The 72,089-nt window shown below is 45.2% G+C and overlaps 1 pseudogene; it reads left to right on the plus strand.

Moving 5' to 3' along the window:
* The first annotated feature begins 4,824 nt into the window (after nt 1-4,824).
* On the plus strand, nt 4,825-41,022 carry LOC130357469 (uncharacterized; annotated as a pseudogene).
* The last annotated feature ends 31,067 nt before the right edge of the window (nt 41,023-72,089 follow it).

The raw sequence follows: 72,089 nt of genomic DNA on the forward strand, positions 1-72,089 counted from the left end.
GCCCCCCTATGACGTAGGTTCCGGAGATGTGATCAAGAAGTGATGCACCTGCTGCACCTGGTAGATTAGTTTAAGTAACTTGATACTGAATATATACTTGAAAACATGTTGCAATGTTGAAATTGAACATAACTTGTGATAAATCTTTAGTAATAATCACGATACACACTCCATTATGGAACCCACGTTATAGCAAAGGGATATATATATATATACCTATGGTCAGCCGTCATGGCTGACACTGTACATCGAAAAGTTTAACAAAAATTGTAAATCAAAATCCAACACCAAAAACATCCCATCCCCAGAGACTTCACATCCATATAATAAGTATGTATGAGTTTAACCATGTATAATATGTATACTATATGGAAGCTTAACCGCAGCAGGAAAACGTAAGGTCTGAATACCAACAATGTATGACTAAATGAAGTTATATATGAAAATTGTGTGTGCATACTGTATGTCATGCACACAAAATCATGCACAAATATTAGCTTCAACAAAAACAAACACAAAAAATAAAATTACATAAGTCTTCCTATACAAGTCTACATATGGTGGTGAGCTGGTTTTTCTTATATTGACTTTTTTTGCTTATACATTACAGATATCGTACTCACGACAGAGGGGGACACAATATTGGGGTCCTAACTATAGAGATGGACCCTAAATTGGGGTCCTAACTACAAAGTATTGGTGGCCTAACCACTGAGGGGGCAATTTGGGGACCTAACTGCAAATAGGGACACAGTATTGAGGTTCTAACTACAGAAGGGGACCAAGTATTGGGAGTCCTGTATACAGTACGTATGGTGACAAAGACCCACAAAGGGGACAGCGTATTTTACCCTGTAGAGCAGCCATTTCGGAGTCCCTCCTGCAGAATATCAGTAAGCGACGTGAGTTATTTTCTTTTGTGGGGTTTATAGCCACCATGTGAAATGGATTTTATTTTTAACTTGGGTAGTTTTTTTTTTACTTTAGTGCAGTGGTCTTCAACCTGCGGACCTCCAGATGTTGCAAAACTACAATTCCCAGCATGCCCGGACAGCCGTTGGCAGTTTTGCAACATCTGGAGGTGGGCAGGTTGGAGACCACTGCTTTAGTGCTTACCTTTCCTGAACCTGAGTGGCCATGTCCAATGCTGGCTCAACGGAGGGTGAAGGTTCCTCAGAGACAACTATGTCGCAGGATAGTATTGAGCAGTCCTGGAGGTGTCGCTGTTTTCACAAAAAAATTTTTTAATGTATTTTGACGCCTTTGTATTTTCTGACATTGCCAAGTGTGTTTTCCATGTGCAAAATTTCTTGGCAGTGATTTGCGCCCAAAAAAAAGCTAAAGGCGCAAAATTGCGCCAAAGATCGATTGGCACAAATTATGAATTACTGACTAAAGTTAAAATCACACACAGGACCGTGTGATTTTAAGAAAGTTGTAAAAATGACTAGAGATGAGCGAACTTACAGTAAATTCGATTCGTCACGAACTTCTCGGCTCGGCAGTTGATGACTTTTCCTGCGTAAATTAGTTCAGCCTTCAGGTGCTCCGGTGGGCTGGAAAAGGTGGATACATTCCTAGGAAAGAGTCTCCTAGGACTGTATCCACCTTTTCCAGCCCACCAGAGCACCGGAAAGCTGAACTAATTCATGCATGAAAAGTCATCAACTGCCGAGCCGAGAAGTTCGTGACGAATCGAATTTACTGTAAGTTCGCTCATCTCTAAAAATGACAGTGGAGAAGATGCGCCAAACTTTGGTGCAAAAAGACACTGCGCCAAAGTATTGCGCCAAAGTTCCGTGAAAAAACCCCATAAATCCTTTGCTAAATACCCTCCGATATGAGTAAGTTCTACAATGGTCAAGTGTTTTGTTATAAAAGTGACCTACATACAATGATCTCAGGTAGGTCAGTACATGGGGAGTATGTTTTATATGCTGAGGAGAGGCATTTAGAAGCAGTCCCTTCATTACCAATACTTAATGTTCGCTTCAGCTGAGAACAGATTAGAGCTCAACGAAATGAAGCGCAAGTGGTCATTAAAATTTCTGTCGCTAAGAGATCTGTAGACCATGTTACAATTAGTCAGACTAGGGTACTGCAGGAAACCCTGTCCTGTGACAGATTCTTGTTAGAGCGCGCCACACGTTTGTCATCCATCTTCGGTGGTGATGTTGCATTTCACATGGCTGCTTTATATTAGAGCTGCACATGCTTGAATGTCCTTGATGCCTGACAAGCAGAAACCATGCAAATGAGAATATGTAACACATTCAGCTGTCTTCATCAATAAGGTATTAAAAAATGATTATTCTACATTTAGCCCAGTTCAATTCTTATCGTGATTCTTTGTCATAATGGGCTTCAAGGCTGTGAACACTTTGGCAAACACATTTTTTAATTCTCTCAATGCAAAGAAAATGACAAAGCGATAATAATAACTTAAAAAAATTTGCCCTGAATACAAAAGCGATCTAATTCTGAAATGGTATAAACTTAGACTAGACAGTCTAAGAATGTGTCAGATTTATCAAACAGTACCATGCTGTCTAGCCTCCATTTAGACCAAGTAATAGTTGGCTTAAAGGGGTATTCCGTTGCAAGACATCTTATCCACTATCCAAAGAGGGCCCGGCCCGCTGGGATCCCAACGATCTCTTATTATGTTCAAAATGTTGGGTTTGGGAGGCCATGGTCGTGATGTCACGTCACGCTCCCTCCAGTGGCTGGAGCGCCGCAATCAGACATCTTATTCCCTATCTTTTGGAAGGGAATATGATGTCTAGCAACGGAGTACCTATTTAAAGGGTAGCTCCCACCATCCCTTTGTTTTCCCTCTCTGTCCCTGCCTATTTCCCATCTATCCCTAACCTCCTCCCTGCCTAATTTTTTTTTTTACTATATAAAAAATGCAGTTTTGACAGCCTGGTAGTGTGCTCACTACCAGGCAGACTTCCCCAGCAGGCTTGACGGCACTGATGCCTGCTGGGGCTGACTTCTGCCCTTAGTTCATCTACACAGGGTACCTCCAGCTGTTTCACCACTACAAATCCCAGCTTGCCCTGACATCTATTGGCTGTCAGGGCATGCTGGGAGTTGTAGTGGGGAAAAACTGGAGGCACCCTGTGTTAAAAACAATAAATGGCCGTGGCGCAACCCGAACCCCGCTACTCCTCCCATGAACCTCGCTACCCCTCCCCTGAACCCCGCTACCCGAACACCCCCTCCTAACTCCCCCACCCCCCAGACATACCAGGACAGTGCAGCGACGGCAGCGACGGGCAAAGACGGGCAGGACAACAGCGACGGGATGCCGGGAGGCGGGGCCAGAGGGCAAGGCCAGGGAGCAGGGGAGCCAATGTACGCTTCTTCTGTTCTCAGCGCTCGCTCCCGCCTGTTTGATTGACAGGCGGGAGCGAGCACCGCAGTGAGTGAATTCCGACTCATTGCCAGGCTTCAATGAGTCGAAATTCACTAGTGACGTCACTGCCGAACGTCAGAGGGCGACCCCTAGTGGCCGAATTTAAAAGTGATTTTAAACTGTTTTAAAATCACTTTTTTTTTTATTAAAGTATATTATAGATATGTTGTAGTACTTAAGTACTACAACATATCAATTTTTTTATTTCATGACAGTGCCCATTTAAACTACATACAACACAAAAACATGTATGTAGCAGTACCAGATGAGGGTATAATGTCACGTTAAATACAAGAATTATATAAAGTACTGCCCTACATTAGGTGCTAGTGCACAAAAATGCCTATATGTAAAAAAATATATATAACCCCTTGTCTGGTGTGCAAATATGCCTTATATAGACTCCAATTAGTCAAAAAAAAAACCAAAAAATGAGCTACTCAGAAATAGGTGAAAAAGTATATAAAATACAATGTTTATTTCATCATATTAAAAACATGGTGCAAATAAAAAAGGAGGAATACGGCACAGACAGGCGGCATACCTGGGACAATGGATAATAGATGTGCAAATCATGCTACTATATATCACATACATATATGACTGCTGGATCCTATGGTTCCCGGAAAACCAAAACACTAGTAATGAGATAGTTGGCTGGTATAACTAAAGTGCAAGTGCTACACAAGATCAGGCCCCAATATCAATTACGTGACCACAGCACATCAACATATACGTACCACAGTATGTAAAAAGAGTACTGCAAGTCCCAGGATGCCGCCACCCCTACACGTGTTTTGGTCCGCGATGTCCCGCCTCGGCCGGTGATAGGCTGAAGCGCCATGTGGCATACCGGGCTATAGGAAGTAGGAAGTAAACAGCCGGCCGACCGATCAGCTGTTGCGGAGCTCCTGGAGAACATATGGAGGTAAGTGAAAGTTTGTTTTGTCTTTTTTTTGCAGCCCGAGCAGGACGGAATAGAAAAAGTCTGTGCCGGACATCTCCTTTAATTTAATTACAGTAAACCTGTATATCCCTGCATTGCTGGTCCAGTCTCACCATTACATATTTCTAATTATCCTGTCTGGTTCCTGAGGCTGTTGTCTTTACGCTATATACCTGGTGCTGATTCCCTGATATTTCTTTACTATTTTGCATTCCTGCCATTATTCAGAATTCTGGTTTCCTGACTTGTGTCCCCCGATTTGGACAGTTCCTATCTTGACCATGATGCCACTACACTTTAGTTAGTGTTTGGACTGTCACCCAGCTGTAGAAAATCTAAAAAGCAAGGGGGGGGGGGGGGGGTGCTCCATAGAGTAGTATAGTCTGTGCAAATGTTGCTATAAAGTGCAGATAAGGGATAAACTTACCCCAAATGGTTGTGTACCCCATACACCACCATGGCAAAGCACATAGAGATATTGGTCATTCTTCAGCCTTTCCACTCAACAGCTTCCAGACGCACAAGCAATAGCTACATGGACAAAACGTTGTTGCAGACATTGGGGGAACCCCTAGTGGTAAGAAGTATGCACCATTTTTTTTCACTCAAAAATATACCCATTTTTTTTAAAACTAATGTACATATATAATATATAAATATACATTTGTAATAATTTATAATAAGGCATGTGTGACAGATTTTAGCCCAAATTACACCGAACTCTATTATGTGTGAATATTCTGTAGTTTGGTCAAACTTTAATTTAATTTGTTAACAGGGGTTGATTTTTTCTTACGTAAAACCGTGTGTTTATTGGCGCAGAAATAAGTGCAGTTTCCGCATAAAAAAATATGCAGATAATGGTCATGTTAACGTATGCAGCCACAACAAAAAAGTAACTTTGGCCAAACTACAGCAAATACATTTATAACAGAATTACTATTGAAACCAGCAAGCCTGTCACTCCTGCATGTTGATATGGTATCATGAAGAAGTATGTTTGAAAGAGAAGTAAGTGTAGCATAACATTTCACTGTCCTATGTCAAGGGCACAAAAATTCCTAGTCTTGATTCTGATGGAAGGTATATGACTTGACGTGCATTATTGTTAATGCATTAGGAAAATCTCTTCCTATATGCTCTCTTAGAAAATATGGTTAAATGGGCACTGTCATGAAAACTAATTTTTTCTATTGCACTCCTTATGGTATATAAAATATCTTTCTAGTGTACTTTGTCTCTAAAAAAATGAAGTTTTCTATGTTTTATTTGTGTTTAAAAAAGCTGCCACTAGGTGTCTCCCTACTTGTCCAGAGCACATTACTCCCCATCTCTTGCTCAGACTTTGGACTCCTGTTGGCCTGGCCTTATCTGGGCTGTGTGTAGCAGAGTGAGGGCGGAAGTTCTCCCCTGTATGGCTTCAGATGATGTCACAACCTGCTGGGTAATGCCCCTTCCCAGTCTGTGAATCTGACTGGGACTGAACAGAAAATATAGAGCAATATCAAGGTAGAAAACTAATAAATAATAAAAATAAAGGCAGGGGTGGTTTATCATGATGGGGGCAGTGAACTGGGAGGGTTATAACATTTATGCAATGACCGCAATGACCATAGGGATGACAGCCCAGTTCTCTCTTGTGGGATGTGTGTGGTTATGGTGGTGGTGTTGGTGAGGGGCTAGGGGGGGGGGGGGGGACACACCACACACCTCCCACAAGAGAGAACTTGAGGACTGTTAGCCCTATGGTCAGGGCCGCCATTAGGGGGGGGGGTACAGCTAGTACCCCAGCGGCAGCCCGGCCCCCGCTGCACCCCCCTGTGGCAACCCCAGCACAGAAGCAGAAGACCGCTGTTTAAACAGCGGTCTCCTGCTTCTGTACGTACATTATGTAAATTGTGTTCGTAATGTACGTACAGGCTGCATAGATTATGCTGAAGACTGCCTGATGACATAATTTCATCACGCGGCCTGCCAGTGCGTCCTCCTCCGTTCCAGAGGATCCAGGGACCCCAGCACCCACACTGGATCGGCGGAAAAGTGAGTGGGATTTTTGATTTTATTTTTAAGAGGACCTATCTGGGGGCATTTTTTAGTGGGGGGCCTATCTACATGGAGGCACAACCTTCTGTGGATATCTCCTACCTGGGGGGCACAATTACTGGAGGAACAACCAACCTGGGGGCACAATTACTGCAGTCACGACATACCTGGGTAGCACTACTTGCTGGGGGCATCTCCTACATGGGGGCACTACCTGCTGGGGGCATCCACTACCTGGGGACACTATTACTGGAGGGCATGACCTGTTGGGGACACTACTTGCTGGGGACACCTCCTACCTGAGGGTATTATTGCTGGGGGCACTACCTGCTGGAGGCATCTCCTACTTGGGAGACTCTTACTGGAGGCAAGGAGAAAATAGAGCAGGACTCCACCACTTCTCGCAAAAAAAAAGGCCAGGGGTGTATTACACATGATCAGGGACTAATAGTACGGTAACAGGCGGTGCAGTGAAGCAAGAATATGCCAATGTCCAATATGTGTGAAAAAGAGAATGCACTTCTGCACACACCTAATCAGACAATCTGTATTCCACGTCAAATCATCATCGGCTGGCTGGTGGTGGGGAGAGGGAGAGAAGAGATCGCTGCAGTGGGAGCTGAGCGGTTGATGGCTACAAGGTTGTTTCGTGGGCAATCCGCTTCCTCGGGCCTCCATACTGGAGGCACTTTCCATTAGGGGCACTATCTACCTACAACCTATCTGGGTCAATTATTACCTTCCTGGGGACACTATCTGCTGCGGACATGAGCTACCTGGTGGCACTATCTTCTAGGGTCATTATCTACCTGGGGGGAACTACTTACTGAGGGCACTACCTACTGGGATCATTACTTACCTGTGGGGGCACTATCTAATGGGGGCATTACCTACTGGGGGCATTACCTACTACCTACCTAGTAGGGGTTCCACCTACCTATTGGGGGCATTACCTATGACCTATCAGGGGTCATTGCCTACGACCTACTTAGGCACATTGCCTTCTACCTACTGGGGGCATTACCTACCTGGGACGTTACCTACCTACCTACTGGGGGACCTACTGGGAGCTTTTACCAAATAGAGGGCATACCCTGTATACCTACTGGGGGCTTTACCTAATAGGGGAGGGGAAGTTACCTACCCACCACAACCCAATCCCCCTACCCTTTCCCCCCAACATACCCCAAGAGGGTCATTATTCAGGGCACAGAGTGGGGAACAGGTGGGGAATTTGCTGAAAAAGTGCAGAGGCTAATATGTTTGTTGTCTGTCAGATTCTGTGAAGACGAATCATGGTTGGAAGAAGACTTCATGACAGTCTGAGCAAGACAGAGAAGAAAAGGAAAGAGAAAGGTCCAGGCAGTGAGCAGTGTAAGTGGTCCCAAAATTTCTGATGGCAGTCCTGCCTATGGTCATTACACTAATTGTCTATCTATAGGCACTCTGGGTGCAGTGCCCGACAGTTAACCTCAGTACTCCCTATAGTAGTTGAGCTGCACCACCTCTCCACTTTGGGTTGTAAAATGTAACAACATTATGAAAGGTACTCTTTAACAAACAGTTTGCAGGGCTTTGCAGAGTGGCTGTTGCTCTCAGTGGCTGGACCCCTGTAACCAGACATCTTATCCCCTATTATTTGGATAGGGGATAAAATGTCTAGGGGCGGAGTACCCGTTTGATGTTTTGCCAAGATGTACAACATATAAAAAGTTTTTGATTCTGACAGTGCCTTTTTATGAGACAAATGGTCTTGGCCTCAAGAGGACAGTTTATCTGTAATTCATATTCTTGTGCATGCAAGCACTACATTATATTATTTATTTACCAATTTTATTCCTTACACTTATGAATGTGACAGGCCGCCTAAAGGCATCAGACTTCGTGACCTTTAGTTGTTATCTTTCTCAGACAGTACAAATGAATTATGCAACATTATAATAAAGTGTATAACCCTAGGATATTGTGATCCTCCTGATTTTCCTGAATGTCCTCTATGCTATGTTGTGGTAAATTAGGTGGAATATCACTTGTCAGACAAAATGTAAACTGAAGAACTCTTTAACCTTCAGGTATATCTTCACAAAAACACGATGTTACAACAAATGGCTATCTTCAGCAGTGGATGGACCCCCACTAATCATACACTTATCACCAATCCTGTCGAGACGTGATAAATTATCATACTCTTGAGACCCCAACCAATCATTAGAACATCTATGGGGCCATCTAGTAAAACTGGACGAAGATTGCTGAGAGTCATAGACTGAGGCACACAACTATATATTTCTTACGACTCATTCTAATGATTGATGAGGGGTCTCTGCACCAAGACCCCGAACAATCAAAACTTTTGACATGTCTCTGTTACATGTCAGAAGTTTTTTTTTTTTTAAATCACAGAGACACTTTGAATACATCCAATTAACAGGACTACAGGAGCAAAAGAGGTATTTCATATGAATTGTTGTATATTTTTATATTACGGGCCCCGGTAAACATGTGCTTTAACATACTAAATATATGTTTCATATACAAATTCTATAACAACAAACTAGCTTCTGTAATTAAATGTCATATCTATGAGATTAGAACAGAATGACAAAAGGATTTCGTTGTGAGCAAAGTTACCAATGGTTTCTATAGAGATCAATTGGCCACTTATTCTAGAGAGCCTTTTTTTTTTCTAGAGTTGATTTGTACAAAGTGTCATGAAAACAACATTACCTGTAAGCGGCACAGGGCATAAATGTATGCCCTGGCAATCTGGTACATGTATACCGTAGAGTGTTTAATGTGTATGAAGTAAGTGACAGCTGCTATCAGCAGTGATGCACTCGCAGTCAATGACAGACATTGGCAATTCCACCAATGTCAGTCATTAACCCCTTTAGAACCAAAGCACTTAAGTAATGACAATCCTTCTGCCTGATTGGCACCCTTGCAGCATATATGCAGGGGTCTGGTTGGTTTACTCACACGCCGGAGGTCTCCTTGCCAACTCCTTGCAGGTAGATCACCCATTACACTGAGAAATGTGCTATGCAAAAATAAAAAAAATACAATAAAAAAGACATATTTAATAATACTATGTGCAGAATTGCCTGAACTATTAAATGTACGAACTATTAAAGCTGTGTAAACACAAAACAATACAAAAGGTAAAAATTGCAGATTTTTGGTCACATCACATCCCCGAAAAATTGGAATGAAAGTGATCAAATAGTCACATATATGGAGTGGTACCGATGACACATATTAGAAGTGGTACTGATAAAAACTACAGACAATGGTGCAAAAAATGCCCCTTAGACAGAAAAATAAAACATGTTATAAGGATCAAAATAGGGCAATTTTAAGCATACTTATCATTGTAATCTTATTGAACCAAAGAATCTAAAATAAAGTGCGCTGAAAAAAATTAAATCCCCCAAAAGTAGCTAAATTCCATTTTTATTTAATTTCCCCCAAAAAATAATATTGTTTTGTTTTTTTGCCGTACATTTTATGGTAAATTGAAAGACACAATTACAACAAAGTACAATAGGTTGCACAAAAAACAAGCCTTCACATGGCTTGTGCATGTAAAAACAAAAAAAGTCAAGGAGGAAAAACGATTAAAAAAAATAAAATTATGTTGTCTGTGCCAAAACCCGCTGTGCCCTTTTAATGGTCTATTCACATGTACAGTATTCTGCGCAGATTTGATGCGCAGGATTTTCTGTTGCAGATCTCAATGTAAACTGAATGACTGAACACAGCTTGAAATCCTGCGCATCAAATCTGCGCAGAATACTGTACGTGTGAATAGACCCTAAGAAGTTAATGGTAAATTCAACTAGATATTTGACTTAATTAAGAACAACAAAGAAAGTCATCTAGAGCTACTACCTTGTGTTTATCTCTGAAGTAGCACAGAGGGTTAATTATTATTATTATTTGAAAACATTAAAGGGGTACTCCGTTGCTCAGCGTTTGGAACAAACTGTCCCAAACGCTGGAGCCGGCGCTGGGAGCTCGTGACATCATAGCCCCGCTCCCTCAGTTTGTTCCAAATGCTGAGCAGTAGAGTACCTCTTTAATAGTTGACTTTTAAAGGGTACATATCAGGTCCATCAAAAAAATAATTAATATGTTACTCAGTACCTTATCCAGACTAGGTACATTTAATTTTTATGCCTCTATCACCTATACTTATTATAAAAATACCTATTTTCACAGTGTTAGAAATCCTCTGAGGGAAAGCGGTCCTTCCCATGTGGTGGTGGGAGGTGATTGGTGTTTCTGCTCATGCAGGCTTGTTAGTTAGTCATCTCTTGTCCATGACTCATGGACAAGCCTAATGCTGCTGCAAGACTGGTTACTGTCCCAGTAAGTATGGGTACCCCTAATATTGTTAAATGTTATTGTTCAAATTTTAAATAACCATATTACAAAAGGTTTTTTATGTTCATCAGTAACAACATTTTGGATCTGACAGTGCCCGTTTAAACTTTGCATTTTATGACTTGTAATTTTGAACATTGAAAATTGAAAATTCAGGTAGTATTTGTATTCATTATGAGAATCCTCGGCATTACATTATAAACATGTTGGAAGTACTGTCCTCATGCCAAAAAAAGAAAAAAATTGTTGCTAGTGATCAGTGACTGATCCTCACAGCAGAGTAAGGATTGTATGCTAGTGTCTCCTGTCAACATATACAGTGTGATAGCATAGTCTTATCAGTCTGAGGTGTATTATATTTATGAAGCGCTGGGTGAGGTCTAGTATGTGACAGGGAATGTACTTAATTGTCTGTCACTATTGAGATGTTCCAAGGTACTACATGCTGCAAGTGAGCTACAATGAAGAGCCAAGCAAGATGACAATGTCTACAGTAAAGCTGTCATCAAAGAATAAGAATATCCAAAGCCTCTGGTTCTGCCAACAGTTGAGTTATATTTTTATGTAGGGGAACCTTCCCAAGTCTAACTTCCTATACATGTCTGGGGAAAAATAAAATCATTTAGGTGGGATTGTTATTTGTGTCTTGCTTATACATACTGCCCTCACCCAGCCTTCTCCTTCAAAAAACAATAGTATTCTACCTATGCTTGTCATACCAATTTATCCAAAGTTAACTTTTACCCCTTAAAGCGTACCGGTCAGATCCAAGAACATTTAAAAAAAAATATATATATCACTCAGTACCTAATCCTGACCATGTACATCTAATTTGTATGTGTCTAGCCTAGCACCTTTATTTATTTTTTTATTACACTTTTAATTTAGCTCAAAGGGAGGGGGCGTGGTCTCAGCCCCTCCGTCAGTATGCTGTCTGCTCACATCACCGCTAGCATTAGCAAAACTACAACTCCCAGCTTGTCCTCACTGACAGTAGCTGGACACAAGCTGACAGTGGGAGGATTTTTTCCTCCAGCTGTGAGCCCTGCACTTACAGCTGTCAATCAAGGAAGTGTGTCCATGATGTAGGTGATGATGCATGGACGCAGAAGGACTAGTATGTGTCTAAGCAGGCAGGGGGGGCAGTTGTTTGACTGGCTTTTTCAGTATGAAATACTGAACATTTTTTTATGAAAGCACTTGCAAAACCTATTGGTTTTGCACGTTTTACAACATATCAAAAGTTTTTGTATCTGACAGTGTCCATTTAAGGATCCAGCCCATTTTCACCTTAAGGACCCGGGCATTTTTTGCACATCTGACCACTGTCACTTTAAGCATTAATGCTTTTACTTTTCATTCTGATTCTGAGATTGTTGTTTTGTGATATATTCTACTTTATGTCAGTGGTAAATTTTTGTCGATACTTGCATCATTTCTTGATGAAAAATTCAGAATTCAGAATTTTTCAGGGACCAGTTCAGTTTTTAAGTGGATTTGAAGGGCATTAATATTAGAAATACCCCATAAATGACCCCATTATAAAAACTGCACCCCTCAAAGTATTCAAGAGACATTCTGAAAGTGCATTAACCCTTTAGGTGTTTCACAGGAATAGCAGCAAAGTGAAGGAGAAAATTCAAAATCTTCATTTTTTACACTCGCATGCTCTTGTAGACCCAGTTTTTGAAATTTTACAAGGGGTAAAAGGAGAAAAAGCCCCCAAAATTTGTAACCCAATTTCTCTCGAGTAAGGATATACCTCATATGTGTATGTAAAGTGTTGGATGGGTGCAGTAGAGGGTTCAAAAGGGAAGGAGCGGATTTTGGAGAGTGAGTTTTTATGAAATGGTTTTTAGGGGGCATGTCACATATAGGAAGACCCTATAGTGCCAGAACTGCAAAAAACAACATGGCATACTATTTTGGAAACTAAACCACTCAAGGGTACAGTGAGCCTTAACACCCCAAAGGTGTTTGACAACTTTTCGTTAAAGATGTGTAAATGATTTTTTTTTTCACTAAAATGCTGGTTTTCCCCCAAATTTTGCATTTTTACATGGGGTAATAGGAGGAATGCCCCCCAAAATTTGTAACCCCCTCTCTTTTTTTTAGTATGGAAATACCCCATGTGTGGACGTCAAGTGCACTGCGGGCGCACTACAATGCTCAGAAGAGAAGGAGTCACATATTAAAATATAATAGTAACCTTGGCAGTGTCACTTGTGTTAGATAACAAATTCTGTGTACCGGTAAACCCCTTCCTGCTCCATGACACATTTACCCTGTGGATAGGTGGGCTTTAACCCATTAAGGACCAAGCCCATTTTGACCTTAAGTTTTATTTTTATTTGACCTTAAGTATTTATTTTTAAATGTTATTTTTGGTTTTTCCTTTTTTCCTCCTCGCCTTCTAAAATCCATAACTCTTTTATCTTTCCATCCACAGACCCATATGAGGGCTTGTTTTGCGTGACCAATTGTACTTTGTAGTGACACCTCTCATTTTACCATAAAATGTGCGTTGAACCACAAAAAATATTTTTAGTGAGGAAATTTAAATGAAAACCACAATTTAGCAAATATATATATATTTTTTTTTTTTGGGGGGGGGGGGGGCGGGTTACGTTTTCACACTGTATACTTTATGGTAAAAATTACATGTCTAAATACCCATCTTCACATACTTTTCTATTATTGTCGTGCTTTTAAAAAATATTAAACTTTTTTTTTTTTTTTTTTTTTACAAAATGAGTATGTTTAACCCCTTAAGGACGCAGGACGTAAATGTACGTCCTGGTGCGGTGGTACTTAACGCACCAGGACATACATTTACGTCCTGTACATAATCGCGGGCATCGGAGCGGTGCCCATGTGATGCGCGGCTGATCCCGGCTGCTGATCGCAGCCAGGGACCCGCCGGCAATGAGATCGCGGGCGTCCGCCATTAACCCGTGAGATGCCGGGATCAATCCAGATCCTGGCATCTGCGCAGTACGCGATTTCAATGAATGATCTGATCGCCCGCAGCGCTGCTGTGGGGATCCGATCATTCAGAACGCCGCACAGAGGTCCCCTCACCTTCCTCCTTCCGGCTCCCGGCGTCTTCTGCTCTGGTCTGAGATCGAGCAGACCAGAGCAGAAGATAACCGATAACACTGATCTGTTCTATGTCCTATACATAGAACAGATCAGTATTAGCAATCATGGTATTGCTATGAATAGTCCCCTATGGGGACTATTCAAGTGTAAAAAAAAAAGCAAAAAAATATAAAATTGAAAGTAAAAAAAAAGTTAAAAATCCCCTCCCCCAATAAAAAAGTAAAACGTCCGTTTTTTCCTATTTTACCCCCAAAAAGCGTAAAAAAGAAATTTTTTAATAGACATATTTGGTATCGCCACGTGCGTAAATGTCCGAACTATTAAAATAAAATGTTAATGATCCCGTACGGTGAACGGCGTGAACGTAAAAAAAAAAAAGTCCAAAATTGCTACTTTTTAAATATATTTTAGTGAAAAAAAATTATAAAAATGTATTAAAAGTTTTTTATATGCAAATGTGGTATCATAAAAAGTACAGATCATGGCACAAAAAATGAGCCCTCATACCGCCGCTTATACGGAAAAATTAAAAAGTTATAGGTCATCAAAATAAAGGGATTATAAACGTACTTGGTTAAAAAGTTTGTGATTTTTTTTAAGCACAACAATAATATAAAAGTATGTAATAATGGGTATCATTTTAATCATATTGACCCTCAGAATAAAGAACACACATCATTTTTACCATAAATTGTACGGCGTGAAAACAAAACCTTCCAAAATTAGCAAAATTGCATTTTTCTTTTTAATTTCCCCACAAAAATAGTGTTTTTTGGTTGTGCCATACATTTTATGATATAATGAGTTATGTTATTACAAAGGACAACTGGTCATGCAAAAAACAAGCCCTCATATTAGTCTGGCGATGAAAATATAAAAGAGTTATGATTTTTAGAAGGCGAGGAGGAAAAAACGAAAACGTAAAAATTAAAGGGCTGAGTCCTTAAGGGGTTAAAATCTCCCTATTTTGACCACTTATAACATTTTCATTTTTCCATATACGGGGCTGTAAGGGGGCTCATTTTTGTCACTTTTTGATTGCTTTTTTTAAAAAAAATTGTGAATGTGATGTGACTTAAAAGCAGCAATTTTGTATTATTATATATTTTTTTACATTTACGCCGTTTACCGTACGGAATCATTAACATTATATTTTGATAGTTTGGACATTTACGCATGTGGGGATACCAAATATGTTTAACAATTAGAGTGAATGAGTATTTGAGTGAAATAGAGAAAAGGGGTCATTTTGATAAAAAATTTTATTGGGGAGGATTTTTCAAATTTTTTTTTTACTTTTATTTTTAACTCCTTACGTCCCGATAGAGAACTTTTCATGGCAATCATTAGATCCAATACTGTTCAGTGCTATGCATAGGCATAGCACTCATCAGTATTATCGTCGATCTTCTGCTCTGGTCTGCTCGAAGGCAGATCAGAGCAGAAGACCCCGGGAAGGTGGCGGAGGCAGGTGATGGGACCTCTGGCTGCCATCTTAGCTGATATGATCCCCGAGGCCATGCCGCGACCGATCAAATCAGCGATTTCAAGTGCCGCACTGCGACAGATGCCGTGATCTGTATTGATTACGGTATCTGAGGGGTTAATGGCGGACATTAGCATGACCTGCCATGCATGATGCAAGCACTGCTCCAATGCTTGCGGTCATGTACAGGACATAAATGTACATCCTGGTACGCGAAGTACCGCCGCACCAGGACGTACATTTACGTCCGTGGCCGTTATGGTGTTAAAGGGACTGTTAAACTGAAAATACAGTCTTATCTGCAGGCAGCATGTTATAGAGCAGTAGGAGTTGAGCAGATTAATATATAGTTTTGTGGGAAAAGTTTAAAAATAACTTCTTATTTCTACTTATATATGGCTTGGTAGTGGAAGCCATCTGATAGATTGCTAAACTGGGGCTTAGTGTTACACCTGTAAAATGGCTTACACTGCACCAGGGGTACTGGGATTAGCTAGGTACTGGCAGGCCCAGAGGCTGGTATTATTAGGCTGACAGAAGCCATAATATATGGCCCTTTCCACCCTGGTAATGCCAGGCTGCTGCAGTTTTTTTTTTTTTTTATTACCATGCTTCTTATGGAAAATAAGGGGGGCTCCATGTTTGTTTGTTTTTTTAGCTTATTTATTAATTATTTCTTTAAAAAAAAATGTGATGTGTCCCCCTAATAATACTAATCCAGGCCTGACGGTACCTGGTTATTCCTGGTAAACCTGGTGCTCGTGTGTATCGGGGTGATAATGGGTGGTTAGCGCTTGCTGTTTTATGCACTAACATTAGGCCCAGCTTAGAAATGAATGCTGTCTATGAGACCGATTCTACTATTAGACCGATTCTACTATTACTATTACCGGTAAGCCAAAAATAAGTATGAAAAAAAAAGAAACACATAGCAGGTTAAAAAAATAAAAAAAATTAACTTTATTGAAATGAAAAAAGCCCAGACCCCTTATTAATCAATTTAACCAAATAAAAATTCTTCTTTCTTTGTCCTGATTTATAGTAGTTTTGCTTTTCCTGCCAAAAAATAAAGTAAAAAAAGGAATGAACTAATAACCACTAATAACCACACAAAGTAGTCAGAAAAACAGTTTGCAGTCATTTATACACATGCCTAAGAAAGAGTTTAGTTTTAGACTAGAAACATGTTGTTTTTGCACTTTCAGAAACAAATTATTTTTTAATAACTGTTCGGCAGATGTGCCATCAAAAGATCCCTATTTCTGCATGTTTCTTTTTGCGCATTCGTACATTTAACCCCTTAACGACCATGGACGTAAATGTACGTCCTGGTTTGGCGGGACTTCGCGCACCAGGACGTACATTTACGTCCTGTGTATGACCGCGAGCATCAGAAGGGTGCTCACGTCATACACGGCAGGTTCCGGCTGCTAGCAGCAGCCGGGGACCCGCCGATAATGGCTGACATTCGCGATCGTGCGGATGTCCGCCATTAACCCCTCAGATGCTGTGATCAATACAGATCACGGTATCTGCTGCAGTGCGGTACTTTGAATGGATGATCGGATCGCCTTCAGCGCTGCCGCTAAGTCCTCTTATAAAGATGTGGGAAAGTAGGGACTCTCTTTCTCTTCCCTATCGACACACTACCCCCCATCAATTATAAGGTAAAAAGAGGGATCCAGATGATAGAGAGATTGTCGAACTGAGAACACAGCTCCCTACAATTCCCACCACCTGTCTAGCTTTTTAATCCCAGGACTTTAATGGGAAATAGTGGGTTATACAAAGGTGTCCTAAGACAGTAGGACATCATCTGCAATCCTGGACTGCCCCAGTGGATCTTGGATGGTTGGGAGGTATGTGTATTGCTTATATATTAGGAATATCTGCCACATACTTTGTCCTAATGACCATGTGCAAATGTGAATAAATGATAGCTATTTTCCAGGACAGTTCTTGAAACAGACCTGAGTGTGGCCCTGCAAGGGAAACATGGCCAGCAAGTGCCAATATGCCAATCTTTTTGTTGGTGAGAAAAACACTTTAAGGACAGGGTCACACGAGGAGCAGCCACAGCATTTTTCACGCAGCGGATGTGCTGTTGGCAGTCACTGAGGGACTGCAGAACGAGCCCCCGAGTGCAGCCAGGTAGCTCTGTGTGTCTGCTCGTACTGGAATCCCTGCTGTATAAATCTGCATCTTTAAGCAGACACACAGAGCTACCGAGCCACAGCTTGCTCTGCAGTCCCTCTGTGACTGCCGTTGGTGCATCTGCAGTGTGAGAGAAGCCACGGAAGTGCCCCATGTGACCCTGCCCTAACAAGTAGAAACCATTCCAACAGAAGATTAGGGAAGTGTTGAAGAGATCACTGCAGTTTTTAAGACAAAGGCAGAAACGAAATACAAGTCATTCCATTATATTTCTCATTCCTTTTGAATCCACTCTTAGTTATGGCTCAAAAACTGTAGTGGTGGTTGAAAAAAAAAACACCAACAACTTTTATGTGTAACAGCAGTCCAAGACTATCTAGTTTTAGTTTAGACCAACTATATGTTGGCTTACAATGCCAGGAATTTGTACCAGCACTCTCTCACCTTTTTGATACTCGATGTGTGGTGTCCCAGCACCAAAGGCTGTCCTGTGGCTTCGGACTTCCTCGAGCAGACTTGCGGCACAGGTGTTGGGCCCACTAAAGGACTGGTTATCCCTATTATTATGTTGAAGCACTTATCAAATGGTTAATATATTTTCCTAAGTATTATGTTATATGTTATTTCTATGTCTGTTATTTACATATGTTTTGTACCTTTAAGACTAAGGAGCAGTACAGGCCAATGTGAACCTGTTTGCCCAATGGGAACCCCTAAATTCTTGGCTATATATAGTGTAGTGGGGGAGGAGTTGCCCGAGTCTAGTTTAGCCTAGAGCTGTGAGCAGAGCACAAGTTTGGTAAAGGTGTGATGTGTGTGGAGAAGCTCTATATGGGAAGAACAAATCTATATTTTCAAGTCTTATCCAGTCAATCTGCAAGGGTCACCCGCATGGTGGAAGTTCATGCCCTGGCGGAGAAAGCTACAGGACCTTGACAGAACCCTAGCGATCTGGAACACTCTTCAGTCCTATCTTAAGTCAGTATCAATTTATTGGGTGACAAGTAACAGAAGTCCCAACAAGGCAACAGGGCTCCTAAGGGGTTACACTGCATCCTCTTCACTCTGCATCATACTGTCTGTGTGTAATACCATCTACACCCTGCTCAGTAAAGACAGTTATCCGTAACATGACGTTGGTGTGTTCCTTTGATCCCTGTGTCTGGCCCAGGAGAAGCTGTATCCAACCTCGGGCTAACGGTACCCTGGTGTCACAAAATGATAAGGTACTCCTAACACCACAGATGTTACGTTTTAAGCTATGCCCCGTTGCAAAAAAACACACCCAAACTTTGTTCAAGTGCAAAGAAAAAGTGCTTTAAACGTGTCATAAACTTATAGGATATGTGTCTCACGACATGTAAGACTTGCACCAGAATTCTATTGCATTTGCAATTGTAAATCTGGGCCAATGTTTTCCATTAAAAAACTGCTTGAACGTGTTGTCCCTGGTATTAAAAAGGTTCCTTATTCTCTAACAGGACTAGTCAAGAGTTTGTCCCATCTTATCTTAAAACCCACATGTAACACCCCAAAAGAAGCTGCTCATTCTCACTAATGCCCTCAGATGCCCTTTGGTCTTTTTTCAGTATTGCCCCTAGGCACCCTTGCCCCAGAGAGATGGAAAATATTTTATTTTTCTGTCCTGTTGATTTTCCCATTACTTTCTTGTGTACTCTACATACTGATAGTCATGTATAATTAAACTTGTTTTTCAGTCATGTTCTCAGTGGGATATTTGTCCTAGATACATTTTATGGTACTGTTAAGCAATTTACCTGTCTAAAAATGTTATTTACCCTAAATTCCGAAAATTGCTTTGTGCGGCTTATAACAACATGACATAACAGTGCAGAATGACTGACATCTCCTATCCACTTCATCTAGACCAGTGGTCTCAAACTGTGACCCTCCAGATGTTGCAAAACTTCAACTGTGCGGGCATACTGGGAGTTGAAGCTTTGCAACATCTGGAGGGTCGCAGTTTATGACTAATGATCTAAACAGTACTCTGGCCCTGTTTTTCTTCACGACATACTGGCATATAACTTTATGGCTTAAAGGGGTATTCCAGGAAAAAACTTTTTTTTATATATCAACTGGCTCCAGAAAGTTAAACAGATTTGTAAATTACTTCTATTAAAAAATCCTTCCAGTACTTATGAGCTTCTGAAGTTAAGGTTGTTCTTTTCTGTCTAAGTAATCTCTGATGACACCTGTCTCGGGAAACGCCCAGTTTAGAAGAGGTTTGCTATGGGAATTTGCTTCTAAACTGGGCGTTTCCCGAGACGCGTGTCATCAGAGAGCACTTAGACAGAAAAGAACAACCTTAACTTCAGAAGCTCATAAGTACTGGAAGGATTAAGATTTTTTAATAGAAGTAATTTACAAATCTGTTTAACTTTCTGGAGCCAGTTGATATATAAAAAAAGTTTTTTCCTGGATAACCCCTTTAACTTCCATTCAGTTCAATAGGTAGAGACACCATATGCACAGCTTGCTCACTTCCTTTGTGAATGGGGACAGTCAGTTCCACAACCAGTCATGTTTTTTTTTTTTATAACATATGCTAGTTACAAGCCTTAAAGGGGTACTCTGGTGGAAAATTTTTTTTTTCAAATCAACTGGTGCCAGAAAGTTAAACAGATTTGTAAATTACTTCTATTAAAAAATCTTAATCCTTCCAATACCTATCAGCTGCTGTATACTACAGAGAAATTTGTGAAGTTCTTTCCAGTTCTTATCAGCTGCTGTTTGCTCCAGTGCTTTCTGCTGACACCTCTGTCCGTGTCAGGAACTGTCCAGAGCAGGAGAGGTTTTCTGTGGGGATATGCCTCTAATCTGACACGGACAGAGGTGTCAGCAGAGAGCACTGTTGTCAGACTGGAAACAACTGCACAATTTTCTCTGTAGTTGATTTAAAAACATTTGTTTTTCACTTGTTTCCACCAGAGTTCACCTTTAAGCCCTTGGGGTGAGGCTTGCTACATCACATTTGTCCCAAAAAAAAAACTTTAGTAAAGTATTTTAATGCCTTTGTGGGATCTGACATATCCAGGACACACAGGCAGGGCCCCTCTCTACTGGAGAAAATAATAGTCATACGGTGGCTTCACTCTTCATTTTGTATATCCTCCATTCATTTAATAGAAAAGAACCTTCACCTCCACAGCCCGCTCCCTGTTGGCCCATCAAGTGACTATTGTGTAAAAGCGATTCAGTGCAATATGTTGATATTCGACTGTTTTCTTTCATCTCACTTAACCTTCTGAATCCCTTTTCATCCTTTTCATTTCACACCTTTAAAGACACTACTAGTCAGGTTATCTAGTGTCTTTTCAATGATCTCATTTCTGAGCATGGAAAATATGTGTTACTTTAAACTGTGGTTAGTGAGAAGAACCAATATAAAGCTAGTAGAGCAAGGAAGGTTAATAAGTAGCTGTTGCCAAACTATTCAGGCAAGAAGGACATCCATTATGTAAAACACTGGCTCCTAATAAGAAGCGGTGGACTGGTACATTTTATACACCCAGAGAGACACAAACAGAATTCATTTACATTTCCCTCATTGCTAAATATAGATCTTTCCTGTGCATGCAGCAATATGAGCCTGTGTCTCTCTTAAAGGGGTACTCCGCTGGAAAACATTATTATTATTTTTTTTTTAATAAACTGGTGCCAGAAAGTTAAACAGATCTGTAAATTACGTCTATTAAAAATCTTAATCATTCCAGTACTTATCAGTTTATGTATGCTCCACAGGAAGTTCTTTTCTTTTTGAATTTCTTTTCTCTCTGACCACAGTGCTCTCTGCTGACACCTCTGTCCATGTCAGGAAGTGTCCAGAGTACAAGCAAATCCCCATAGTAAACCTCTCCTGCTCTGGACAGTTCCTGAAATGGACAGAGGTGTCAACAGAGCGCACTGTCTTCAGACAGAAAGGAAGTTAAAAAAGAAAAGAACTTCCTGTGGAACATACAGAAGCTTATAAGAACTAGAAGGATTAAGAATTTTTAATAGCTGTAATTTACAAATCTGTTTAACTTTCTGACATCAGTTGATTTAAAAAAAAAAATGTTTTCCAGTAGAGTACTCCTTTAACCCCTTAAGGACTGGGTCCTTTTTCACCTTAACTCCTTAAGGATTCAGGGCGTATGGGTACGCCCCTATTCCCGAGTCCTTAAAGAGGTACTCCGCCTCTAGACATCTTATCCCCTATGCAAAGGTAAGATGTCAGATCGCGGGGGTCTCGCCGCTAGGTAGCACCCACTTTTAGCGGCTTCCGGAACTGCTGGAGGTCTTCAGGCTGAGTCCATCTTGACCACGAGGACGGAGCATAGTGACGTCAAGGCTCGGCCCCATGTGACGTCACGCTCCGCCCCATGTGATGTAACGCTCCAGCCCCTCAATGCAAGTCTATTGGAGGGGCGTGTAGCTGCCACGCGCCCTCCCATAGGCTTGCATTGAGGGGGCGGAGCGTGACATCACACAGGGGCGGAGCCGTGATATTACTATGCTCCGTCCCCGTGATCGCCAGTAATCAGACCCGGAGCGAACACGCTCCAGGGACTGATCCTAACGGGATGCGGCGTGGAAGATCACAGGGGTCCCCAGCGGCGGGACCCCCACAATCAGGCATCTTATCCCCTATCATTTTGATAGGGGATAAGATGTCTTAGAGCCGGAGTACCCCTTTAAGGACTCAGGGCGTACCTGTATCTCCTGTGTTCGGCTAACGGGGTTTAAACCGTTCTCACAAGCGGAGAATGGGTTAAACCCCGTGGGTCCCAGTTGCTACGGGCAGCCAGGACCCACGGCTATTAACCCTTTAAACGCCGCAATCAAAGTCTAAACTGAAAGTGAAACAATCCCGGCAGCTCAGCGAAGCTGATCGGGACTATCACGACAGAATCGCGATGTCCCGATCAGCTTACTGAATGACAGGAGGGTCCTCACCTGCCTCCTTGTCGTCCGATTGATGATCTGCTGCTCCTTGCCTCCATGCAGAGCGCCAGTAACACTGATCAATGCTGTGCAATGGCATAGCATTGAACAGTGTATGCAATCAGAAGATTGCATAGTATAGCCCCTATGGGGGCTAAAAAAAAAAAGTTAAAAGTGGTAAAAAAAATAAGAGAATACATTTGAATAAGCCCCCCCCCCCCCAATAAAAGTTTTAATCACCCCGCTTTTCCTATTTTTTAAATAAAATAATGTAATAAAGAAATAAAATAATCATATGCGGTACCGCCGTGTGCGTGAATGTCTGAACTATTAAAATATAAGGTTAGTTTAACCCCACGAACGATGGCATACATGTAAAAAAATACCAAAGTCCAAAATAGTGAATTTTTGGTCACTTTATATTCCATAAAAATATTAATAAAAAGCGATCAAAAAGTCCCATCAAAACAAAAATGGTACCGATAAAGACAACAGACCACAGCACAAAAAATAAGCCCTCATATTGCCCCATACGCACAAAAATAAAAAGTTAAAGGGGTCAGAAGATGACAATTTTAAACATTCTAATTTTGGTGCATGTAGTTATAATTTTTTTAAAGTAGTAAAATAAATAAAAGCTACATAAATTGGGTATCCCTGTAATCGTATGGACCTACAGAATTAACATAATGTGTAATTTTTACCGAAATGTGCACTGTGTAGAACTGGAAGCCCTAAAAAGTAGCAAAATTTTTTTTTTTTTCTTCATTTCACCCCACAAATAATATTTATTTTGTTTTGCTGCAGATTATCTTATAATATAAGTAATATCTTTACAAAGTACAATTGGTAACGCAAAAAACAAGCCCTTATATGGGTTATTTAGGGGCAAAATTGAACACGTTATGATTTTTAGAAGATGAGGAGGAAAAAACAAAAATGCAAAAACGAAGATTGTTTTGAGTCCTTAAACTGAAAATGGGCTGAGGCTTTAAGGGATTAAGGACTGAGCCCTTTTTTGCAATTCTAACCACTGTCACTTTATGCATTAATAACTCTGGGATACTTTTAGGCTAGGTTCACATCACGATTTAACCATCTGATTATCGGACCGTAAAATCGTACGAAATCGGATTGCAAAATCGTACGTAAAAATTTATTTGCTCTCCAATTTAAAACTGTTTCCAAAACTGTATCCAAAAATCATACAGATGAAAATTCTATCCGATTTTCAATAAAAATGTGATCCTGTTTTTAAAATTAATATGAATGCCAATGGCAATAAAGTTTTATAGATTTGAAGTATATGTGTTTTGAAGTCTACTGCGCATGCGTACAAAAAATTTGTGTGCGATTAATCTGATAAAATTGCAGAGTCACATGATTCCATACGATTTACATAAACATTAATAATTAAAAAATCGGACACAATTTCGATCTGATTTTGAATCTGGATGAAAAATCGTGGTCAACCACGATTTTACCTCCGATCTTAAATCATGCAAGATTGGATGCGGATCAAAACTTGGCATGCAGATTTGTACGATTGCAATGTTAAAAATCGTGAGAAGAAGTAGGTGGTAAAATTGTGATGTGAATGCACCCTTACCATTTATTCTGATTCCAAGATAGTTTTTTCATGACATACTCTACTTTAACATAGTGGTACATTTTCATTGTTGCTTGTATCCTTTCTTGGTGAAAGATCCCAAAATGTCATGAAAATTTTGAAAATGTAGCATTTTTCTAACTTTGAAACTCTCTGCTTGTAAGGAAAATGGATATTCCAAATAAATTATATAATGAGTCACATAAACAATATGTCTATTTTATGTGTGAGTCATAAAGTTGACATGTTATTACTTTTGGAAGACATCAGAGGGCTTCAAAGATCAGCAGCAATTTTCAAATTTTTCACGAAAATTTCTAAATCAGAATTTTTCAGGGACCAGTTCAGTTTGAAGTGGATTTGAAGGGCTTTCATGTTAGAAATAACCCATAAATTAGAAATAACCCATAATTAAATAAATAAACCCCATTATAAAAACTGCACCCCTCAAAGTATTCAAAATGATATTCAGAAAGTTTGTTAACCCTTTAGGTGTTTCACAGGAATAGCAGCAAAGTGAGGCTGGGTTCACACCGCGTTTTGTACTTACGGTTCGCGTATACGGCTGGGGGGAGGGGGGGAGGGGGGAATCGCTGCGCCCCCACTCAGCCGTATTCGGGAACCGTATTTAATGCATGTCTATGAGCCGACCGGAGTGAACCGCAGCCTCCGGTCGGCTGCGTTTTCGGCCGTATTCGGTTTCCTGACCGTAGGCAAAAACGCAGTCGACCACATTTTTGCCGGCGGTCGGGAAACCGCATACGGCCGAAAACGCAGCCGACCGGAGGCTGCGGTTCACTCTAGTCGGCTCATAGACATGCATTAAATATGGTTCCCGAATATGGCTGAGTGCGGGCGCCGCAATTCCCCCGCCCCTCCCTCCCCCAGCCGTATACGGGAACCGTAACTACAAAACGTGGTGTGAACCCAGCCTGAGGGAGAAAATTCAAAATCTTCATTTTTTACACTCGCATGTTCTTGTAGAGCCATTTTTTTTACATTTTTACAAGAAGTAAAAGGAGAGAAATCCCCCCAAAAGTTGTAACCCCATTTCTCTCGAGTAAGGAAATACCTCATATGTGGATGTAAAATGCTCTGTGGGTGCACTAGAGGGCTCAGAAGGGAAGGAGCGACAAAGGGATTTTGGAGATTGAATTTTGCTGAAATGGTTTTTGGGGGGCATGTCGCATTTAGGAAGCCCCCGTGGTGCCAGAACAGTGGACCTCTCCCACATGTGACCCCATTTTGGAAACTACACCCTTCACAGAATTTAATAAGGGGTGCAGTGAGCATTTACACCCCACTGGCGTTTGACAGATCTTTGGACCACTGTTCCAAAAATCTGTCAGACACCTGTGGGGCATAAATGCTCACTGTACCACTTATTACATTCCCTGAGGGGTGTAGTTTCTAAAATGGGGTCACATGTGGGGGGGGTCCATTGTTCTGCCACTATGGGGGCTTTGTAAACACACATGGCCTTCAATTCGGGACAAATTTTCTCTCCAAAAGCCCAATGGCGCTCCTTCTCTTCTGAGCATTGTAGTTTGCCCGCAGAGCACTTTACATCCACACATGGGCTATGTTCTTAATCAGAAGAAATGGGGTTACAAATTTTGGGGGGCTTTTTTCCTATTTTCCCTTGTGAAAATGAAAAATTTAGGGTAACCACAGCATTTTAGTAAAAAAAATTTCCCATCCAACTTAAATAAATATTCATCAAACACCTGTGGGGTATTAAGGCTCACTATACCCCTTGTTATGTTCCGTGAGAGGTGTAGATTTAAAAAATGGGGTTGCACGTGGGTATTTATTTTTTTGCGTATATGTCAGAACCACTGTAAAATCAGCCACCCCCTGTGCAATTCACCAATTTAGGCCTCAAATGTACATAGTGCGCTCGCACTCTTGAGCCTTGTTGTGCACTCCCAGAGCATTTTACACCCACATATGGGTATTTCCGTACTCAGGAGAAATTGCGTTACAAATTTTGGGAGTCTTGTTTTCTTTTTACCTCTTGTGAAAATAAAAAATATGGGGCAACACCAACATGTTAGTATAAAATGTTTAGTTTTTTTACACTTACAGGCTGGTGTAGACCCCAACTTTTCCTTTTCATAAGGGGTAAAAGGAGAAAAAGACCCCCCAAATTGTAACTCAATTGCTCCCGAGTACGGAAATACCCCATATGTGGCCCTAAACTGTTTCCTTGAAATACGACAGGGCTCCGAAGAGAGAGAGAGTGCCATGCGCATTTGAGGACTAAATTAGGGATTGCATAGAGGTGGAAATAGGGGTATTCTACGCCAGTGATTCCCAAACAGGGTGCCTCCAGCTGTTTCTAAACTCCCAGCATGCCTGGACAGTCAGTGGCTGTCCGGAAATGCTGGGAGTTGTTGTTTTGCAACAGCTCGAGGCTCCATTTTGGAAACACTGCCGTACGATAAGTTTTTCATTTTTATAGGGGGGGGGGTGGGACAGTGTAAAGGGGGTGTATATGTAGTGTTTTACCCTTTATTATGTGTTAGTGTTGTGTAGTGTAGTGTTTTTAGGGTACATTCACACAGGCAAAGGTTTACAGTGAGTTTCCCGCTAGGAGTTTGAGCTGCGGCAGAAAATTTGCCGCAGACCAAACTTGAAGCAGGGAACTCACTGTAAACCCGCCTGTGTGAATGTACCCTGTACATTCACATGGGGAGGGGGGGGGGGCAAAGCTCCAGCTGTTGCAAAACTACAACTCCCAGCATGCACTGACAGACCGTGCATGCTGGGAGTTGTACTTTTGCAACCGCTGGAGGCACACTGGTTGGAAAACTGGCAGTTAGTTTCTGTTACCTAGCTCAGTATTTTCAAACCAGTGTGCCTCCAGCTGTTGCAAAACTAAAACTCCTAGCATGTACTGATCGCCAAACGGCATGCTGGGAGATGTAGTTATGCAACAGCTGGAGGTACACAACTACAACTCCCAGCATGGCGAGACAGCTGTTTGCTGTTCGTGCCTGCTGGGAGTTGAAGTTGTGCAAGATGTTGCAAAACTACAAATCCCAACATGCCCAGACAGTAAACTGCTGTGTGGGCATGCTGAGAGTTGTAGTTTTGCAAGATCTAGAGTACCACAGTTTAGAGACCACTGCACAGTGATCTCCAAACTGTAGCCCTCCAGCTGTTGCAAAACTACAAATCCCAGCATGCCCAAACAGCAAACAGCTGTCTGGTCATGCTGGGAGTTGTAGTTTTGCAACATCTGGAGGTCTAGGGTTTACAGACCTCTGTATAGTGGCCTCCAAACTGTAGCCCTCCAGATGTTGCTAAGTAACTCACCAGCTTCCGTAGTCTGCACCAGGGGGCAACCGCACGTCATTGCCGATCACCGCCGCCGATAGTAAGTGACCCTCCGGCGCTGGTAACAGGACAGTTCCCCTGTTCTTTCCGGACTACTGTGGGTGGGCAGAAAGGGGGAACCGAACTTTAAACCTCCTGCCCCTGATCTGACCGACCAATAGCAGGGATAGGAGGGGTGGCACCCTGTCACCTCACTCCTATCCCTTCAGGGGGATCATGGGTGTCTTGGACACCCCCAATCCCCCTTATTTTCCGGGTCACTGGAGACCCGTGTGACCCGGAATCGCCACTAATTGGCGACATGGGGGGGGGGGGGGGGGGGGAGGTCTCAGGACCCCACTCGGCGATGTGCCAGGGTGCCTGCTGAATCATTTCAGCAGGCATCTAGGTCCGATCCCTAACCGGCTGGCAGCGGGGATGAGATTCCTATGGGCGTACCTAAAGGACTCTAAATCGGGGGCGTACGAGTATGCCCTCCGTCCTTAAGGGGTTAATGGATGGGCAGAAAAAATTACTCCCTTTGCGACATTAAAGTCTTTGCCTTTGTGTGTAATGTTAAAGGGAGTTTCTCGACATAACAGCTTATAGCGCTACATGGGTGAGCAGAAAATAGTTGCAACAATACCAGTGTACATGCTCTTAAAGGGGTACTCCAGTGGAAAACATTTTTTTAAATCAACTGGTGCCAGAAAGTTAAACAGATTTGTAAATTACCTCTATTTAAAACTCTTAATCCTTCCAGTACTTATTAGATGCTGTATGCTCGAGAGGAAGTTATTTTTTTTTCTTTTTTGTCTGACAACAGTGCTCTCTGCTGACACCTCTGTCCATGTCAGGAACTGTCCAGTGCCCAAGAAAATCCCAATAGCAAATCTCTCCTGCTCTGGACAGTTCTTGACATGGACAGAGGTGTCAGCAGAGATCACTTCCTGTGGAACACAGCAGCTGTTGGGTGTGTCTCACTTCCAGAGTTGTCCAGAGAGAGAGGAGAGAAGGAGTTTTTTCCAGCAACCTTTTCCCCAGGAGGGTGGCAGACTCCTGGGAAGAGCCTCCTGCTATGGACCCACGGCCTTCCACCTCCCGTACTAGGCCGGCGGGGGGTGGGAGTGAGAGAGTTACGGCCGATTCCAAGGACGGGGTCAGAAGATCCAGCAGGCTCCGCAGTAATGTGGAGCCCACTCCCCCGTCCATCGCTGGAAACCGCAAGGCATACGGTAGGAAGATAACTGTTGTGTCTTCAGGGACTGTTTCTAATGTTACGGAACCCCAGCAATGGAGGGTGAAGGGACCCAGGGAGTCGCTTGCCACGTTTGGATCCCGCATGCAGGCAAAGCTGGTGGAATACGAACAGCTGGGAAAGAAGCTGAAAGTGTTAAGGGAGGATCTGAAGTTTGCCCGCTACCAGACAGATAACTCTGCCAAGGCCATGAGGGCTAAGTTTGCTGCTAGAGTGTGCGAGCTGAAGGCAGAGGAGCAGGAGGTGGTGAGAGCCCGAATGCAGATCATAGAGGGAGCGGGTATGTTTAAAGAAAAATTAAAAAACGAGGACCGCTATAAAATCAGCGGTCCTCCAGTCATACCTCTGAATCCCCGGTGAAGGAGGAAGAGGATAGCCAGGGGGAGGAAGAACACCTGTGTGATACAGAGGAGAAGATGGAGGAAGGTGGTGAGGGAGATGGCGGCAGTGAGGGTGATGAGAGTGAGGGGGATGTGTGTGATACCCCGTGTACCCCTAAGACCTCTGTCACCCCAAGTGCAGAATATATTAACCCTGCCCAAGTCGCCTTACCAACCACCTCAGAGGAAAGCGACAGTAGTGATGGTGGTGACAGCGGCCCAGTCGGTGGGGGGCTCCTGCGGGCCATAGTGATGCAGGAGTCACCCACCCGTCTGGAAAATTTCAGTTTTGGCCAGGACCTGGGCCCTGAGGAGAATAAAAGGAAGAAAAAGAACAGGAGGAAGAAAAAGGCTGAGGAGCAAGTCATGTTTGTTTTCTCCCCTATCCAGCAGTCTGGGCCACCTGAGAAGTTGGTTCAGACTGCTGGGCCCCCCACCCTGCCAGATCCAGTTACTGCTGTGGAACGGGACCAGCACGGGGGGTACAGTGCTGCATCCAACATGGCCGTGGGTGCTACAGTCACGCATCCTGCTGGTAGGGAAGAGCAGGATGGGTTAATGGTGGGTGTCCCTGGCATTGTTATCAGCTCTGCAGGGCACTCCCCTGAGAGGGGGGGGAGTGTCCAGGCACCGGGACCCGCTGCTGATCCCGTGCAGTCAGGCGCAGTGTGTGGCATGGACGCTGTAGGGATTTCCCCTGTGAGGGAGGAGGGTCCCTGCAAGTCAGTGGCAGGTGGAGGGGCAGAGGTGCGCTTGGAGGGGCAGCCTCGGCCTCGGGATGTGATGTCTGCGGTGACATCCCACATGGAGGAGGAATCAGCATCGCCGACAGAGATCCAGCTAAAGCATGTCCTGGCCAGCCCAGAGGTAGTGGGTGAAGCAGCGGCTGATCCCAAAAACACTGCTAATAAAACCAAAAGCAATGTCACTACAGGGTGTGTGAATGATGGGAGTATTAGTGCTGTGGATGAAAGGAGTGTATGTGGGAGTGATGGTGGAGTGAATGTGAGGAGTGGTAATGGAGTGAATAGGAGGAGTGGTAGTGGTGCAGATGGGAGGAGTGGTAGTGGAGTGAATGGGCGGGGTGGCAGTGATGCAGATGGGAGGAGTGGTAGTGGAGTGAGTGGTGGTGGTGGATTGAATGGGAGGAGTGGTGGTGGTGGTGCGGATGGGAGGAGTGGTAGTGGATTGAATGGGCGGGGTGGTAGTGGAATGAGTGGGAGTGGTGCAGATGGGAGGAGTGATAGCGGAGTGAATGAGAGGAGTAGTAGTGGTGTGTATAATAGTGACGTTTGTGGCAGTGCAGGTGGTTTAGGTGGGGCCGTAGGGACAGGGTCTGGTCCGGCTGCCCCCTCGGTCGCCAGGAGTTATGCCAGCGTGGCGGCCGGGGGTTCAGTGGGATCTTTACCTCCTGTATCTGGTGACGGTCAGTTGCAACGGCGCCTCCTGGAGGCACTAAAGAGAGGAGAAAGGACGCTCCAGGTAGAGGGAAAGGAGATGGACCTATCTTTCTGGGTGGAGAGACATGGTCTGGGAGCATTCCGACAGAGAAATGGGGAGACTGTATGGTCCCTCCAGACACCCGGGCAGGAGGTAGGTCGCAGGAATGTGGCCCGTCTGGTCTGGAAAGGCGAAGATGCGTGCCCCCAAAGGGGCAAAGTGGTGGAGCTTCTCTTCCAGATGGGTTTCAGGGCTAGGGACATCTTTGCCCTGATCCACCCTTTCGGCTCCTCTGAGTTTGACGTCAGCTTTGTTAGGCCGGAGGGACTAGATCTCTTCTGGTCTAATTATGAGCTGGTGAAAAACGAGCCCGGATGGCGAGATTTCGCTGTAAAAGCGGTATCTCGCCAGAGTATGGTAAAGAAAGTGACCGTTTTGACCCGTAACGAGTCACTTTCTTGTTATGACATTATTACCTGGCTGGTACGCGGAGGTGACGGACATCCCCCGGAAAAACTTTGATGAGCACAATATATGGTCTGGGGCCTGGACGTTTTCCGTCCGTCTCAGGCGTTCCGGGAACACTGTCACCCACATTCCTTCGGCCGCCTTCCTGGGACGCGACAGAATTCAGATCTTCTACCAGGGGCAGCCGAAGCTGTGTCACAGGTGTGGTGACCCAAACCACTTTAGTGCCAACTGCACTCAGCAGATATGCGCCCTCTGCTGTGGGGTGGGTCACCTGGCAGCCACCTGTGGGCAGATTCGGTGTAACTTGTGTGGTGACTTAGGTCACCCGTTCAGCCGTTGTCCGCGCTCGTTCTCTAATGCTGTGACCGTCCCGTCTGGGGAAAGCCTAACAGTTGCCCCGGCGGGGGAGGAGACCAGTGGAGGAGAGGGGGCACCAAAGCCAGTGAAGGAAAAACATAAGACCCCCTCTATGCGGAGGCGAGAGGAGAAGCGCAGGTTGGAGAGGGCCCTTGAGAATGCCCAGGTGCCAGGGGTAGCTCGGGGTCCCACTCCAGACACTGGCTCAGAAGGAGGTCAGAATAACTCTGAGGCTTTGGGTGAGGCCAAACTGGACGAGGAGATAGGGAGACTGCGTAGGGAAGAAGGTCAAGATGCTCCTTCCTCCAGTCATACCTCTGAATCCGAAACTGTGGATGAGGAGGAGGAGGAGGGGCAGACAGTAAATGGTGGCCAGAAAAAGAAGAGGAGGAAGAAGTGTAAGAGTAAGGTGGCACCGTCCTCCTCTTCAATTGTAGCCTCAGACCATAGAAGGAACAACTCAGTCTCTGACCCTCTGATCGTCCTTTCGAATCGATATGAGGCCCTCGGGGATACCATCTCCCCTCCTCTTCTCGAGGGTCAGGAGGCAGTGCGGCCTCCAGGAGGTACCGAGCCTCCTTCCTCTGGGGTAGTTTCCTCAGGGGGAGAGGTAACACCAGGTGCCGGAGGTAAAGATCCTGGCATGGATATGTCCCAGAGTTTAAAAAGAAGTAAAGGGTCTTCCTCTGATTCCGATGGGGGTGGAGGGAAGGAGAGGAAGAAGGTTTAAGGGGTGAGGCCATCTAACTCAATCACCCATGATGGCGGCACTCACCCGACTGACGCTGGCATCTATTAACTGTGCCAGTATAAAGTCGGATACGGCTAGATTTGCAGCCTTTGATTTTCTCGGCCGTGTTGAAGCCGACATTTTCTTTTTACAAGAGACCAGGTTGTCAGATCTTGCCTCTCTGGCAAAAGCCAGGAGAGAGTGGAGGCACGGTCCCTCCCACTGGTCTCTTGCGGCTGAGCCGTATAGTGGGGTGGCGGTCTTTTTTTCCGCTCCTGTTGAATGCAGACGGGTTATTGAGCTAGAAATGGGGAGGTGCCTGATCATTGATGTCTTCATGAAGGGACAAGAGCTCCGGCTCATTAACATCTACGCCCCGCAAACTAAGCGGGGCCGTAAAGATCTCTTTATGAGGATTAAGCCCTTTCTTTTTACGAGTCGGCAGGTGATCTTTGGAGGGGACTTCAATAATGTCACGAGGTCCCAGGATAGGAGAGGCTCCAATGGTCCACTGACTTGCGATAGTGTGGCACTAATTAGCATAACTAGAGAAGCTCGCCTAGAGGACGCCCACATCCGGAGCCCCTCGGGCCACGCGGGTTTCACCTATCATGGAAGCGGAGGTAAGACAGTCCTTTGAGGATTTTCTTCAGAGTCAGGTACCTTTACTGGATCTTTGTAGTAATAAGCTGGAGTGGTGGGAGATATTCAAGAAGCGGGTTGCGGGGTTCTTCCGCCAGCTCTCGAGCCTCAGGTCCCTGAACAGGTATCGCTTGTATCAGGGTCTGAGGAGGAAACTCGAGCTTCTTGTCTCGACTGGAGGTAGCCGAGAGGATATCTCCAGAGTGAAATCCTTGCTGATGAGGTGTCAGTACGATAGGCATGCATCTTTGGTTTTTGAGAGGGATTTCGGGAAGTACCGCTCGCCCGACCCTTACAGAAACTGTAAGATGTCAGTGAGTAGTAAAGTCATTTCAGGACTGATCGATAGTACAGGATCTCTGAATCGGTCCAGATCGGGGATCTTGGAGGTCGTCAGATCCTTCTACTCGCACTTCTTGGGAAGGAAGGATCTAGATCGAGACGGGATGTCGGTTTTCCTGGCTGAAACCTTTCCTGAGCCAGGGGTAGACCCCTCTCTTGATGTTTTGGCAGAAGAAATCAGGGAAGAGGAAGTGAGACTGGCGATCGAGGGGCTTGCCCCTAAGAAGTCGCCAGGTCCGGATGGCTTAACATCCGAGTGGTACAGGACCTTTAAGGAGTCTTTAGCTCCCCTCTTGACTGAGGTATTCAATGAGTGTCTCTCCTCGGGCACTCTGCCGAAGTCAATGAGGAGGTCAGCCCTGATTCTCCTGTCAAAGGGTAAAGATCCTAGCCGGATTGAGAATTGGAGGCCCATAGCTCTTCTCAATACGGACAGGAAGCTTCTGGCCAAGATACTGTTTAATCGGCTGGTGAAGTTTGCACCCCGGCTCCTTTCGGGGGCCCAGCACTGCTCTGTTCCAGGCCGAGGCACCTTAAGTGCTGTCCTCAGTGTCAGGGAGGCAGTGGAGCGGAGTAGTGCGGGTCTCTGGAAGGGGTACATGCTGTCCTTGGATCAGGCCAAAGCATTTGATCGGGTGAACCATGACTACCTCTGGTCCGTCCTACTGAGATATGGCTTACCAAGTACTTTTGTTAATTGGCTTAAGATCTTGTATGCAGGGGCAGAGAGTTTCCCGCTTGTGAACGGTTGGTCTGGCCGCTCTTTTGAGGTGGGGTCCGGAGTCCGTCAGGGTTGTCCTTTGAGCCCGCTTTTATACGTGTTTGCGATCGATCCCTTCGTCCGGAGGGTAGATTGTGGGCCGTTGGCGGGAGTCGGGATGAGTCTGGCGGAGCTGGATGTCGCCCAGAGAGTGGTGGCATACGCTGATGATGTCACCATTTTCGTGTCCTCGAGAGAGGAGGTCGATGTGGTGATGTCGGAAGTGGACCGCTACTCTGAGGCATCCGGGTCTAAGATCAACCGGGATAAGTGTGAGAGTCTCTGGCTGGGAGGGGGAGATCCCACGTTTGATCTCCCGGACACCCTTCCAGGGCCCCAAGAGTCAGCAAAAGTTTTGGGCATCACTTTCGGCCAGGATGATTATCCCACCAAAAACTGGGATGGTAAGCTCCAGGATGCCGCTCAGAAGGTGGACCAATGGAAGGGTTGGTCTATGACCCTCAGGGAAAGGGTACACCTGATCAAATCGTACCTGCTCCCCTTGTTTATCTATCTGGGCAGTGTATGTATCTTGCCAGAGGCTTACTACACTAGGATCTACAGCCTGTTTTTCCAACTGTTATGGGGGAACAGGATGAACCTAGTCAAGAGGGAGGTTACGTACCGCACGAGGAGACTAGGGGGTTTATCTATGGTAAATCCTGTGGTGTTCTTAACAAACACCTTCTTGAAAGCTAACATCTCAAACCTCTGGTCAGAGAGGGCTCCTCCGTGGGTAATCTCCTGCAGGGAATGGTTTCGGCCTTTCTTCCAGGAATGGGAGACAGGAGGGCAAGTGAAGGACCTCCGTACGCCACACGGATATCTTCCGGCTTATGCTACCCTAACTCTGAAGGCGATACGTCGGTGGGGTCTGGGAGTGTGGGAGATCAGGACCCAGTCAAGGCAGTTCCTTGACAAACGGGTTCTGTTGACCCACTTCCAGAAGCCTCTGGGGCTCAGGGACTGCCCAGGTCGGGATCTGAGGGTGGGGTTGTACCTTTTAAACATGAAAAGGATCCCCCAGAAGTTTTGGGACTTGGCCTGGCGCTGCTTTCAGGGGAAGCTATATGTGAGGGACAATTTGAAGTGTAGGAGCTCTGATGACCGGGGATGTCCCAGAGAAGAGTGCGAGGACATGCTGGAAAGCATGGACCACTTCCTGCTTCATTGTCCCTTTAATATAGGGGTCTACAACCGGGTGGGTGCTTCCATTGGCTGGAGTCAACTTGCCGGCCTTACCTATCCGGAGTGGGCTTATGGGGCATTCAGGAACCTGGGTGGCCGAGACCGGGGCACTTTATTTGTAGTCAGCTTAGTAGTTAGGTACTACACGTGGAACGCACGGTGTCTAGCATCTACACAGCGGAAAGTCCTCTCCGAGGTGGAGGTCTGTAGGAACATCACCGGTGACCTCGGGAAGATCAGGTCTTTGGAGTATGGCAGTCTTGGTACCAGCAGGGCTTCTCTCCTGTGGAGAGGTTTTTCATTTGATGTGCCCTAGGTACTAGACCTCTTGGGTAGAGTACCCCTTTTTCTGGTTAGGGATAGCAATGTAGGGACAGAGAGAGGGTGAGTGCAGGGTCAGCTTGTTGAAGGGATAACAGTAGGGTGAGTCGTAGGGAAAAGTTAGTGGAGAGAGTTTATAAAGTAACATCAGGATTGCCATCCTTCTTCCTGGTGGTGGGCTATGCATGTACACCCTAGTCTTTTTGTTTTGTTTTCAGAATATGGATTGCGTAAAGGGCTTACAGGCGACCGAACTTGGGCCTAAGGTGGGTTGTATTGTTTTGTATATGTTATGTTATGAAGTTGTATTTGTATAGTTGGTTTTGGGTATAGATTAGGTTGGGTGGGGGAATTGGTGGGTTGGTGGATGTTTGGAGGGGCTGGCATGGGTCAGTTGTGGACTGGACTCGATATCCATGGACTATGGACTCTGACCCATGTCAATGTGGGTGGTTATGTGGGTAATGGGTTAGTCTAGTGTAGGATGTCATGTGTTTTGTAGGTGTATATTTTGGTTTGTTGGTGTATATAGTTTATGTATGTATTTGCATTTAGGTTATGTATTTGTGTTTTTATATTCGTATTGTATATATTATTATATAGTATGGATTGGTTATCTTATTTGAGGGGATGGGGATAGGCAGTCGGATCAGATTTAGTTAGCATTTTTATATTACTTTAATTTAATATTGGTTGTATTATGGTAGTGTAGATTAAAAAAAGGGTGTGTATGTGTATGTTTATGTATGTATGTATATGTATGTATATATATATATATATATATATATATGTATATATGTGTATATATGTGAGGGAAAAAATGTAATTTTAGTAAAAAAATAAAAATAATAAAAAAAAAATATATATAAAAAAACATATATAAAAAAAAAAAAGGGGGGGGGGGGGTGGTGGTGGTGGGGGTTTTGGGGTGGGTTAGTTGTGAATGTAATGTGTGGTTGAGTTTTACCAAGTCTGGTTGTTTTTAGTTAAAGCTAAGTAAAGCTATTTTTATGTTTATGTAAAGAATGTGTGGGTATGTGTGTGTGATAGTATTTTTGATAATTTATATGTAGGTATAATGTTATGTGTTTAGTTAGTTTAGTTAAGTTGGGCTGGCCAGTTAGGCAGGTTTTGTTGTGTTGTGTTTTGTTAATGCTAGTTAAGCCTGTTTTTCTGTTTTGTTAAGTTTTTATATATTTATAATAAAAAGAGCGTCAGCAGAGAGCACTGTGGTCAGACAGAAAAGAAATTCAAAAAGAAAAGAACTTCCTGTGGAGCATACAGCAGCTGATAAGTACTGGAAGGATTAAGATTACAGATAGGATTAAGATTACAGATAGTAATTTACAAATCTGTTTAACTTTCTGGCACCAGTTTAAAAAAATTTCACTGGAGTACCCTTTTAACCCCTTAACGACCAAGGACGTATATTTAAGTCCTTGGCCGGCTCCCGCGATATAACGCAGGGTCACGCGGTGGCTAATAGCGCGCGGCAGCGATCGCGGTGCCGTGCGCTATTACCCCTTTAGACGCGGCATTCTAAGTTTAACGCCGCGTCTAAACTGAAAGTGAAAGCTGCCCGGCTGCTCAGCGGGGCTGATCGGGACTGCCGCAGTGAAAATGCGGTGTCCCGATCAGCTGGGACACGAGCGGAGGTCCTCTTACCTGCCTCCAGTCTGTCCCCTCAGCGATTGATTGCTCCATGTCTGAGAATCAGGCTTGAGCAATCGACCGGTGATAACGCTGATCATTGCAAAGCTATGGCTTTGCAGTGAACAGTGCTGGCAATCAGTGTGTGCAGTGTTATAGGTCCCTATGGGAGCTATAAAAACTGCAAAAAAAAGTTAATAAATGTCATTTAACCCTTTCCTTAATAAAAGTTCAAATCGCCCCCCCTTTTCCCATAAAAAAAAACCACCATGTAAATAAAAATAAATATAAACATATGTGGTAACCGCCGCGTGCGTAAATGTCCGAACTATAAAAATATATCATTAATTAAACTGCACGGTCAATGGCGTAAGTGCAAAAAAATTCCAAATTCCAAAATAACGTATTTTTGGTCGCTTTTTATATCATGAAAAAATGAATAAAAAGCGATAAAAAAGTCCGATCAATACATAAATGGTACCGATAAAAACTTCAGATCACGGCACAAAAAATTAACCCTCAAACCACCCCATATGCGGAAAAATAAAAAAGTTATAGGGGTCAGAAGATGACAATTTTAAACATATACATTTTTCTGCATGTAGTTATGATTTTTTACAGAAGTACGACAAAATCAAACCTATATAAGTAGGGTATAATTTTAACCGTATGGACCTACAGAATAAAGATAATGTGTCATTTTTACTGAAAAATGTACTGCGTAGAAACGGAAATCCCTAAAAGTTACAAAATGGCGTTTTTTCTTAAATTTCGTCGCACAATGATTTTTTTTCCAGTTTTGCCGTATATTTTTCGGTAAAATGACTGATGTCACTGCAAAGTAGTTTTTGTGGCGCAAAAAATAAGCCATCAAATGGATTTTTAGGTGCAAAATTGAAAGGGTTATGATTTTTCAAACGTGAGGAGGAAAAAACAAAAGTGCAAATACGGAAAAACCCGTGGTCCTCAAGGGGTTAAAGGGGTTATCCAGTGAGAGTTTTAAAAAAGAAAAAAAAAATCCCACTTAACAGCATATAAAAAACCTAAACCTTTACTTACCTCCAGCATTTTAGCAGTGCCTCCGGTGTTCCGCTCTGGCCCCCGTCTGCGATCCTCTTCCTCTCAGAAATTGTGACGCCTGGGGGGCCCGATGTCGGGGCCCAGGGACATCGCTGTAGTCAGTAAAAAGTTTTAATCCAGCTTGTTCTATGATCCCCAGAGCCTTCTGGGTGTTCCCAAACACTTAAATGTCCAAACCCCCTTTCAGTGAGGGCCCATCCTAGAAACCACTAGAGCTCTCACTAGAGATTGGTAAATTTGTTCCGAATTTCATGAAAAATTTGATTCTGAATGAATCTGAATTTCTTTGCACTTGGTGGTAACGAATCGCTTCATTCACTACATTTTGTGCGGGCCGGGGGATAAAATGGCAGCTACAAGTGTGATGACATGGGGCAAGGAAGCTTGGGAGGGCGGGTAGGCAGGATCACCCTAAATCACATGGCGGCATGCAGCCTATCAGCAGCCAGCCAGCCCTGTGATGTCACAGCCCTATATATTCGGCATTGTCAGGCCCAAGGCCTGATTATTAAAATCCTATATGTGTATTATAAATTATAACTGTGTGTGATGCATTATCCAAGACATGGGTAAGAGGTCATTCAGACGGTGTATCCTTTTGTGTATTGCATTTTATTGGGGGTCTGGCTGTTTGTTTACATCTCCTTTGAAGTCAAAGGCTCTTTTGAAGCAGCAGGAGGTAAGGGGCACTCTGGTCCCATCATATAATCAACCAGATAAGAGGACCAGGAACAGAGATGCCCCCCTGGTGGGATCAGAGGGGAGGGGGGGATGGAGTCTCCCTCCAAAAAGGCAGATATATAATATTTAACAATGCTAGACTCAGGGTGTTCAAGGCTGGGCCCAAAGCTGACAAGAGCTGGACTCTCACTGACAAGGAGGGATATACCATCATGCTGTAAGAACTTCATTTTTGTTTCTGAACTTGTCTTGCTAAACTCTTTTATATATTGTTATACCTGTATGTCATTTGTTCCTGTATTTTTATATATTTAGCACTGTGATACCTTTTATCAGATTAAATGTTTAATTAATCAGCTCTGGTCTTTGATCTCTAAATATATGAGCTCACCTTTCTGAAGGCAGCTCTGGTGGAAACACGTTTATCTAAGGGTTAATTTGGTGACTTGCTGGGACTAGTAGTGTATACCCAGAGGTCTGGTGGCCTTAACCCTTGCACCATCACACTCTCTCTAATGTCTTGGCTGGACCGATAGGGTGTGATCGTGACAACTGGTGGCAGCGTCAGGATATATTTAGAGATTTTTAGTGCTTGCTGGATTTTACCTGTAAGGAAATTTTAGCACTAAAAAGAAATTGCATACATATTCTTGTGTGTAAATTCCAAAGACAGAGCTCAGTGCTGGTTTAAAAGACATACAAAAAGAGTGCAAGACAGTTCTGTCCTCCCCATCTCCTGTTTTACCTCCTCTGTCTCATCTCGGAAATATGGAGGCATATCGCAAGCAGTCCAAGCCTGCACTGGAGCTAATGTGCCAAGAAAAGGACATCCCTACTGCAGGAAAGAACAAGGAACAACTTATTGCTGATCTTGTGGAGTATGATGCCCGTGCAGAAGAGCTGAGTGACATGAGACAAAGTCCTACAGCTGGAACTGCCATCCAAGGACTGATATCTCCTGGGGAATACAACATTACTTTCCATCAGGACAGTACTCCACATGAGGCCTTGGACTCTTATATGCGGACTGCCTTACAACACCTTGGGAATGGGGATGCCAATATGAAACTCCAACTGCTTCTCCAGTACCAAACTGCAGAGAGAGAGGCACAGATACGAGCTGCAGAGAGAGAGGCCCAGGCACGAGCCGCAGAGAGAGAGGTGACAGAGAGAGAGGCCAAGTGGAGGCATGAACTGGAGGTTCTGAGGCTGAGAGGAGATGCTTTATCTGCACGCAGTGATGTGCAGGATCAAGGAGACCACAAACCCCGCTTGGAACATTTCCCCATGTTGAAGAAAGATGGTGATCTGGATGTGTTCCTGAGGGGATTTGAAAAGGTTTGCCAGCAGTTCCATCTACCTAAGGAACAGTGGGGACGATATCTAACCCCACGGCTGCGAGGGAAAGCTCTGGATGTGTTTGCTTCGCTTCCCTCTGAAAGTGACCAGGACTACGAGGCAATAAAATCTGCCCTGCTAAAAAGTTTTAATCTGACTCCAGAGGCTTATCGGAAAAGATTTAGGACTCTGCAACAAAGCGCCACAGAAAGCTGCACTCAACATGCAGGTCAGCTAAGGACTGCATTCAGGCAATGGACTGGGGGCCTACAAGTCACTACCTATGAGGCCCTGGAGGACTTGATGGTCCTGGATCAGTTTCTCCAAACACGGAGCTTTGAAGCCAGAGAGTGGATTTTGGACCGCAAGCCCAAGACAGCAATGGAAGCAGCAGAACTAGGAGATGACTTTGCCAACAACCGGGCGCCAGCAGCAAAGCGTGGATCTGCGCAAGCTGGAGCAAGTACTTGGAGGGGAGCCACACAACCATAAAGCACCACCAGGTCAGCCGGGAAATTCTTGCCATCATTCCCAAAAGCAACAGGAGCCATATTGGGTCAGGGGGACACCCGCCGATGTTACAGATGCAACAATATTGGGCACCTGAGTGCCACTTGCCCCAACAAAAAGAATTCTCCACCAGTAGCTGGAGGACACACAGCCATTCTTCTGGTGTCCGGAGCGGTGGAGAAAAGAGTGGATAACCTGCAGAGTGTAACTGTGGGTGACCGGGTGACAGTGGGTTTGCGAGATTCTGGAGCCTCCTTTACCTTGGTGCGGCCTGAAGTGGTGGATACAGAGGACATCATCTCTGGAAGAACCATGGCTTTAAAAGGAATTGGAGGTGTGCGGCCTGCGGTGCCCATGGCCCGTGTGTACCTGGATTGGGGTACAGGCAAAGGTTTGCGGGAGGTGGGGGTCTCTGAGGACATCCCTGTTAATGTTCTGCTGGGGAATGATTTGGGTCGGATGCTCTGTCATTATGCTCCAGAGGACACTACCTGCACACCGGATGGGCTAGGAGAGAGCCCTGTTCATTTTGAGGTACTGTGCGAGACTTTGGGAGACACTGCAAAATGTGGTAATTGGGAGGGAGTGCAGGGGATTGATAATTGTTTACCTGTGACTGAACCAGTAATGTTTTCCAAAAGTGGAATGGGGTGTATTGTAAAATGTGGTGACAATGCATTGCCCATGCCAAAACCTAGTGGAGATGGGCTAGGGGGAGGGTTTGTGTGCCCCTGGTGACATGTAAGTGTGGTGTCCCAGTACCGCATTCTACACGGTACTTGTTTATTTATGGGTCCCCATAGCCAGAGTCCCTAGAACGTAGGGATTCCTATATATCCAGTCTACCCCTAGTCGCCTCTATTCTAGTATATAATTAGTAATTTATGCACAGATTAATGTAAATAGCATAATATATGTAAATAAATGGTTAATTACTTGTTTCCATTAGCGTTGCAGGACCTGCGGGTCATGTGACAAGGTGAACTCTATGGTATTTAGCTTGAAGACCTTTGGAGGCCCTGTGACGTAAGCAATCCCATCCCACCATGTAATGGTGAATGGCAGACATTCAGAACAATCAGATTCACCACACCCCCTGCCCATATAAGAGAGCGGCGGCCATCTTCTCTCTCTCTTGCTCCTGTGCTCCTGATGAGAGAAGACCTGTACAGCAGTAATCACAGTGAGTTAGGCCTGAGCCTTGCGGCAACGGCTGAACAATTATAATTATAGAGTGCATCACCTCCCAAACACCTCCCCTAAATCCGGACGGATCTGCAAATCTCTTCCTAAATAAAGAGACTTATTGTCTAGCTCAAGGTCCGCCACTACTGCCAGTCGCTAAGTAATCAAAGGACTGTTTATATGAGACTGTTACTGTGCCGTGAATATTGCAAGCACTTCAGTAAACGTTATTCAAGTTCAAGTTCAAATCTCCTTGTGGACCTTCAATTATTTTATGCACCTATCGTTACTGGGAAGGGCGGCGATAGGCCGGAACACCGATTCAGCATACCAGCCCTCAGCCTGGCGTCACGAACTCTTCTAGGGTTAACATTAACCCCTTATATACCTATACCATACCACCACTACCATACACCCCCCAAGGGCTACCACATAAGGATGAGGGACCAGCAGTGAGTGATATGTCCCAATCCTGTGACCCTAAGGAGGAGGAGGAGGGAAGGAGTGATAGCCCTGTGTATGATGCCTGTATTGTTATGTCTGGAACTGAGGGGGAGGAAGGTAAACCCCAGGGAGGCATACCAATGGTGCCAGTGGTAACGCGTCAGCAGCATGCCAGGGCTGCAGGTTTAAAAGGAAGGGAGGATGGTGATGCAAGGGGCAAGCTGTGTGATTTGCAAGCCCCAGCAGAGGAAGGTGGAGATGCTAGTTCACCTGGGGGAAATGTGCTCCCTGATACCACGAGATGGGGGGAGGGAAATTAGCATTTCCGGGAAGCTCTGCGCAGTGACCCTTCCCTTGTAGGGCTGAGACAACGTGCTGAACATACAGGTGTTGACACAGATGGGCATCGGGTATATTGGGAAAATGATATCTTGTACTGGGAGTCCCTTTCCAAAGGCATGATAGGGGCCCAGGAGAGAGAAAGGCAGTTAGTGGTTCCTAGGCAGTACAGGAAAGAGCTGCAGAGGTTGGCCCATGAGACCCCCCTGGTAGGACATTTGGGAGTGGCCTATGCGGTCATAGAGAAGGAATGTCTAGCTGTGGTCTGGGCTTTGCAAAAATTACAGCCATACCTGTATGGTAGGGATTTTACTGTCATAACTGATCACAACCCTCTACATTGGTTGGACAGAGTGTCCGGTAACAATGGCACCTTGAAACAAATGCTAAAAACATTTGTAGAATCAGAGGGCAGAGACTGGGAAAATTATTTACCCCAACTGTTATTCGCTTACAGGGAGGTACCCCAAGAATCTACAGGTTTCTCGCCCTTTGAATTATTATATGGTCACAAAGTACGGGGACCCCGAGATTTAGTTAGGGAAGAATGGGAAGGGGGGCTACATGCCCCTGAGACTTCTGTGGTGGAGTATGTTCTGAGATTCAGGAACAGGATGCAGGCACTGACTGGGCTGGTACATGACAACCTCACAGCAGCACAGTCCAGGCAGAAGTACTGGTATGATCACAATGCAAGGGACCGGGTCTATGAAGTGGGACAGAAGGTAATGGTTCTGAACCCCATCAGGCAGAATAAGTTGCAGGCTACCTGGGAGGGTCCCTTCCCCATTTTGCAGTGCCTAGAACCCACCACATATGTAGTTGCCCTTGATGAGAAAGGTCAGAGGCAGAGACAGTACCACATTAATATGGCATACTATGACCCTGAGAAGGTGTATGTAGTGCACCAGAGGAAGGGCTGGGTAGTGATCCCCTACTGGACCTTGTGGAGGAAGCTAAGAGCCAGTGATCCCTTCAGGATGTAGAGATCAATCCACAGCTCTTAGCTGCAAAGAAAAGGCAGCTAAATGAGGAAATAGGCCCCTTCAGTGCCATCTTTTCAAGAAAAGAAATAGATGGTTAAGGGAGACAGATCTATCAGCCTGGAGAGGCAAGATCTCTCTGTCCCCATCTTAAGGGGGAGGTGTCAGGCCCAAGGCCTGATTATTAAAATCCTATATGTGTATTATAAATGATAACTGTGTGTGATGAATTATCCAAGACATGGGTAAGAGGTCATTCAGACAGTGTATCCTTTTGTGTATTGCATTTTATTGGGGGTCTGGCTGTTTGTTTACATCTCCTTTGAAGTCAAAGGCTCTTTTGAAGCAGCAGGAGGTAAGGGGCACTCTGGTCCCATCATATAATCAACCAGATAAGAGGGCCAGGAACAGAGATGCCCCCCTGGTGGGATCAGAGGGGAGGGGGGAATGGTGTCTCCCTCCAAAAAGGCAGATATATAATATTTAACAATGCTAGACTCAGGGTGTTCAAGGCTGGCCCCAAAGCTGACAAGAGCTGGACTCTCACTGACAAGGAGGGCTATACCATCATGCTGTAAGAAATTTTTGTTTTTTGAACTTGTCTTGCTAAACTCTTTTATATATTGTTATACCTGTATGTCATTTGTTCCTGTATTTTTATATATTTAGCACTGTGATACCTTTTATCAGATTAAATGTTTAATTAATCAGCTTTGGTCTTTAATCTCTAAATATATGAGCTGGTGTGGTGCTGGGCGGCGTCCGTTGCTGCCGTGGCGCTGTATCTGCGGCCGGGTGCGGCCCATAGACTGGTTTGAGTGGCATTGGGGCCGCTCTGCCAGTGGGTCATTTCGCCCCCCCGTGGGCACTGGTGTCGCGGCGGTGGTGGTCGCCGCCCAGTGCTGCGCCATTTTATGCTAGGGACGTTAGGGACCCACTCCGAATAGGTGACCTTGACGTGGCGAGTGGGCTTGTACTTTTTGATCAAAAATGTATACTAACAACCTGTTAGTTTTTGATATTATGCTGAGAAGCAATCAGATCATTATACAAGATTGTAGATGTGCACCATGTCTGTTTTCTACCCGAATTCACACAAATATATGAGCTCACCTTTCTGAAGGCAGCTCTGGTGGAAACACGTTTATCTAAGGGTTAATTTGGTGACTTGCTGGGACTAGTAGTGTATACCCAGAGGTCTGGTGGCCTTAACCCTTGCACCATCACACTCTCTCTAATGTGTTGGCTGGACCGATAGGGTGTGATCGTGACAGGCATCCATTGCCGACTATGAGCATTTCCGAGAGCAGACACTGTGTGCGCACTAATCACTGTTACTGAAAATACAGATCTTTACAGCGGCGAATCCATTCACCTCAAGCCCGCATTCATTCTTGCTACAGAGAGAGCAGACACTGTGTGGTCACTAATCAGTGTTACTGACAATACAGATCAGCACAGGGGAAATTCATTGACCTCAAGCCCGCATCACTGCAGGCAGGCAGGGAGAGCTTAGAAGTAATTTCATACTCTGCAAATTGAGTTCATCACAGGAAGCACACCCCATTCAAAGACTGCAAGCAACCATAGTGCATCCAGACTATGTCATTGAGCCATTCTGCAGCAGTGATTCTAATAGCGAAGCCTGTAATCTGCATGTCATACTGAATACAGTATTATTTCACTACCCCAGCACACTCCCTATGCGTGTAATGACAAGGCAAAGTGTTCTGCACCCCTATTGAGGCTAGAAAATTTGGCGAATCGGGCAAATAGAATTTTTTAAAAATCCGCCCATCTCTAGCTGTAACTTATGAGTAGAGGTATGGGTTATGGAGCATGTATGTATGTATTAGAGCCCATGAGACTTTACATTTATGAAACTCCCAGAGAACACTAAGGATCATGGACTAAGATGGATTATAGTGTCTTTTCCTTCTAAGCCATGCTAAGAACATCTACAAAGTGTGAGAAGGTGAAGGGGATAATAGTGGATGGTCGAGATGTGTTACCGAGGTTCCTGGCCTTGGTGAAGTGAGAGACGGTAATTTTTTCAGTGTCCGTGCTGCATGGTGCAGACTAACACTGTAGCTGTAGTATGGCTGCAAAGCTAACCAGGGACGGCTCTTCCTGGGAATGGTAAAGTGTTGGGTGGGGGCCATTCCCCACAATCCAGGCTGCCTTTTGTTGACTTAAAGGGGGTCCAAAGGATAGGGGATAAGATGCTTGATCACGGGGGTCCCGCTGCTGGGAACCCCCGTGATCTTGCACGCCGCACCCCGTGCGTGTTCGCTCCGGGTCTGATTACCGGCGACCACAGGGCCAGAGCATTGTGACGTCAAGGCTCCGCCCAGTGTGCTTCACCAGCTGCGAGGGATTTGCATGTTGGAGCTCACTCTGCCAGAGTGGTGAGGTGGAATCTTCCCTGCGTTTGCTCCAGGTTTGGAAGCTGGTGAGTAGCCTGCCTGGACTCAATCATAGAGGACATCATGGACAACACATGAGAAGGTCACCTGAAAATGCTGAAGGGTGGCTCTAACTACTTCAGCAGGGTTAAGTCATTTACTTTTAGTTTAAAGGAAAGTGAATTTGTAAGCAAAGTCAGACTGTAAATAAAAACGCTGTGTTTTGGTGTGAAAGCTTTCTAAATTCCCAACTTTTAAGCACTTTTTGCATCTAATCTCAAATTCCAGACCTGTAAACCTTCCTATATCATCTTCGTCACAGACTGCAAATAAGATTAGACTGGTAAATAGACAGAAAGTAATGAATCTAATACTTCAAAATGTAGAACTCAAGAAAGTAAAGAAGTTAGAAAAAAGTTTAGAATCACAAATATGTCATAGTCACAGTTTTCTTTTTGGTGCAAAAACATTTGGGATCTGTAAAGTAAATGATATCTTGGAAAAATTAATCATTAATGTATTTGTAGAGATGCCTATGCACCTTCAATAGCTGTTTGGCCGATAGCTGTCTATGTCATTCACCCCATACACATGAATGTTCAGCTTAGCTGAATGTTTATGTTTGTTAAATGTAGAGAGGAGAAAACCTGTTCTACCTCTCTCTCCCATGACATCTTCTTTTTGGGGAGAGTTATGAGGCTCCCAGACACATTAATGAGTCAGCTGGTCTCTCTAAAATCAGTGGGGATGGCTTTTCGCTATAGTGTGTGGGAAGATACCTAAGGGCAGAATACAGAATATGTGATGCAGTCCTAACCTCAGTATCTGGGGAAATGGATTTAGGGGTAATTATTTCAAAAGACCTAACCCCCTAATGACCACGAGCATATATTTACGCTTGTGGCCGGCTCCCATTATATGAAGCGCTAAGGAGCTTGTCAGCAACCAGGACATACCGGACATCACCAATCGGGCTGATGTCCGGTATTAACTCCTTAGATGATGCAATCAAAGTTGAAGGCGTCTAAAACGGGAGAAAATAGTTGCCGGTTAGCTCAGTGGGCTGTTCGGGACCGTGCGATGAAATTGCGGCGAACCGAACAGCTGAGAGGACAGCAGGAGGCTTCTTACCTTGCTTCCTGCCGTCGCTTTGCTGCTCCATGCTTGAGATCCAGGCTGGAGCAGCAGAGCACCGATAACACTGATTAATGCTATGCTATGGCATAGCATTAATCAGTGTATGCAATCCTAGGATTGCATGTAATAGTCCACTATGGGGACTAAAAAAAGTGTAGAAAAAAGTTTTAAAAAAAGTTAATAAATGTGATTTAACCTCTTCAGTAATAAAAGTTTGAATCATCCCCCTCTTCCCATAAAAAATTTAAATAAAAATAGACATAATTAAATGTCCAAACTATAAAATATAATGTTAATTAAACCGCACGGTCAATGGCATATACGTGAAAAAAATTCCAAAGTCCAAAATTGCGTATTTTTGGTCACTTTGTATACCTTAAAAAAATTTATGAAAAGCGATCAAAAAGTTCCATCAAAACAAGAATGGTACCGATTAAAACTTCAGATCACGTCGCAAAAAATGAGCCCCCATACATCCCTATAAACGGAAAAATAAAAAAGTTATAGGGGTCAGAAGATGACAATTTTAAGCATACTAATTTTGGTGCATGTAGTTCTAATATTTTTTAAGTAGTAAAATAAAATAAAACCTATAAAAATTGGGCATCCTTGTAACTGTATGAACCTACAGAATAAAGATAAGGTGCCATTTTTACCGGAAGGTGCACTGCGTAGAATCAGAAGCCCCCAAATTTCCAAAATGGAGTTTTTTTTCCAATTTCGCCCCACAAATATTTTTTTTCTGGTTTTGTGGTGAAATGATTGACGTCATTACAAAGTACTATTGATGGCGCAAAGAATAAGCCCCATATGAGTCTGTAGGTAGAAAATTTAAACATCAGTAACAAAAGTGCAAAAACGGTAAAAACTCTGCGTCCTTAAAGGGTTAAAGGTTGGCAGACAGTGTAATAGAGCAGCAAAAAATGCTAGCAGAATGCTTGGCTGTAGAGGGAGAGGGAGAAGTATAAGCAGTAGAAAGAGAGAAGTGCTGCTGTACAGAACACTGGTGAGACCTCACTTGGAGTAATGTGCACAGTACTGGAGACCGTATCTCCAGAAGCATATACCCTATTTTTCGCCGTATAAGTTGGTGCATCTTATACGGCAAATACACATTAAAACCTGTCCTATCGCGGTGGTCCCTGAGGCCATCAACGGCTGGGACCCGCGGCTAATACAGGACATCAGAAATCGTGGTGATGCCCTGTATTAACCCTTCAGACGCGGCGATCAAAGCTGACCAGTCGGGCTGTTCGTGACCGCTGCGGGGAAATTGCGGCGTCCCGAACAGCTTATGTGGTGTCCCAGTACAGGTACATTGTGTCAAGGTATTTTAGGCCCTGTCAGTTTGAGACCTCCAGTGTCCTGGGGGCTCCCCTGCAGGGACTCAACCATTTCTAATGTGTATTTGCACTGTTATAACTTAGCAATTAGCCGTTATTAGGTGTCTGTAGCTTTAAGTATGTTACCTAGCAACCTCATGCTTAGTCAGGGTATGTGAGAGTGGAGGACCGAGGGCTAGACTAAACTTTTGTGTAAGGTGTTATATTATGTTATTACTTGTATGTAGCTTTATTGTAAATCCTAAAGGGGATACAGACAACTCTATGATCCACAGCTGCCTGGCCAATGGGCTTTAGTTTAGCCTTCCCTTATAAGGGGTGGCATTTCCTGTGAGTAGAGGGGTAGAGGAGTTGAGTCGAGTTCAGAGTACAGAGTGGAGGTCCGAGCAAGTTCAGAGGAGGTGAGGCTCTGGAGTAGCTGAGAGAATCCGCAGAGGAGTGAGAGCAAAGATGAGAGGAAGATAAGAAAAGCATGAAGTAACCCCAACTAATAGCAAGCCTTTACTTCAGCCTTGATCAAAGAATTCCTAAAGGATAATTCATTATCTTCCGGCGAAAAGCCACAAATCTACCAACACTTCAGTAAGGGACTTTAATCTCAAGCCTAATATAGCGCAGACCTAAAACTCCTAGTCCGGCCGTAAGAGCCAAGCATATATGCAATATCAAGTCCAGGCACTGCAAGCTGTGTGGTCCTCTAGAGACTGTCTGTTAAACCTTTGGGAGACTTTGGTTGATCGCTGTGGAGATTGTACCACCTATCTTCAAGTTAGTAAAGCCTCCGTTAAACTGCAACCTAGTGTGGAGTCAAATCTTTCCTTGCTAGCCTGGGGGGAGACGGAGTTCCCCGGACCTGTAGTACCCCGGGAGATACCAAGACTACAGTGGCGTCACGTGACATTAAGGGTTAATACCATCCGACCCTGGGTTCATAACCCCCCCCCCCCCCCAAGAACCAAGTAGCTAACCCCAGCGTAGTTGCGGTCGCGGGTTTCACTCATGGTTACCACACTTACAGGACATCGGGAGGGACCTTACCTGCCTCCTTGGTGTCTGCTCCGTGCCAGGATCCCCTGCATGGTCGGCGCTCTCCTTCATCGTCATCACGTCGTTGTGCACGCCATCCCGTCATCCAATAGGAGCGGCGTGCGTAGCGACGTGATGGCGGCGACGGAGAGCGAGGATACGGGCAGCAGAGACGTTCAGGAGCAACAGGGACACCCTGGGAACGCAGCGACAGCGATGGAGGGCGACATCCAGGGCAGCGGTGACAAGCGGTGACGGGACCGGAGCGGCGAGGACACGTGAGTATTACCTACTATACCAGTGGTCTACAACCTGCGGACCTCCAGATGTTGCAAAACTACAACTCCCGTCATGCCCGGACAGCCAACGGCTGTCCGGGCATGCTGGGAGTTGTAGTTTTGCAACATCTGGAGGTCCGCAGGTTGAAGATCACTGCCCTATACTTTCCATTGTATTTGGTTCAGAATCTTTTTTTTTTCTAGATTTTCCTCCTTTAAAATTGGGTGCGTCTTATATGCCGGAGCGTCTTATATGGCGAAAAATACGGTAGATACATTGGAGAGAGTTCAGAGAAGATACTAAACTAGTACATGGATTGCAGGATAAAACTTACCAGGAAAGATTAAAGGACCTTAACATGCTTGGAAGAAAGAAGAGATTGAGGGGATATGATAGAAACCTATAAATATAGAGGATAAAAACTACCACAAGAGGACATAGTTATATATAAAAGGGGCAAATGTTTATGCTGTAATATGAGAAAGTATTACTTTACTGAGAGTAGTGGATGCATGGAATAGCCTTCCAGTAGAAGTGGTAGCTGCAAATACAGTGAAGGAGTTTAAACATGCATGGGATAAGCATAAGGCTATCCTTCATATAAGATAGGGCCAGGGACTATTCATAGTATTCAGAATATTGGGCAGACTAGATGGGGCAGATGGTTCTTATTTGCCAACAGATTCTATGTTTCTATGTTTTAGCAAGTTAGCAAGTTCTCCTAAATGAATATGCACATCTAGAAAAATAGAATACAACATGTAATATTTTGGAGTTATATTCACTGAACTAGTAATAATAATAATAATAATAATAATAATAATAATAATACTATTTTTTATATGTATTACACTTTAGAATCAAGGGGAAAACAATGAACACACAGGCAATGAGATCCAGCTCATTAGAGCTCACAATCTAAAGTTTCATGCACATGGCAAAGCCATTTGTAAAGATCCTGGGCAGTGGTTTGCATAGTCCCTACTATTGTCACCATATGGCATTTCTGTTTTTCCTTTAAAGTAATATTTTTAGGAGGGATTACATGCCCATCTTTCCCATTAATCCTGTATGTATGAGCCTATATGACACACAATATGGACAGGGGTATTGTGATAGGATTACAGAGGGAGCAGTCATACCTGGACCCTAGTGTCTCAGAAGGAACAAAGACCTTTTCACTTTCTTAGAAGACACTATCGATTGTAAATAACACATGGTAGGTAGGGAAACCAGACAAAATTATTCTGAAGGCTAAACATAACCTTTATCTCTCTATTTTAAAGGGGTATTCCAGGAAAAAAAACTATTTTATATATATCAACTGGCTCCAGAAAGTTAAACAGAATTGTAAATTACTTCTATTAAAAAATCTTAATCCTTTCAATAATTATCAGCTGCTGAAGTTGAGTTGTCGTTTTCTGTCTGTCAACAGTGCTCTCTGCTGACATCTCTGCTTGTCTTGGGAACTGCACCGAGTAGAAGAGGTTTCCTATGGGGATTTGCTTCTATAACGGGCGGTTCCCGAGACAGGTGTCATCAGAGAGCACTTAGACAGAAAAGAACAACTCAACTTCAGAAGCCCATAAGTACTGAAAGGATTAAGATTTTTTAATAGAAGTAATTTACAAACCTGTTTAACTTTCTGGAGCCAGTTGATATATATAAAAAAAAGTTTTCTTTCTGGATAACCCCTTTAATATCATCATAACACCATGATCTTTGTGTATGGCCAAAAGTATGTGGACACTTCACCATCACATCTAAATAGGCTTGTTTGGTCAGCTTTTATGGATATATTAACCTTCCCTCTTCTAGGCAGGCCGTCCACAGGGCCGAAGAATTTGGAGTGTGCCTTTGGGCATTGGGCATTGAGGCAAACAAGCATTTGTGAGGTCAGATAATGATGTTGAATGAGAAGGTTGTGCACCTCTCCTGGTCACTGGCATTGTCTTTGCCATGACTGCAGTTTTCCTCTAAATCTACAGCTATTTCAGAACACTATGAATCCTGCCTATCTCCATCTATTACAGAAGACACATCTGCTATACCTTATACTCACAGCTGAGATAAATGGCATTATTTAATATCAATGATATCTGAATATCTAATATTTTAAATTTTACTGGAAAAGCTTACACTACTTCTGTATGCTCTCAAATGTCAAACATTTGGTCTGTGTAAAAAATAACCTATACAAACACAAGATGTTATACAGAACCCTGTGCAGGCGCTATGAAAGGGCATGTGACCAATCCGCTGAGTAAAGATCAACGTCTTTATATAAATAGCAGCATGACCCATAGTGCACAGGACTCATAGATACACCTTTGGGAATAAATGAAAACTTCTAACACCTAAGAAACCTATAGCTATAGCGCGCGCCCCAGTGTAATGCGATCCTATGGCGCTGGTGCGTGGGGGTGGTCTAGGTACAACTGCTATGAAGACAGCAGGAGCCGACTGCTATGCACAGTTACTAGTGGGGGGAGGGGGGGGGGACTCAGCAAAGAACAGCAGACTCAGGGAGGAAGTAAATGCATGGTGAGTGAGGGCGGGTTTAGTGACGCATACACGTCCCTTTCTTAGCAGATTGTAGGGATTTGTGAGCCAAATACAGATGCACATAAAAAAGACATATAAAGAATCTACATGACCTAGTGAGTAACAGACATAAGCATTTTTGTTGTGATATGACAGGTACAATTTAAGAACCACCTGTAATATGGATCCTAAAATGTGACTATATTGCTGAATACAGGTCTTTCTTGGTGTAAATATCTGATCTATTGGTGGATTCATGCATTAATCATTGAATGGATGGGTGCACTATGAATATAAAAAAGAATGATAGCTATGGGACATTGGGACATAATGCGATTCTATGGCTCTGTGTTGTGGCATTACTCACTGTGGTAAACCACATACTTAAGAAATCTGAGCAGAGTTGCACTAAGGCTGAACACAGTTGAATGTTCTTTTTCCCATAAGAAATGTATTATGAGCTTTGATTTGGCTCCAGATCTCCCTCATCTGGCATTTGCTTGCAAAGAAATAAATAAAATAAAAACCTTATGCTCTGTGCTTCTGCCTCTTGCCATATAAAATAGGCAGCTTGTCCTGAACTTATGTTGCTGTCACTTCGCATTAATTTCAGCTGAAATGCCGGCTGCTCAGTTTCTTGGCTTCTGATTTCATTGTGTATGGAGGCTTGAAAGATTAATGTCACACTGGAAGTGTTGTCATGTCACCAAAGTGGGGCATATGAAGTGTAATGATGTTTTTACTCTTCAATCATGCTGCAGATCTATCTACATTATCTATTAACCTTAAAACACAACTCTGATGTATGTTCTTACATAACTATTGAGACTTGTGCCGGTGAGATGGGACCCCACGTTGGATCATTGGAATAGAACACTCTAGTGGACTCAACGTGATTCTAAAATATGGAAATCTCCAAATATTCACGTAGATTCACAGCTCAAGGCTTATTTCCACAGACTCAATGATTCCTGATTGGGTTTGCAGTTCACAGACCCACAATAATGCTATATTCTGATGTCTCATTGACATATCAGAACACAGTTAACCTTTTAACGACCAAGACTGTTTGGGCATTAAGGACATTTTTCGCGGGAGGGGTGGGCCGATGATGGGTCATGAGTGTAATGTGGAAGGAGGTGAGTGTTGAGAGATTTGACTGTGGAAACCCACCTCAATCTCAAGAACAGGGTCTAAATACAGTGCTCGGCTATCCTTGACAGCTGCCATAGACAGTGCATACATAAGACCAGTGTTCTGTTCCAACAGGAGACTCTGGACCTTATTTTCAAGGTCATGGGTGGTGTCAGCAGCTGGATCAACCGCAATTATACAATAATTACCTATTCTGCGTATAAGGGATGAGTTTGAATGGTGGGACAACCCCTTTAATTCTCTAAAGACACAGCCCATTTGGGCCTTAAAGGTGTACTCTGCTGCTCAGCGTTTGGAACAAACTGTTCCAAACGCTGGAGCTGGCGCCGAGAGCATGTGACGTCATACCCCGCCCCCTCATGACGTTACGCCCGCCCCCTCAATGCAAGTCTATGGGAGGCACCGTCACACCCCTCCCATAGACTTGCATTGAGGGGGCGGGGTGTGACATCATGAGGGGGCAGGGCTGGGACATCACGAGCTCCCGGCACCGGCTCCAGTGTTCAGAACAGTTTGTTCCAAACGCTGAGCAGCGGAGTACACCTTTAAAGACCCAGCCAGGTTTCATTTTGCCTATTCATTTTTCATCCTCTCCCTTACCCATATGAGGTCATAAGACATGCAGAAAAAGAAAGGAATCACACTCACCCTGAATGAATGAAAGAATCTTGCAGCTTTATTTCATGCTTCAAATAAAGGCTCCAACATCGCAGTCAGACGCCGGGAGGGATCGGGTAAGGTGTTGGGGAGCGGTTGGGCAACAAACCTGTTTCGTGTCACATGACGCTTCTTCCGGCCCATATAAGGCCTGTTTTGTGTGACCAATTTGCATCGACATATTTCATTTTACCATAAAATCTACAGCAAAGCAAAAAAAAAATTATTTAGATGAAAAAAATAAAATGCAATTATACACAGTGCACTTTACATTAGAACTGTTCTCTTTATTCTGTGTCATTTATTGCACCGTGATTTGTAGCTTATATAGGTATCATTTTTAGTATAAAGTACTTCTGTATACTAGTTTATACCATGATGTAGTACTATGGCACAGACTGTTGATAGGACAAGATTAATGGGCCCTAATAGTAGACTTACTGACCAGACTGCCCTAACATACTTTCTAGGTCCCCAGGGCTGACTATAGAGGGTTCAATCAAGTGCACATGAAAGATAGTGGGGAGATGTATCCAAACTTTTGTACAGGAAGAGTTACAATTACCCATAGCATTTGTTTTTCCATTCTTTACACTTTTGTATGATCTCTCTTTGTAGGATGTCTGTTTTCAGTTAGTGAATTGAATATGAAATATTAATTGTTTAACTTTAGAGGCTGGGATTCTGTCTTAATTATGTGATGCTCCAAATACTATGTTTCCCTGAGGTTTTCTAGCAGCATCATAGATGTTACCCAGCATATCTAAGAAATCTTTCCATTATGCAATGCTTAAGGGTGTCTCTTAGGTCTGGCTCAAAATGGGGGGTCCTGATGACACCCACCCACATAGGGCATATATAAAGGACTTCCTGTTAAGAACATAACATTCTACTATTGTATCAGAGTTGTATGGCATACCTGTCTAGTCCATGCTCGACACAGGTTTCCCATTACTACTGCTCTGCTGCTGAGTTCTTTATATTTAAAGGGCTAGCCCACACCACACTTCCCAATTTCCCTGCAGTGCACTTATATAAAAAGAACCTGTCTCTTAGAAATAATGTTCTATAGAGTGCTTTGAATCTGCTTTTTCCGTCTTTGACCTGGCTTATTACTTGGCCATCCTTCTGTCCTTTGCCTATCCTGACCTGTGTCTGTGACCCAACTTTGAACAACCTCTGCCAGCCCTGAGCTACTGCCTTTCTGGCTATATGCCTTGACTACATCCTTTTCCTGTACTATGCTACATTCACATCAGAAGCTGGTAACGTTGACCACGCTAAGGGTAACAACCTAGGAGCTCCATGCGGCAGGAGTCAATGCCCCCTTATGGGGGTTAAGATTGAGGAGCCTGTGGACAATTTAGACTTCGCTCCTTGATGTGGATCCACAGTACACCACAGCAGCACAGAGCTCCAACAATCCACTCCAGAGCTCTAGCAATCTGTGTAACCAATTCTGTTCCAGTTTAAGGTTTTTATTGTGTTTTGATCATGTGATCAATATTGTACTATTTTAACTTGCATAGCACTATGTTGTATTAGGACTGTTATGAAAGGGGTATCCCAACTCTCATTTTACCTTCTCTGCCATGCAGCAGCTTCAACTCCTATCCAGGTTCCATTCTGCTATGTGTGGGCTGTCCACATATATATGTGGTGAGGGCAGATGGAATTACCCTAGGGGAAAATGGCATTAACCCCTTGTGTTCGTGACGCCAAGGCGTGGTTTATCCTCTACACCACCCAAAGGAATACCGCTGGATCCTGGGCTAGGCACGGGGGCAAATAATGACTCTGATGCCAAGTTACAGAACAACGGCAGCTTTACTGAGTCAGACAGGTGTAACAGTCTATGCAGCTTGGCTAGGCCCACGGAGGTGACCAGTGACTTCAGAGACCTTAGGGCTTGCTGGGATTTATAGTGGACTTGGACAATTTGGATGCAGGCTACACTGACTTGAGACAGGATGACTTGGACGGACTTGACTATGACAGATATGACTGACTTCACCCCTTCTGTAGCTTACCAGGCTTTCACTTGACCTATGGGGCAATGGATTTGAGTATCCGTGGCTGCTTAACTGACTTTAGACCTCCTCTGGACTCCAGACAAACACCTAGGACTTGACCTCACTGTTCCTTAGCAAAGACTAAGAGAGGGAACTAGCTCCTCCCAGGGCTTATGTGGGGGAGACTTTGAAGGGTGCCATAGGTCACACTTAGGTAACATGGTCAATGACACCTCACTGGGTTACAATCACATGTCAACTATTCTTAAAGCTATAACACATTACAGGTAGATACCACACATACAAATTAATATGCAAGGGGAACAGATGCAGGGGTGACCAGGGGACACTGTAGGGACACTGTAGTTTGTAGCTTCTCGGCCCGATGCAAAATCTGCAATATGGCAATTATAATAATGATCTTTTATGGGACAGATGTGCTTTGGGCCCCCTTAGGCACCAGGGCCCTGGGGCATCTGCTATCTCTATATCTACACCCCTGTACACACTCACTCACTCTGTATCCCTCACGTATACACATGCTCACTTACTCTGTATCCCTAACGCATTCACACACTCACATGCATGCACACACCATCACATACATACACAGACACTCACATATGTAAACACGAAAACATACACACTAACACACTTCAGTCACCATCCTACTTCTTTTTTCCCACTTACTTAGGTTTAGGACCTTTGATCACAAGAGCTTTTACCACTATAGACATAAGAATATTAGTGGAGGCGTATCTGTATATGCGGGGGAGACTGCATATAAAAGTTATGCCCCCACATACATAGATATATAGAAGGATGTCCAAAAGAGTGCCCTCCCAGTAACATACACACTCCCGCAGTCACTCCAATGTGCAGTGTCCCCAGTCTGACCTTTGCTACATGAGCGGAGCTGTGGCCAATAACGTAGACAACCTGGAGGAGAAAAATGCTTATATTTGGGAAAGGCTCTAAATTATATAATTAACCCCTTGGGGATGAACCCATTATGACCTTAAGGACAAAAGCATTTTTTTGCTCATCTGTCCACTGCCACTTTAAGCATTAATAACTCTGGGATGCTTTTACTTATGAATTTGATTCAGAGTTTTTTTCCTGACATATTCTACTTTATGTTAGTGGTAAATTTTCGTCGATACTTGCATAATTTCTTGGGGAAAAATTCTAAAATTTCATTAAAATTTAGAAAATTTTGCATTTTTCTAGCTTTGAAGCTCTCTGCTTGTAAGGAGAGTGGACATAGCAAATAAATTATATATTGATTCACCTACACAATATGTCTACTTCATGTTTGCATCATAAAGTTGACATGTTTTAACTTTTTGAAGACAGTAGAGATGAGCGAACTTTTAAAAAAGCAGATTCGCCGAATCCCAGGCCCAGCAGCATCAGTAAACCATATATTGGCTGAATGACACAGCCTGGAGGTGGCTGAAGCATGAGGAGACCATATAGCGTCTGAATGGCACAGCCTAGAGGTGGCCGAAGCATGAGGAGACCATATAGTGTCTGAATGGCACAGCCTAGAGGTGGCTGAAGCATGAGGAGACCATTGAAAGTTAAGATTTTTGCAGTGGTCTCCAAATAGTGGCCCTAGAGATGTTTCAAAACTACAAATCCCAGCATGCCCAGACTGTCCAGGCATGCTGGGTGTTGTAGTTGGCAACATCTGAAGTGCCAGATCTTGCAGAACTATAATGCCCAGCATTCCTGGACAGTCTGGACATGCTGAGAATTGTAGTTTTGAAACATCTGGAGGGCTACAGTTTGGAGACCACTATATAGTGGTCTCCAAACTGTGGCTCTTCAGATTTTGCAAAACTACAACTCCCAGCATGCCAGACTGTTCAGGCATGCTGAAAGTTGTAGTTCTGCAACATCACGAGAGCCAGATGTTGCAGAACTATAACTCCCAGCATGGACAGTCCAGGCATGCTGGGAGTTGTAGTTTTGAAACTTCTGGAGGGTCACAGTTTGTAGCCAAAATGCTATCTGGGCATGCTGGGCATTGTAGTTTTGAAACTTCCAGGGGTCCACAGTTGAAGATCACTCACCTCGATCTCCAGACTGTGGCCCGCATGCGCCGTCCCCGCCGGTCACATGAGCCGCTGCCGCCGCTCCCACCGGTCGCATGCGCCACTGCCGCCAGTCATGCTCGCCGCCACTGCCACTACTGCCACCACTGCAGCCAGGTACCCCGCAGCCATCACCATGGCAACAGGGATTATAACTTTTGACCTCCCTGACCCTCCTGCCATTGGTTGGTCAGTCCTGATCGACCAATGGCAGGCGATAGGAGGAGGTGGCACCCCTGCCACCTCGCTCCTATCCCTCGGGATGATCAGGGCTGTCTCTGACAGCGCCGATCACCGTTATTTTCCGTTTGATCAGGTCACCAGTGACCCGATCAGACACAAAAGGCTGGGTCTCAGGACCCCCCTGGGCGATGTCCTGGGATGGCTGCTGATAGATATCAGCAGTCATCCCATTCCAATCCCCGCCCCGTGCGCGCATGGACCAGAATTCCCACGGGCATACAGGTATGCCCTTGGTCCTTAAGTACCAGGGAGCAAGGGCGTACCTGTACGCCCTTAGTCCCCAACAGGTTAAATACATTTGTAAAAACATTTAGTTGTACAAAAACAATAAGGGTAAATAGGACATCCTAAAATGTGTCAAGCCTATTATCCTGTACCTGTGATGTGCCGTATTATTTTAAGAAGATGAAATAAAGAAGCTTTTTACTAGATGCCTTTAAGCGCTGAAAGTATTTCTTTATGGCTGACAGCATAGAGAATCCATGGCAAGAGCAGGTAGTCCTGTTCCATATTATTGCTTATATTGAATTTCATTTATTAACATCTAGCTTTATTATAGAATGATGCTGTAATAAAAACTAAACTATTGTAGAACATTTCATTGGCTATTCAATGATTCGGTCTTTTCATATTTCTGATTTACTGCATTGTGACTGTTTAAGGGAAGCAACCTTATTCTGCGCTGCCCACAGCAAAGAGATATGACTGTGATGGATATATCGTGTCACTTAGAGCGTGGCAAGCAAGCACTCCAGGATAAGCAGTGCCAACAGTGATGACACCGGGTGCAGAACATCTCATTTGTTTTGTTAAATCAAATGTCAACTGAAGCTGTTCTGTCAGGTTACCGCATCTGAAAAGATTTTGTAATGTACTGTTTCTGTGTGTACTGGAGGTAATAGTGGGGTATTGATCACCTACTAATTGTTCTTGGCTCAGATGTTAGGCCTTTTTCACCCTGGCCGTCTGCTCAGAAAATGTTTGCTGAACGCATGTGGGTCCAGCTTAGCTATTAGGAATAGTAAACTGGGAAATATAGCACATGGCTCAGCAATATTCCATACCTGCTTTTCCATGAAGTCATGGCATTGACTAAGAGGTGTTATTGATTTTTATTACTACAGAGGAAAACAGCTGAGAATGAATTTTAGCAATTTTAACAGGCAAAAAACTATACTTACGTATACGTGCATTAAATTTATTAAATGGTCACATGGCATGTGATAAATATGGTGCTAGTATACCATATATATATATATATATTTTTTTTTATTATTACACTTCAATACACCACTTTTGTCACGATGCCGGCTGGCAGGAGGTGGATCCTCTGTGCCAGAGAGGGATTGGCGTGGACCGTGCTAGTGGACCGGTTCTAAGTCACTACTGATATTCACCAGAGCCCGCCGCAAAGCGGGATGGTCTTGCTGCGGCGGTAGTGACCAGGTCGTATCCACTAGCAACGGCTCAACCTCTCTGACTGCTGAAGATAGGCGCGGTACAAGGGAGTAGACAGAAGCAAGGTCGGACGTAGCAGAAGGTCGGGGCAGGCAGCAAGGATCGTAGTCAGGGGCAACGGCAGGAGGTCTGGAACACAGGCTAGGAACACACAAGGGAACGCTTTCACTAGGCACAAGGGCAACACACTAATTAGAACCACTGCGCCAATCAGCGGCGCAGTGGCCCTTTTAATCGCAGAGACCCAGCGCGCGCGCGCCCTAGGGAGCAGGGCCGCGCGCCAGGGACAGGACCGACGGAGAGCGAGTCAGGTATGGGAGCCGGGGTGCGCATCGCGAGCGGGCGCCACCCGCATCGCGAATCGCATCCCGGCTGGAGGCGGTATCGCAGCGCACCCGGACAGTGGATCTGACCGGGGCGCTGCAGTAACGAGAGTGTAGCGAGCGCTCCGGGGAGGAGCGGGGACCCGGAGCGCTCGGCGTAACAGTACCCCCCCCTTGGGTCTCCCCCTCTTCTTTGAGCCTGAGAACCTGAGGACCAGACTTTTATCTAGGATATTGTCCTCAGGTTCCCAGGATCTCTCTTCAGGACCACAGCCCTCCCAGTCAACCAGAAAAAAGGTTTTCCCTCTGACCTTTTTGGAGGCCAGTATCTCCTTTACAGGAAAGATGTCCGAAGAACCGGAGACAGGAGTGGGAGAAATAAGTTTAGGAGAGAAACGGTTGAGGATGAGTGGTTTAAGAAGAGAGACATGAAAGGCATTAGGAATACGAAGAGAAGGAGGAAGAAGAAGTTTGTAAGAGACAGGGTTAATCTGGCACAAAACTTTGAAAGGACCAAGATAGCGTGGTCCCAATTTGTAGCTGGGAACACGGAAGCGGACATATTTAGCGGAGAGCCATACCTTGTCTCCGGGAGAAAAAATGGGGGGAGCTCTTCTTTTCTTATCAGCAAACTTCTTCATGCGTGATGAAGCCTGTAAGAGAGAATTTTGGGTCTCTTTCCATATGGTGGAAAGATCACGAGTTATTTCATCCACAGCGGGCAAACCAGAGGGCAAGGGAGTAGGGAGGGGGGGAAGAGGGTGACGGCCGTACACCACGAAAAATGGGGATTTGGAAGAAGATTCAGAGACTCTGAAGTTATACGAGAATTCGGCCCATGGTAGAAGATCTGCCCAGTCATCCTGGCGGGAGGAAACAAAATGCCGTAAATAATCACCCAGGACCTGGTTAATTCTTTCTACTTGCCCATTGGATTGAGGATGATAAGCAGAAGAAAAGTTTAATTTAATCTTGAGTTGTTTACAGAGAGCCCTCCAGAATTTTGACACGAATTGGACGCCTCTATCCGAGACGATCTGCGTGGGCAACCCGTGAAGACGAAAAATGTGTACAAAAAATTGTTTTGCCAACTGAGGCGCTGAAGGAAGACCAGGAAGAGGAATAAAATGTGCCATCTTGGAAAATCGATCAACGACCACCCAAACAACAGTGTTGCCACGGGATGGGGGTAAGTCTGTAATAAAGTCCATACCAATCAGAGACCAAGGCTGTTCGGGGACAGGCAGAGGGTGAAGGAGACCAGCAGGCTTCTGGCGAGGAGTCTTGTCCCGGGCACAGACAGTGCAGGCCCGCACAAAATCAACAACATCCGTCTCCAGAGTCGGCCACCAATAGAAACGAGAGATGAGTTGCATGGATTTTTTGATGCCCGCATGGCCTGCGAGATGGGAGGAGTGACCCCATTTGAGGATTCCGAGGCGTTGGCGTGGAGAGACGAAGGTCTTCCCTGGAGGAGTTTGCCTGATGGAGGCTGGAGAAGTGGAGATCAGGCAGTCAGGAGGAATGATGTGTTGCGGAGAGAGCTCTACTTCCGAGGCATCCGAGGAACGAGAGAGAGCATCGGCCCTGATGTTCTTATCGGCAGGGCGAAAGTGAATTTCAAAATTAAACCGGGCAAAGAACAGAGACCACCTGGCCTGGCGAGGATTCAGCCGTTGGGCAGACTGGAGATAGGAGAGATTCTTGTGATCGGTGTAAATAATAACTGGAAATTTAGATCCCTCCAGCAGATGCCTCCATTCCTCAAGTGCTAATTTAATGGCCAGTAGCTCTCGATCCCCGATGGAGTAGTTCCTCTCCGCCGGAGAGAAGGTCCTAGAAAAAAAAACACAGGTAACAGCATGCCCGGAAGAATTTTTTTGTAGAAGAACCGCTCCAGCTCCTACTGAGGAGGCATCAACCTCCAATAGGAAGGGTTTAGATGGGTCAGGTCTGGAGAGCACGGGAGCAGAAGAAAAGGCCGACTTGAGCCGTTTAAAGGCGTCTTCCGCTTGAGGAGACCAGGACTTAGGATTGGCATTCTTCTTGGTTAAAGCCACGATAGGAGCCACAATGGTGGAAAAATGTGGAATAAATTGTCTGTAATAATTGGCGAACCCCAAAAAACGTTGGATAGCACGGAGTCCGGAGGGGCGTGGCCAATCTAAGACGGCAGAGAGTTTGTCTGGATCCATTTGTAGTCCCTGGCCAGAGACCAAGTATCCTAGGAAAGGAAGAGATTGACATTCAAACAGACATTTCTCCATTTTGGCATAAAGTTGATTGTCACGAAGTCTCTGAAGAACCATGCGGACATGCTGGCGGTGTTCTTCTAGGTTGGCAGAAAAAATCAGAATATCGTCCAGATACACAACAACACAGGAATATAAGAGATCACGAAAAATTTCATTAACAAAGTCTTGGAAGACGGCAGGGGCGTTGCACAGGCCAAAGGGCATGACCAGATACTCAAAGTGTCCATCTCTAGTGTTAAATGCCGTTTTCCATTCATCCCCCTCCCTGATGCGGATGAGATTATAAGCACCTCTTAAGTCCAGTTTGGTAAAGATCTGGGCACCTTGGAGGCGATCAAAGAGTTCAGAGATAAGAGGTAGAGGGTAGCGGTTCTTTACCGTGATTTTATTAAGACCGCGGTAGTCAATGCAAGGACGTAGGGAGCCATCTTTTTTGGACACAAAGAAAAATCCAGCTCCGGCAGGAGATGAGGATTTGCGGATAAACCCCTTTTTAAATTTTCCTGGATGTACTCAGACATAGCAAGAGTCTCTGGGGCGGACAGAGGATAAATTCTGCCCCGGGGTGGAGTAGTGCCCGGGAGGAGGTCAATAGGACAGTCATAAGGCCTGTGAGGAGGTAGAGTCTCAGCTTGTTTTTTGCAAAACACATCAGCAAAGTCCATATAGGCCTTAGGGAGACCGGTTACAGGGGGAACCACAGGGTCACGGCAGGGAGTACTGGGAACCGGTTTAAGGCAGTCCTTGAAACAAGAGGTACCCCAGCTCTTGATCTCCCCCGTGGACCAATCCAGGGTTGGGGAATGGCGTTGGAGCCACGATAGTCCAAGGAGAATTTCGGAAGTGCAATTGGGGAGGACCAAGAACTCAATTTTTTCTTGATGAGGTCCGATGCACATTAGAAGGGGCTCCGTGCGGTAACGTATGGTACAGTCCAATCTTTCATGGTTAACACAATCGATGTAGAGGGGCCTGGCGAGACTGGTTACCAGGATGTTGAACCTGTTGATGAGAGAGGCCAAAATAAAGTTTCCTGCAGATCCGGAATCCAAGAAGGCCATAGTAGAGAAGGAGAAGGTAGATGCAGATATCCGCACAGGCACAGTAAGACGTGGAGAAGCAAAGTAGACATCAAGGACTGTCTCACTTTTGTGCGGAGTCTGCGTGCGTCTTTCCAGGCGGGGAGGACGGATAGGACAATCCTTCAGGAAGTGTTCGGTACCGGCACAGTACAGGCAGAGATTCTCCATGCGGCGTCGTGTCCTCTCTTGAGGTGTCAGGCGAGACCGGTCAACTTGCATAGCCTCCACGGCGGGAGGCACAGGAACGGATTGCAGAGGACCAGAGGAGAGAGGAGCCGGGGAGAAAAAACGCCTCGTGCGAACAAAGTCCATATCCTGGCGGAGCTCCTGACGCCTTTCGGAAAAACGCATGTCAATGCGAGTGGCAAGATGAATGAGTTCATGTAGATTAGCAGGAATTTCTCGTGCGGCCAGAACATCTTTAATGTTGCTGGATAGGCCTTTTTTAAAGGTCGCGCAGAGGGCCTCATTATTCCAGGATAGTTCAGAAGCAAGAGTACGGAATTGTATGGCGTACTCGCCAACGGAAGAATTACCCTGGACCAGGTTCAGCAGGGCAGTCTCAGCAGAGGAGGCTCGGGCAGGTTCCTCAAAGACACTACGAATTTCCGAGAAGAAGGAGTGTACAGAGGCAGTGACGGGGTCATTGCGGTCCCAGAGCGGTGTGGCCCATGACAGAGCTTTTCCAGACAGAAGGCTGACTACGAAAGCCACCTTAGACCTTTCAGTAGGAAACTGGTCCGACATCATCTCCAAGTGCAGAGAACATTGTGAAAGAAAGCCACGGCAAAACTTAGAGTCCCCATCAAATTTATCCGGCAAGGATAGTCGTAGGCCTGAAGCGGCCACTCGCTGCGGAGGAGGTGCAGGAGCTGGCGGAGGAGATGATTGCTGAAGCTGTGGTAGTAGCTGCTGTAGCATCACGGTCAGTTGAGACAGCTGGTGGCCTTGTTGCGCTATCTGTTGTGACTGCTGGGCGACCACCGTGGTGAGGTCAGCGACAACTGGCAGAGGTACTTCAGCGGGATCCATGGCCGGATCTACTGTCACGATGCCGGCTGGCAGGAGGTGGATCCTCTGTGCCAGAGAGGGATTGGCGTGGACCGTGCTAGTGGACCGGTTCTAAGTCACTACTGGTATTCACCAGAGCCCGCCGCAAAGCGGGATGGTCTTGCTGCGGCGGTAGTGACCAGGTCGTATCCACTAGCAACGGCTCAACCTCTCTGACTGCTGAAGATAGGCGCGGTACAAGGGAGTAGACAGAAGCAAGGTCGGACGTAGCAGAAGGTCGGGGCAGGCAGCAAGGATCGTAGTCAGGGGCAACGGCAGGAGGTCTGGAACAGAGGCTAGGAACACACAAGGGAACGCTTTCACTAGGCACAAGGGCAACACACTAATTAGAACCACTGCGCCAATCAGCGGCGCAGTGGCCCTTTAAATCGCAGAGACCCGGCGCGCGCGCGCCCTAGGGAGCGGGGCCGCGCGCGCCGGGACAGGACCGACGGAGAGCGAGTCAGGTACAGGAGCCGGGGTGCGCATCGCGAGCGGGCGCCACCCGCATCGCGAATCGCATCCCGGCTGGAGGCGGTATCGCAGAGCACCCGGTCAGTGGATCTGACCGGGGCGCTGCAGTAACGAGAGTGTAGCGAGCGCTCCGGGGAGGAGCGGGGACCCGGAGCGCTCGGCGTAACAACTTTGTTTGGGTTCTCTTCTGTGGATTTTTAACCTATCATGCCAAAAGTTGCAACTTTTTACAATTGCTGTCCACAGCCAGTTTTGTAAGCCAGGTCTGGGCCGGTGTTGATTTGCAGCAAATTGATGCAGATCTAGTTGGTACTAACTGTTTGCGACATAGTACTCAAGGAGAATTTAGCATATAATCTACAACAACATAAGAGGAGTATTCTGACTGTTACGCCGAGCGCTCCGGGTCCCCGCTCCTCCCCGGAGCGCTCGCCACATCCTCGCTACTGCAGCGCCCCGGTCAGATCCACTGACCGGGTGCGCTGCGATACCGCCTCCAGCCGGGATGCGATTCGCGATGCGGGTGGCGCCCGCTCGCGATGCGCACCCCGGCTCCCGTACCTGACTCGCTCTCCGTCGGTCCTGTCCCGCTCCCTAGGGCGCGCGCGCGCGCGGGTCTCTGCGATTTAAAGGGCCACTGCGCCGCTGATTGGCGCAGTTGTTCTAATTAGTGTGTTCACCTGTGCACTCCCTATGTATACCTCACTTCCCCTGCACTCCCTCGCCGGATCTTGTTGCCATCGTGCCAGTGAAAGCGTTCCCTTGTGTGTTCCTAGCCTGTGTTCCAGACCTCCTGCCGTTGCCCCTGACTACGATCCTTGCTGCCTGCCCCGACCTTCTGCTACGTCCGACCTTGCTCTTGTCTACTCCCTTGTACCGCGCCTATCTTCAGCAGTCAGAGAGGTTGAGCCGTTGCTAGTGGATACGACCTGGTTACTACCGCCGCTGCAAGACCATCCCGCTTTGCGGCGGGCTCTGGTGAATACCAGTAGTAACTTAGAACCGGTCCACTAGCACGGTCCACGCCAATCCCTCTCTGGCACAGAGGATCCACCTCCTGCCAGCCGAATCGTGACAGTAGATCCGGCCATGGATCCCGCTGAAGTTCCACTGCCAGTTGTCGCCGACCTCACCACGGTGGTCGCCCAGCAGTCGCAACAGATAGCGCAACAAGGCCACCAGCTGTCTCAACTGACCGTGATGCTACAGCAGCTACTACCACAGATTCAGCAATCATCTCCTCCGCCAGCTCCTGCACCTCCTCCGCAGCAAGTGGCCGCTTCCGGCCTACGACTTTCCTTGCCCGATAAATTTGATGGGGACTCTAAGTTTTGCCGTGGCTTTCTTTCACAATGTTCCCTGCACTTGGAGATGATGTCGGACCAGTTTCCTACTGAAAGGTCTAAGGTGGCTTTCGTAGTCAGCCTTCTGTCTGGGAAAGCTCTGTCATGGGCCACACCGCTCTGGGACCGCAATGACCCCGTCACTGCCTCTGTACACTCCTTCTTCTCGGAAATTCGAAGTGTCTTTGAGGAACCTGCCCGAGCCTCTTCTGCTGAGACTGCCCTGCTGAACCTGGTCCAGGGTAATTCTTCCGTTGGCGAGTACGCCATCCAATTCCGTACTCTTGCTTCCGAATTATCCTGGAATAATGAGGCCCTCTGCGCGACCTTTAAAAAAGGCCTATCCAGCAACATTAAAGATGTTCTGGCCGCACGAGAAATTCCTGCTAACCTACATGAACTCATTCATCTTGCCACTCGCATTGACATGCGTTTTTCCGAAAGGCGTCAGGAGCTCCGCCAGGATATGGACTTTGTTCGCACGAGGCGTTTTTTCTCCCCGGCTCCTCTCTCCTCTGGTCCTCTGCAATCCGTTCCTGTGCCTCCCGCCGTGGAGGCTATGCAAGTTGACCGGTCTCGCTTGACACCTCAAGAGAGGACACGACGCCGCATGGAGAATCTTTGCCTGTACTGTGCCGGTACCGAACACTTCCTGAAGGATTGTCCTATCCGTCCTCCCCGCCTGGAAAGACGTACGCTGACTCCGCACAAAGGTGACACAGTTCTTGATGTCAACTCTGCTTCTCCACGCCTTACTGTGCCTGTGCGGATATCTGCCTCTACCTTCTCCTTCTCTACTAAGGCCTTTTTGGATTCCGGATCTGCAGGAAATTTTATTTTGGCCTCTCTCATCAACAGGTTCAACATCCCTGTGACCAGTCTCGCCAGACCCCTCTACATCAATTGTGTTAACAATGAAAGATTGGACTGTGCCGTGCGTTACCGCACGGAACCCCTCCTAATGTGCATCGGACCTCATCACGAAAAAATTGAGTTTTTGGTCCTCTCCAATTGCACTTCCGAAATTCTCCTTGGACTACCGTGGCTTCAACGCCATTCCCCAACCCTTGATTGGTCCACAGGAGAGATCAAGAGCTGGGGTACTTCTTGTTTCAAGGACTGTCTTAAACCGGTTCCCAGTACTCCCTGCCGTGACCCTGTGGTTCCTCCTGTAACCGGTCTCCCTAAGGCTTATATGGACTATGCTGACGTATTTTGCAAAAAGCAAGCTGAGACTTTACCCCCTCACAGGCCTTTTGACTGTCCTATTGACCTCCTCCCGGGCACTACTCCACCCCGGGGCAGAATTTACCCTCTGTCCGCCCCAGAGACTCTTGCTATGTCTGAATACAACCAGGAAAATTTAAAAAAGGGGTTTATCCGCAAATCCTCCTCTCCTGCTGGAGCTGGATTTTTCTTTGTGTCCAAAAAAGATGGCTCCCTACGTCCTTGCATTGATTACCACGGACTTAATAAAATCACGGTAAAGAACCGCTACCCCCTACCTCTTATCTCTGAACTCTTTGATCGCCTTCAAGGTGCCCACATCTTTACCAAACTGGACTTAAGAGGTGCATATAATCTCATCCGCATCAGGGAGGGGGACGAATGGAAAACTGCATTTAACACCAGAGATGGACACTTTGAGTATCTGGTCATGCCCTTTGGCCTGTGCAACGCCCCTGCCGTCTTCCAAGACTTTGTTAATGAAATTTTTCGTGATCTCTTATATTCCTGTGTTGTTGTGTATCTGGACGATATTCTGATTTTTTCTGCCAACTTAGAAGAACATCGCCAGCATGTCCGCATGGTTCTTCAGAGACTTCGAGACAATCAACTTTATGCCAAAATGGAGAAATGTCTGTTTGAATGTCAATCTCTTCCTTTCCTAGGATACTTGGTCTCTGGCCAGGGACTACAAATGGACCCAGATAAACTCTCTGCCGTCTTAGATTGGCCACGCCCCTCCGGACTCCGTGCTATCCAACGTTTTTTGGGGTTCGCCAATTATTACAGACAATTTATTCCACATTTTTCCACTATTGTGGCTCCTATCGTGGCTTTAACCAAGAAGAATGCCAATCCTAAGTCCTGGTCTCCTCAAGCGGAAGACGCATTTAAACGGCTCAAGTCTGCCTTTTCTTCTGCTCCCGTGCTCTCCAGACCTGACCCATCTAAACCCTTCCTATTGGAGGTTGATGCCTCCTCAGTGGGAGCTGGAGCGGTCCTTCTACAAAAAAATTCTTCCGGGCATGCTGTTACTTGTGGTTTTTTTTCTAGGACCTTCTCTCCGGCGGAGAGGAACTACTCCATCGGGGATCGAGAACTACTGGCCATTAAATTGGCACTTGAGGAATGGAGGCATCTGCTGGAGGGATCAAAATTTCCAGTTATCATTTTCACCGATCACAAGAATCTCTCCTATCTCCAGTCTGCCCAACGGCTGAATCCTCGCCAGGCCAGGTGGTCGTTGTTCTTTGCCCTTTTTAACTTTGAAATTCATTTTCGCCCTGCCGACAAGAACATTAGGGCCGATGCTCTCTCTCGCTCCTCGGATGCCTCGGAAGTAGAGGTCTCTCCGCAACACATCATTCCTCCTGACTGTCTGATCTCCTCTTCTCCAGCCTCCATCAGGCAAACTCCTCCAGGGAAGACCTTTGTTTCTCCACGCCAGCGTCTCGGGATTCTCAAATGGGGTCACTCCTCCCACCTCGCAGGCCATGCGGGCATCAAAAAGTCCTTGCAACTCATCTCTCGTTTCTATTGGTGGCCGACTCTGGAAACAGATGTTGTTGATTTTGTGCGGGCCTCTACTGTCTGTGCCCGGGATAAGACTCCTCGCCAGAAGCCTGCTGGTCTCCTTCACCCTCTGCCTGTCCCCGAACAGCCTTGGTCTCTGATTGGTATGGACTTTATTACAGACCTACCCCCATCCCGTGGCAACACTGTTGTTTGGGTGGTCGTTGATCGATTTTCCAAGATGGCACATTTTATTCCTCTTCCTGGTCTTCCTTCAGCGCCTCAGTTGGCAAAACAATTTTTTGTACACATTTTTCGTCTTCACGGTTTGCCCACGCAGATTGTCTCGGATAGAGGTGTCCAATTCGTGTCAAAATTCTGGAGGGCTCTCTGTAAACAACTCAAGATTAAATTAAACTTCTCTTCTGCTTATCATCCTCAATCCAATGGGCAAGTAGAAAGAATTAACCAGGTCCTGGGTGACTATTTACGGCATTTTGTTTCCTCCCGCCAGGATGACTGGGCAGATCTTCTACCTTGGGCCGAATTCTCGTACAACTTTAGAGTCTCTGAATCTTCTGCTAAATCCCCATTTTTCGTGGTGTACGGCCGTCACCCTCTTCCCCCCCTCCCTATTCCCTTGTCCTCTGGTTTGCCCGCTGTGGATGAAGTGACTCGTGATCTTTCCACCATATGGAAAGAGACCCAAAATTCTCTTTTACAGGCTTCATCTCGCATGAAAAAGTTTGCCGATAAGAAAAGAAGAGCTCCCCCCATTTTTGCTCCCGGAGACAAGGTATGGCTCTCCGCTAAATATGTCCGCTTTCGTGTCCCCAGTTACAAACTGGGACCACGCTATCTTGGTCCTTTCAAAGTCTTGTGCCAAATTAATCCTGTCTCTTACAAACTTCTTCTTCCTCCTTCTCTTCGTATTCCCAATGCCTTTCATGTCTCTCTCCTTAAACCACTCATCATCAACCGTTTCTCTCCCAAAATTGTTTCTCCCACTCCTGTTTTCGGTTCGTCTGACATCTTCTCAGTTAAGGAGATACTGGCCTCCAAGACGGTCAGAGGAAAAAAAAATTTTTTAGTCGATTGGGAGGGCTGTGGTCCTGAAGAGAGATCCTGTAAACCTGAGGACAACATCCTAGACAAAAGTCTGGTCCTCAGGTTCTCAGGCCCCAAGAAGAGGGGGAGACCCAAGGGGGGGGGTACTGTTACGCCGAGCGCTCCGGGTCCCCGCTCCTCCCCGGAGCGCTCGCCACATCCTCGCTACTGCAGCGCCCCGGTCAGATCCACTGACCGGGTGCGCTGCGATACCGCCTCCAGCCGGGATGCGATTCGCGATGCGGGTGGCGCCCGCTCGCGATGCGCACCCCGGCTCCCGTACCTGACTCGCTCTCCGTCGGTCCTGTCCCGGCGCGCGCGGCCCCGCTCCCTAGGGCGCGCGCGCGCCGGGTCTCTGCGATTTAAAGGGCCACTGCGCCGCTGATTGGCGCAGTTGGTCTAATTAGTGTGTTCACCTGTGCACTCCCTATGTATACCTCACTTCCCCTGCACTCCCTCGCCGGATCTTGTTGCCATCGTGCCAGTGAAAGCGTTCCCTTGTGTGTTCCTAGCCTGTGTTCCAGACCTCCTGCCGTTGCCCCTGACTACGATCCTTGCTGCCTGCCCCGACCTTCTGCTACGTCCGACCTTGCTCTTGTCTACTCTCTTGTACCGCGCCTATCTTCAGCAGTCAGAGAGGTTGAGCCGTTGCTAGTGGATACGACCTGGTTACTACCGCCGCTGCAAGACCATCCCGCTTTGCGGCGGGCTCTGGTGAATACCAGTAGTAACTTAGAACCGGTCCACTAGCACTGTCCACGCCAATCCCTCTCTGGCACAGAGGATCCACCTCCTGCCAGCCGAATCGTGACACTGACATCAGGTAAAAAATGTTGCAGAACCATATAGCATTCCTTACATGTTTGCCCTAGTTCTGAAATCACAAAAAATCTATTTGTTTTGTACAGCTGTAGATCTCTCGCCTACCATGTGAAAAACACAACTTCCTGGATGCTCACAGTTGTTCAGTACAACAATTCCCAGAATGCATTGTGTTCCCTCAGCTCTTCATCAGAGTCCTCCTTGCCTATTTCCCTCTCACGGCACTACTGCCAGTATTTGTGTATATAATAAGGATCTAAGCCGTAGGGGCTGGTCACTGGGTGACATCAGTCAGGGGCTGGGCTAGAGCTCAGATACAAGATCCAGCCACAGCTTCTGAGAAAGCAGAGGAGGAATGTTGTCTCAGAAGAGAGGGAGGAGCTGGGGAGCTGTTCAGACAATACCACATTGATAATGAGGGCTACATAACTTCCTGTTAGAGATATTTATAGCAAAAATATGCTGGAGCCAGTACAAATTATAATAACACTATATTAGAAAGTTATAAGTCTTTGGGTAATTGTATTTAAATAAAGCGATTTTGTAATACCTCTAAAATATGTTATTAGGAAACACTGCCTAAAATCTTGCTACTTTGCTGTTAGCTCTTTTATAGAAAAGACTGTATTTCAGTAAAAAGAAGGGTAACTTAACCTCTTAAGGACTCAGCGTTTTTCCGTTTTTGCATTTTTATTTTTCCTCATCACCTTCTAAAAATCATAACGCTTTCAATTTTGCACATAAAATTCCATATGAGGGCTTATTTTTTGCACCACCAATTCTACTTTGCAGTGAAACGGAAAAAAAATTCATTGTGCAACAAAATTGAAGAAAAAAATGTCATTTTGTAACTTTTGGGGGCTTCCGTTTCTACACAGTGCATTTTTCGGTAAAAATTACATCTTATCTTTATTCTGTAGGTCCATACATTTCCGCACGCGGTGATACCACATATTTTTATTTTTATTTTCATTAACACAGTTTTTTTTTTTATGGGAAAAGGGGGGGGATTCAAACTTTTA

The sequence above is a fragment of the Hyla sarda genome, chromosome 2 (genome assembly GCF_029499605.1).
Source record: "Hyla sarda isolate aHylSar1 chromosome 2, aHylSar1.hap1, whole genome shotgun sequence".
NCBI classification, from domain to species: Eukaryota; Metazoa; Chordata; class Amphibia; order Anura; family Hylidae; genus Hyla; species Hyla sarda.